General features: G+C 44.9%; 2 protein-coding genes across 2 annotated transcripts; one reads left to right on the forward strand and one right to left on the reverse strand.

Moving 5' to 3' along the window:
* Positions 1 to 8,778: 8,778 nt before the first annotated feature.
* On the reverse strand, positions 8,779 to 36,976 carry GTF2E1 (general transcription factor IIE subunit 1). Its single transcript, XM_075848491.1, has 5 exons — positions 36,708 to 36,976; positions 35,312 to 35,764; positions 15,172 to 15,373; positions 11,346 to 11,581; positions 8,779 to 10,738 (listed from the first exon to the last, which is right to left on the reverse strand). Exons 2-5 carry the CDS (start codon positions 35,757 to 35,759, stop codon positions 10,320 to 10,322), a joined length of 1,305 nt encoding a protein of 434 aa, XP_075704606.1. The 5' UTR covers positions 35,760 to 35,764; positions 36,708 to 36,976; the 3' UTR covers positions 8,779 to 10,319.
* An 83-nt stretch (positions 36,977 to 37,059) lies between these two features.
* RABL3 (RAB, member of RAS oncogene family like 3) lies at positions 37,060 to 48,537 on the forward strand. Its single transcript, XM_075848492.1, has 8 exons — positions 37,060 to 37,179; positions 37,345 to 37,436; positions 37,509 to 37,638; positions 38,996 to 39,110; positions 39,582 to 39,732; positions 40,357 to 40,428; positions 47,858 to 47,896; positions 48,310 to 48,537. Exons 1-8 carry the CDS (start codon positions 37,101 to 37,103, stop codon positions 48,373 to 48,375), a joined length of 744 nt encoding a protein of 247 aa, XP_075704607.1. The 5' UTR covers positions 37,060 to 37,100; the 3' UTR covers positions 48,376 to 48,537.
* The last annotated feature ends 22,228 nt before the right edge of the window (positions 48,538 to 70,765 follow it).

Here is a 70,765-nt window from a genome sequence, read left to right on the forward strand (position 1 = left end):
GATTATAAATGTCGCTTCATAGGGTCCGAACCTGAAGCATTCAAAATACAATAATAATGCCCAGGAGGGGGCGCTGTCACCACCATAATCCCAACCGGCCAATCCCAGATGGTAGAAATATGTGGAGTACACAAAATAAGGTCAGATACACAGCTCAGCAGGCGTGACCGGCTTAGATACAGCTAATTCTATAGTCCTATCATGTGTGATACTGTCTGCTGAGCTGTGTATCTAATCCTATCATGTGTGATACTGTCTGCTGAGCCACTGTATCTAATCCTATCATGTGTGATACTGTCTGCTGAGCCACTGTATCTAATTCTATCATGTGTGATACTGTCTGCTGAGCCGTGTATCTAATCCTATCATGTGTGATACTGTCTGCTGAGCTGTGTATCTAATCCTATCATGTGTGATACTGTCTGCTGAGCTGTGTATCTAATCCTATCATGTGTGATACTGTCTGCTGAGCTGTGTATCTAATCCTATCATGTGTGATACTGTCTGCTGAGCTGTGTATCTAATCCTATCATGTGTGATACTGTCTGCTGAGCTGTGTATCCAATCCTATCATGTGTGATACTGTTTGCTGAGCTGTGTATCCAATCCTATCATGTGTGATACTGTCTGCTGAGCTATGTATCTAAGCCTATCATGTTTTATACTGCTGTGTGATCCTGAGCGGTGTATCTAAGGGTATGTTCACCGCCACTCCCCCCCAGGTGTATAACACCCGGCACTCCCCCCCCCCAGGTGTATAACACCCGGCACTCGCCCTGCAGTCACTTTACAGACATTAGTGATAGAACGAGTCGTAGTAAAGAGATCAGTGACCTCCAGCGCGGTCCTGTAATAGGACGTCACCGGGGAACACGTCAGTTCTGGAAATGTCTTCCCTCCTGGATATTCCACCATCACCTGTGACTGATATTATTGTAAAGTGGAAGGAACCGCAGCAACTCCTAAACATCAGCACAAAACCTGTGCCCGGGAACCTCATGGCATGGAGGCCGAGCAGCTGCATCACCCAGCACAATGCCAAGCAGCGGATGGAGGGGTGTAAAGCCACCGCCACTGGACTCTGGAACAGCGGAAACATGTTCTGTGGAGTGACGCTTCTCTATGTGACGTGTTCCGTGGAGTGACGCTTCTCTATATGACGTGTTCTGTGGAGTGACGCTTCTCTATGTGACGTGTTCTGTGGAGTGACGCTTCTCTATGTGGCGTGTTCTGTGCAGTGACGCTTCTCTATATGACGTGTTCTGTGGAGTGACGCTTCTCTATATGACGTGTTCTGTGGAGTGACGTTTCTCTATGTGACGTGTTCTGTGGAGTGACGCTTCTCTATATGACGTGTTCTGTGGAGTGACGCTTCTCTATCTGACGTGTTCTGTGGAGTGACGCTTCTCTATGTGACGTGTTCTGTGGAGTGACGCTTCTCTATGTGACGTGTTCTGTGCAGTGACGCTTCTCTATATGACGTGTTCTGTGGAGTGACGCTTCTCTATATGACGTGTTCTGTGGAGTGACGCTTCTCTATCTGACGTGTTCTGTGGAGTGACGCTTCTCTATGTGACGTGTTCTGTGGAGTGACGCTTCTCTATGTGACGTGTTCTGTGGAGTGACGCTTCTCTATATGACGTGTTCTGTGGAGTGACGCTTCTCTATATGACGTGTTCTGTGGAGTGACGCTTCTCTATCTGACGTGTTCTGTGGAGTGACGCTTCTCTATGTGACGTGTTCTGTGGAGTGACGCTTCTCTATGTGACGTGTTCTGTGCAGTGACGCTTCTCTATATGACGTGTTCTGTGGAGTGACGCTTCTCTATATGACGTGTTCTGTGGAGTGACGCTTCTCTATCTGACGTGTTCTGTGGAGTGACGCTTCTCTATGTGACGTGTTCTGTGGAGTGACGCTTCTCTATGTGACGTGTTCTGTGGAGTGACGCTTCTCTATGTGACGTGTTCTGTGGAGTGACGCTTCTCTATGTGACGTGTTCTGTGGAGTGACGCTTCTCTATGTGACGTGTTCTGTGGAGTGACGCTTCTCTATGTGACGTGTTCTGTGGAGTGACGCTTCTCTATGTGACGTGTTCTGTGGAGTGACGCTTCTCTATGTGACGTGTTCTGTGGAGTGACGCTTCTCTATATGACGTGTTCTGTGGAGTGACGCTTCTCTATGTGACGTGTTCTGTGGAGTGACGCTTCTCTATGTGACGTGTTCTGTGGAGTGACGCTTCTCTATGTGACGTGTTCTGTGGAGTGACGCTTCTCTATGTGACGTGTTCTGTGGAGTGACGTTTCTCTATGTGACGTGTTCTGTGGAGTTACGCTTCTCTATGTGGCGTGTTCTGTGGAGTGACGCTTCTCTATGTGACGTGTTCTGTGGAGTGACGCTTCTCTATATGACGTGTTCTGTGGAGTGACGCTTCTCTATGTGACGTGTTCTGTGGAGTGACGCTTCTCTATGTGACGTGTTCTGTGGAGTGACGCTTCTCTATGTGACGTGTTCTGTGGAGTGACGCTTCTCTATGTGACGTGTTCTGTGGAGTGACGTTTCTCTATCTGGCGTGTTATGTGGAGTGACGCTTCTCTATGTGACGTGTTCTGTGGAGTGACGCTTCTCTATGTGACGTGTTCTGTGGAGTGACGCTTCTCTATGTGACGTGTTCTGTGGAGTGACGCTTCTCTATGTGACGTGTTCTGTGGAGTGACGCTTCTCTATGTGACGTGTTCTGTGGAGTGACGCTTCTCTATGTGACGTGTTCTGTGGAGTGACGCTTCTCTATATGACGTGTTCTGTGGAGTGACGCTTCTCTATATGACGTGTTCTGTGGAGTGACGCTTCTCTATATGACGTGTTCTGTGGAGTGACGCTTCTCTATATGACGTGTTCTGTGGAGTGACGCTTCTCTATGCGACGTGTTCTGTGGAGTGACGCTTCTCTATGTGACGTGTTCTGTGGGGTGACTCATCTCTATGTGACGTGTTCTGTGCGGTGACTCATCTCTATATGACGTGTTCTGTGAAGTGACACTTCTCTATGTGACGTGTTCTGTGGAGTGACGCTTCTCTATGTGACGTGTTCTGTGGAGTGACGCTTCTCTATGTGGCGTGTTCTGTGGAGTGACGCTTCTCTATGTGACGTGTTCTGTGGAGTGACGCTTCTCTATGTGACGTGTTCTGTGGAGTGACGCTTCTCTATGTGACGTGTTCTGTGGAGTGACGCTTCTCTATGTGACGTGTTCTGTGGAGTGACGCTTCTCTATGTGACGTGTTCTGTGGAGTGACGCTTCTCTATGTGACGTGTTCTGTGGAGTGACGCTTCTCTATGTGACGTGTTCTGTGGAGTGACGCTTCTCTATGTGACGTATTCTGTGGAGTGACGCTTCTCTATGTGACGTGTTCTGTGGAGTGACGCTTCTCTATGTGACGTGTTCTGTGGAGTGACGCTTCTCTATGTGACGTGTTCTGTGGAGTGACGCTTCTCTATATGACGTGTTCTGTGGAGTGACGCTTCTCTATGTGACGTGTTCTGTGGAGTGACGCTTCTCTATGTGACGTGTTCTGTGGAGTGACGCTTCTCTATGTGACGTGTTCTGTGGAGTGACGCTTCTCTATGTGACGTGTTCTGTGGAGTGACGCTTCTCTATGTGACGTGTTCTGTGGAGTGACGCTTCTCTATGTGACGTGTTCTGTGGAGCGACGCTTCTCTATGTGACGTGTTCTGTGGAGTGACGCTTCTCTATGTGACGTGTTCTGTGGAGCGACGCTTCTCTATATGACGTGTTCTGTGGAGTGACGCTTCTCTATATGACGTGTTCTGTGGAGTGACGCTTCTCTATATGACGTGTTCTGTGGAGTGACGCTTCTCTATGTGACGTGTTCTGTGGAGTGACGCTTCTCTATGTGACGTGTTCTGTGGAGTGACGCTTCTCTATGTGACGTGTTCTGTGGAGTGACGCTTCTCTATGTGACGTGTTCTGCGGAGTGACGCTTCTCTATGTGACGTGTTCTGCGGAGTGACGCTTCTCTATGTGGCGTGTTCTGTGGAGTGACGCTTCTCTATGTGGCGTGTTCTGTGGAGTGACGCTTCTCTATATGACGTGTTCTGTGGAGTGACGCTTCTCTATATGACGTGTTCTGTGGAGTGACGCTTCTCTATATGACGTGTTCTGTGGAGTGACGCTTCTCTATGTGACGTGTTCTGTGGAGTGACGCTTCTCTATGTGACGTGTTCTGTGGAGTGACGCTTCTCTATGTGACGTGTTCTGTGAAGTGACGCTTCTCTATGTGACGTGTTCTGTGGAGTGACGCTTCTCTATGTGACGTGTTCTGTGGAGTGACGCTTCTCTATGTGACGTGTTCTGTGGAGTGACGCTTCTCTATGTGACGTGTTCTGTGGAGTGACGCTTCTCTATGTGACGTGTTCTGTGGAGTGACGCTTCTCTATATGACGTGTTCTGTGGAGTGACGCTTCTCTATGTGACGTGTTCTGTGGAGTGACGCTTCTCTATGTGACGTGTTCTGTGGAGTGACGCTTCTCTATGTGACGTGTTCTGTGGAGTGACGCTTCTCTATGTGACGTGTTCTGTGGAGAGACGCTTCTCTATGTGACGTGTTCTGTGGAGTGACGCTTCTCTATATGACGTGTTCTGTGGAGTGACGCTTCTCTATGTGACGTGTTCTGTGGAGTGACGCTTCTCTGACGTGTTCTGTGGAGTGACGCTTCTCTGACGTGTTCTGTGGAGTGACGCTTCTCTATATGACGTGTTCTGTGGAGTGACGCTTCTCTATGTGACGTGTTCTGTGGAGTGACGCTTCTCTATATGACGTGTTCTGTGGAGTGACGCTTCTCTATGACGTGTTCTGTGGAGTGACGCTTCTCTATGTGACGTGTTCTGTGGAGTGACGCTTCTCTATGACGTGTTCTGTGGAGTGACGCTTCTCTATGTGACGTGTTCTGTGGAGTGACGCTTCTCTATGTGACGTGTTCTGGGGAGTGACGCTTCTCTATGTGACGTGTTCTGTGGAGTGACGCTTCTCTATGTGATGTGTTCTGTGGAGTGACGCTTCTCTATGTGACGTGTTCTGTGGAGTGACGCTTCTCTATGTGACGTGTTCTGTGGAGTGACGCTTCTCTATATGACGTGTTCTGTGGAGTGACGCTTCTCTATGTGACGTGTTCTGTGGAGTGACGCTTCTCTGACGTGTTCTGTGGAGTGACGCTTCTCTGTGTGACGTGTTCTGTGGAGTGACGCTTCTCTATGTGACGTGTTCTGTGGAGTGACGCTTCTCTATGTGACGTGTTCTGTGGAGTGACGCTTCTCTATGTGACGTGTTCTGTGGAGTGACGCTTCTCTATGTGACGTGTTCTGTGGAGTGACGCTTCTCTATGTGACGTGTTCTGTGGAGTGACGCTTCTCTATGTGACGTGTTCTGTGGAGTGACGCTTCTCTATGCGACGTGTTCTGTGGAGTGACGCTTCTCTATGCGACGTGTTCTGTGGAGTGACGCTTCTCTATGTGACGTGTTCTGTGGAGTGACGCTTCTCTATGTGACGTGTTCTGCGAAGTGACGCTTCTCTATATGACGTGTTCTGCGGAGTGACGCTTCTCTATGTGACGTGTTCTGTGGAGTGACGCTTCTCTATGTGACGTGTTCTGCGGAGTGACGCTTCTCTATATGACGTGTTCTGTGGAGTGACGCTTCTCTATGTGATGTGTTCTGTGGAGTGACGCTTCTCTATATGACATGTTCTGCGGAGTGACGCTTCTCTATATGACGTGTTCTGCGGAGTGACGCTTCTCTATGTGACGTGTTCTGTGGAGTGACGCTTCTCTATGTGACGTGTTCTGCGGAGTGACGCTTCTCTATATGACGTGTTCTGTGGAGTGACGCTTCTCTATGTGATGTGTTCTGTGGAGTGACGCTTCTCTATATGACGTGTTCTGTGGAGTGACGCTTCTCTATGTGACGTGTTCTGTGGAGTGACGCTTCTCTATCTGACGTGTTCTGTGGAGTGACGCTTCTCTATGTGACGTGATCTGTGGAGTGACGCTTCTCTATGTGACGTGTTCTGTGGAGTGACACTTCTCTATATGACGTGTTCTGTGGAGTGACGCTTCTCTATGTGACGTGTTCTGTGGAGTGACGCTTCTCTATGTGACGTGTTCTGTGGAGTGACGCTTCTCTATATGACGTGTTCTGTGGAGTGACGCTTCTCTATATGGCGTGTTCTGTGGAGTGACGCTTCTCTATATGACGTGTTCTGTGGAGTGACGCTTCTCTATCTGACGTGTTCTGTGGAGTGACGCTTCTCTATGTGACGTGATCTGTGGAGTGACGCTTCTCTATGTGACGTGTTCTGTGGAGTGACACTTCTCTATATGACGTGTTCTGTGGAGTGACGCTTCTCTATGTGACGTGTTCTGTGGAGTGACGCTTCTCTATGTGACGTGTTCTGTGGAGTGACGCTTCTCTATATGGCGTGTTCTGTGGAGTGACGCTTCTCTATATGACGTGTTCTGTGGAGTGACGCTTCTCTATGTGACGTGTTCTGTGGAGTGACGCTTCTCTATACGACGTGTTCTGTGGAGTGACGCTTCTCTATGTGACGTGTTCTGTGGAGTGACGCTTCTCTATGTGACGTGTTCTCTGGAGTGACGCTTCTCTATGTGACGTGTTCTGTGGAGTGACGCTTCTCTATGTGATGTGTTCTGTGGAGTGACGCTTCTCTATATGACGTGTTCTGTGGAGTGACGCTTCTCTATATGACGTGTTCTGTGGAGTGACGCTTCTCTATATGACGTGTTCTGTGGAGTGACGCTTCTCTATGTGATGTGTTCTGTGGAGTGACGCTTCTCTATATGACGTGTTCTGTGGAGTGACGCTTCTCTGTGACGTGCTCTGTGGAGTGACGCTTCTCTATGTGACGTGTTCTGTGGAGTGACGCTTCTCTATGTGACGTGTTCTGTGGAGTGACGCTTCTCTATATGATGTGTTCTGTGGAGTGACACTTCTCTATGACGTGTTCTGTGGAGTGACGCTTCTCTATATGACGTGTTCTGTGGAGTGACGCTTCTCTATGTGGCGTGTTCTGTGGAGTGACGCTTCTCTACGTGACGTGTTCTGTGGAGTGACGCTTCTCTATGTGACGTGTTCTGTGGAGTGACGCTTCTCTATGTGGCGTGTTCTGTGGAGTGACGCTTCTCTACGTGACGTGTTCTGTGGAGTGACGCTTCTCTATCTGACGTGTTCTGTGGAGTGACGCTTCTCTATGTGACGTGTTCTGTAGAGTGACGCTTCTCTATATGACGTGTTCTGTGAAGTGACGCTTCTCTATGTGACGTGTTCTGTGGAGTGACGCTTCTCTATATGACGTGTTCTGTGGAGTGACGCTTCTCTATGTGACGTGTTCTGTGGAGTGACGCTTCTCTATATGACGTGTTCTGTGGAGTGACGCTTCTCTATGTGACGTGTTCTGTGGAGTGACGCTTCTCTATGTGACGTGTTCTGTGGAGTGACGCTTCTTTATATGACGTGTTCTGTGGAGTGACGCTTTTCTATGTGACGTGTTCTGTGGAGTGACGCTTCTCTATGTGACGTGTTCTGTGGAGTGACGCTTCTCTATATGACGTGTTCTGTGGAGTGACGCTTCTCTATATGACGTGTTCTGTGGAGTGACGCTTCTCTATGTGACGTGTTCTGTGGAGTGACGCTTCTCTATGTGACGTGTTCTGTGGAGTGACGCTTCTCTATATGACGTGTTCTGTGGAGTGACGCTTCTCTATGTGACGTGTTCTGTGGAGTGACGCTTCTCTATATGACGTGTTCTGTGTAGTGACGCTTCTCTATATGACGTGTTCTGTGGAGTGACGCTTCTCTATGTGACGTGTTCTGTGGAGTGACGCTTCTCTATGTGACGTGTTCTGTGGAGTGACGCTTCTCTATGTGACGTGTTCTGTGGAGTGGCGCTTCTCTATATGACGTGTTCTGTGGAGTGACGCTTCTCTATATGACGTGTTCTGTGGAGTGACGCTTCTCTATGTGACGTGTTCTGTGGAGTGACGCTTCTCTATATGACGTGTTCTGTGGAGTGACGCTTCTCTATGTGACGTGTTCTGTGGAGTGACGCTTCTCTATATGACGTGTTCTGTGGAGTGACGCTTCTCTATGTGACGTGTTCTGTGGAGTGACGCTTCTCTATGTGACGTGTTCTGTGGAGTGACGCTTCTCTATATGACGTGTTCTGTGGAGTGACGCTTCTCTATGTGACGTGTTCTGTGGAGTGACGCTTCTCTATGTGACGTGTTCTGTGGAGTGACGCTTCTCTATGTGACGTGTTCTGTGGAGCGACGCTTCTCTATGTGACGTGTTCTGTGGAGTGACGCTTCTCTATATGACGTGTTCTGTGGAGTGACGCTTCTCTATGTGACGTGTTCTGTGGAGTGACGCTTCTCTATGTGACGTGTTCTGTGGAGTGACGCTTCTCTATGTGACGTGTTCTGTGGAGTGACGCTTCTCTATGTGACGTGTTCTGTGGAGTGACGCTTCTCTATGTGACGTGTTCTGTGGAGTGACGCTTCTCTCTGACGTGTTCTGTGGAGTGACGCGTTCCATATTAATGTCCGTGGATTTATAAGGGGACCTGCAGGTGGAATGTGGGGGTGTCCCAATACTTTTGGCCATATAGTGCGTGACTGATCGGCGCTGGTTTTCCGGCCGTGCCGCGGTTATGTCGTGAAAAACCAAAATTAAAGGAAAAAATACCAATACAAAAAATTTAATTTTTAATAAATTTAAGAACAATTCACAGAAATCTTGTCGCATCCACAGATCGGCGCGCGCATAACACGTAAAAACACGAAATTAAGTCCGAGGGAACCGCTCGTCCTCCTCGCCAAAATAAACCGCTGGAGAATGACGCCGCCATCTTCAATTTCAGCTAAACCAACGGGACTCAGGAATGAAAACCATCAGAGAAAATAAAGGGGCCTCGTCACTGGAGGCGTCCAATCAGAGCCCAGCATGTCCATTGGCTGCAATGGACCACGTGATCGCTTTTTCCTCTGTGATGGTTTCGATCCCTGAGGTCACTCGGTCCCTAAATAAAACATATAAAGGGAAAATCTCCCCTAAATTGATGTAAAAAGATGCAACATTGGGGGGGCTGGAAATCTCAATCATCATGATAGAGCGCCATTGGTTTTTACATGACAGAAAAAATGAGGTGTATGTCCCTTTAAGACTTAAAGGGGCTTATCTAGTTTTATGTTAATGAAGCGTAATCACTGTATAATGCTCTGTAACTTCCTAATATAGTTTGTTTCCATTCCTCTCTATTTTCAAAATCTCTGCTTGATGTCAGTGAATGAAAACCTTGTTTAAGTCCGGAAGCACAAAGCCTCTCCTGACCGAGTCACGCTGGGATCGTTACAATTTATCAGCCTGGGAACCAATCAGATAGTTTGCTACAATGTAATTAGAGCAGAGAGTCCAGGCAATGTGACTCACAGAACAGTCCACACATTGTAACAAACTGTCCGGTGTGTGAGCAGGACTAGGTCAGGGTTTTCATCCTGTGAACGTCACGGACAGCAAGAAGAGATCTTGAAAATGGTGAGGTATTGAAACAAAGTCTGCATTATACAATGATTACGCTTCATGGTCAGAATACCGGACACCGGCCCTTTAAGCGAAAGAAAGTAGGAAAAAAATCTATATCCAAAAATATTCCCAAATTCCTTCAAGCAGTGGCTCTGCATCATAATGGATAGAGTAATACTGCCCCTGGTGGTATCTCCGCTCCTCCCGCTGTTCTCTCCTTTATCTGATCCTGACCTACCCTAGCGGAGGAGCGGGGGAGGGGGGGGGGGGTTCTAAAATAATTTCATGAGTTCGTTCTATAGTAAAAACTTCTTAAAACCGGATAAAACCTAAAATATACACAGGTCGGGGGAGGGGAGCAGCGGTCACAGGGGGCACAATGTAAATTATGTTGCCCTTCCGTCAATGACCCATGTGACAAATCCTTTGCCCCTTCTGATAAGCCAATGACAGATCTAACAGGACTGGCGTAAGACGAGGGTCATCCTCTAAAAGTAATGGGTCAGTATTGGCCTCGGGAGTCATTGGGGAGGGGTGGGGGCTGGTTGAATAACACATTAAATGCCCCCTCGACTGGTTCTAAAAGAATAAAAGGTGCCGGAATAAAAGATGGCGACCACCCGTGGCCTCGGAGAGTCGATGGTCATCCGGGAGCAGAAACATGGCGGTCACTTCAGAAGGGCCGGCCGCCCCGGGGGAGGTGTGGACGGCTCAGTCGTACATTTCTTGAAACATTCTCTGCCCCATCTCGATGTAGGCCTCCTTCTCCTGCGGGGTCATCTGCGCCACTAGTTCTGGGCGTTGGCTAACCTCGCTGTAGAGGTAAGGCCGCCCGCCGACGGTGACCGTAACGTCTGCCGATACCTCCTCGAATTCATCGTCTTCATCATCTTCCCCCAGGAGCCGGGAAGTGGCGCTCACGGGGTGCCGGGCGGCTGGACTATCCTGGTCGGATTCGCTGGTGTCACTGTCTGAATCGCTGACGGCGCCCGCGTTGGCGTTCGGAGGGGTAGAGACCCCCCCGGCGGCGGCTGCGGCGCTCTTTTTCTCGTGTATCAGCAGCGCTTGCATCACTTCATTGTCATCCAGGATAAGACCGCTCTCATCGTGGAAAGAGTCCATGTCCAGACCTGGAGGAAGACAAGGCAGAGAACGGAGGATGACACACGGGATGAGGAGGACAACCCGACTCTTAAAGGGGAACTCCATCTAACTGCCCACAAAGAGGTCAGGAGATCGTTTATGTAGAGTTCCCCTTTCATCGGTGTTCCGGTCATATGTAAAGAACGTTTAATCCTTTCTGAAGATTCCTAATATTCTTTGTGTTTCATTTCCTTACCCAATTCAAGATTTTGGCTTGCTGTCAGTGAATGAGATCATTTATTACCCAAATCCACGGCCAGAAAAAAAACAAAAAACACTCCCCCAGATTTTGTCCTGCTCACACAGCCAAGCCCTCGTTACAATGTATCAGTGTAGACAATCCCCAGGGTCTCAACTCCTGTGCTGATCAGGTGGATTACCTGGTATCTACACTGACACGAGACCATCAGCTGTGTGAGCAGTACAGGATTCCATACTGGAAGAAACCATAGACTGTAAATAAAGGGAAGAACGTTAGACCGACTCAACGGAAGAGACGCACGGTCTGTGATGGGAAAATATCGGCGAGTTCCTTCAGGTGGCGCTGTTTCCTGCTATAGACGGTGGACCCTGTGACCCTCTCCCGCCACTTACCATCTTTAATGTTGGTGGATTCGCTGTAGGCTCCGCCCTGCACGGTGCTCTCCCGCAGCCAGATGGGCCTCTCTTTCACAGGTTTGCCCTCAGTGGGCGGCCGCTGCAGATCCTCTTGGTCCTCCATGCTGATGACCACGTCTTGGGTGTACATATCTTCATACGAGGGACCTTTGGACCAGGTTTCCCTTTGAGGACCAGAGGCTCCGGCCAACGCTGCGGCGGCTCGGTCCTTGCTGCGAAACACAGTGGAAAAAAAACAACAACATGGATGTACGGGATGAATGTGGAGCCCAATACACGGCAGAGCCATAATAAGCGGCGCCACACCAGACCAGTCAGAACAAGCGGCGTCACCAGAGATTTAGTAAGTGAGCTCGTCTCCGGGGGATGGGTAAATTGCCGCCCCCTCTGCCTGCGTGGTGTGTACGGAAGAAAGCGTCTCCACTCAACTCCTAATTATCACTTTATTCTACTCTAAGTGCAAAGTTTTTAGGATCTGACAGTTTTGGAGCGACAGATCTGAGGGGGAGGGGAGGGAGGAGGGGGCTGCTCATACTGAATACAATGTGCTGATAATGAGACAACATCTTATACCCAAAATCTCAACACGACCGTCTAATACGGGAAACAGGGACAGGAGGGCACCACCAACAAGACTGATACCAAGCGGGTCACTTATATTTACACCTCCATACTATACTTCAGAGCTGCACTCACTATTCTGCTGGTGGAGTCACTGTGTACATACATTACATTACTTATCCTGTACTGATCCTGAGTTATATCCTGTATTATACTCCAGAGCTGCACTCACTATTCTGCTGGTGGAGTCACTGTGTACATACATTACATTACTTATCCTGTACTGATCCTGAGTTATATCCTGTATTATACTCCAGAGCTGCACTCACTATTCTGCTGGTGGAGTCACTGTGTACATACATTACATTACTTATCCTGTACTGATCCTGAGTTATATCCTGTATTATACTCCAGAGCTGCACTCACTATTCTGCTGGTGGAGTCACTGTGTACATACATTACATTACTTATCCTGTACTGATCCTGAGTTATATCCTGTATTAGACTCCAGAGCTGCACTCACTATTCTGCTGGTGGAGTCACTGTGTACATATATTACATTACTTATCCTGTACTGATCCTGAGTTACATCCTGTATTATACTCCAGAGCTGCACTCACTATTCTGCTGGTGGTGTCACTGTGCACATACATGACATTACTTATCCTGTACTGATCCTGAGTTATATCCTGTATTATACTCCAGAGCTGCACTCACTAGTCTGCTGGTGGAGTCACTGTGTACATACATTACATTACTTATCCTGTACTGATCCTGAGTTATATCCTGTATTATACTCCAGAGCTGCACTCACTATTCTGCTGGTGGAGTCACTGTGTACATACATTACATTACTGATCCTGTACTGATCCTGAGTTACATCCTGTATTATACTCCAGAGCTTCACTCACTATTCTGCTGGTGGAGTCACTGTGTACATACATTACATTACTTATCCTGTACTGATCCGTAGTTACATCCTGTATTATACCCCAGAGCTGCACTCGCTATTCTGCTGGTGGAGTCACTGTGTACATACATTACTTATCCTGTACTGATCCGTAGTTACATCCTGTATTATACCCCAGAGCTGCACTCACTATTCTGCTGGTGGAGTCACTGTGTACATACATTACATTACTAATCCTGTACTGATCCTGAGTTACATCCTGAATTATACTCCAGAGCTGCACTCACTATTCTGCTGGTGGAGTCACTGTGTACATAGGATCAGTACAGGATAAGTAATGTAATGTATGTACACAGTGACTCCACCAGCAGAATAGTGAGTGCAGCTCTGGAGTATAATACTGGATGTAACTCAGGATCAGTACAGGATAAGTAATGTATGTACACAGTGACTCCACCAGCAGAATAGTGAGTGCTGCTCTGGAGCATAATACAGGATGTAACTCAGGATCAGTACAGGATAGTAATGTAATGTATGTACACAGTGACTCCACCAGCAGAATAGTGAGTGCAGCTCTGGAGTATAATACAGGATGTAACTCAGGATCAGTACAGGATAAGTAATGTAATGTATGTACACAGTGACTCCACCAGCAGAATAGTGAGTGCAGCTCTGGAGTATAATACAGGATGTAACTCAGGATCAGTACAGGATAAGTAATGTAATGTCTGTACACAGTGACTCCACCAGCAGAATAGTGAGTGCAGCTCTAGAGTATAATATAGGATGTAACTCCGGATCAGTACAGGATAAGTAATGTAATGTATGTACACAGTGACTCCACCAGCAGAATAGTGAGCGCAGCTCTGGAGTATAATACAGGATGTAACTCAGGATCAGTACAGGAGAAGTAATGTAATATATGTACACAGTGACTCCACCAGCAGAATAGTGAGTGCGGCTCTGGAGTATAATACAGGATATAACTCCGGATCAGTACAGGATAAGTAATGTAATGTACACAGTGACTCCACCAGCAGAATAGTGAGTGCAGCTCTGGAGTATAATACAGGATATAACTCCGGATCAGTACAGGATAAGTAATGTAATGTACACAGTGACTCCACCAGCAGAATAGTGAGTGCTGCTCTGGAGTATAATACAGGATATAACTCAGGATCAGTACAGGATAAGTAGTGTAATGTATGTACACAGTGACCCCACCAGCAGAATAGTGAGTGCAGCTCTGGAGTATAATACAGGATATAACTCAGGATCAGTACAGGATAAGTAATGTAATGTATGTACACAGTGACTCCACCAGCAGAATAGTGAGTGCAGCTCTGGAGTATAATACAGGATATAACTCAGGATCGGTACAGGATAAGTAATGTAATGTATGTACACAGTGACTCCACCAGCAGAATAGTGAGTGCAGCTCTGGAGTATAATACAGGATGTAACTCAGGATCAGTACAGGATAAGTAATGTAATGTATGTACACAGTGACTCCACCAGCAGAATAGTGAGGGCAGCTCTGGAGTATAATACAGGATATAACTCAGCACCAGTACAGGATAAGTAATGTATGTACACAGTGACTCCACCAGCAGAATAGTGAGTGCAGCTCTGGAGTATAATACAGGATATAACTCAGGATCAGTACAGGATAAGTAATATAATGTATGTACACAGTGACTCCACCAGCAGAATAGGGAGTGCAGCTCTGGAGTATAATACAGGATATAACTCAGCACCAGTACAGGATAAGTAATATAATGTACGTACACAGTGACTCCACCAGCAGAATAGTGAGTGCAGCTCTGGAGTATAATACAGCATATAACTCAGCACCAGTACAGGATAAGTAATATATGTACACAGTGACTCCACCAGTGCAAACTTAAAGGGGTATTCCCATCTTATATAGTTATATGGAATATCCAAAGAATAGACCGTAAATATTCGATAGATGTGGGTCCCACCTATCTCTACAATGGGGCGCTCTGACCCCCGTCCTACCTTGTTCTGCTCCTCGCTGATTCCGTACACCCGGCCACATCGTCAGTCAGTGACCAGAAAGCAGCAAGAGAAGGTAAGACGGGGGTCAGATTGCCCTATTGTAGAGGTGCAGGTCTCAGAGGTGGGACCCACATCTATCGAACATTTACGGCGTATCCTGTGGATACGCCATAAATGCCCAAGATGAGGTAACCCCTTTAAGAAAAAGACTGATCCTACCCAAATAACCTGATGTACTTGGTCTATATAACCCAACAATGCAGCGTGATATAAAGCCCCATATCCCCCCCGGCCTCAAGGCCCCGGCACCTTTGTCTGAGACCCGGGATTTCTGTGGGCTCCGGCTCCAGGATCTCATAGGCCAGGTTGATGTCTTCGGTATCTCGGAGCAAAGCGTAGATCGGTTCTATCTGTTCATTAAATCGGGCAACCAGGGTCCGGGCGTCCTTCTTGGGCATCGCAGACTCATCCTCCTCCACCTCCGTCTGGCAGAACGTGCATCGGAAAGTGTCTGGAAGACAAGACGATAGTTAGGACATCTCACCACAGGCAAGATGTGGGGCACAGTGCCAAGGATCCACTTATCACTTAAAGGGGAACCCAGTAAATTCAGATCTTCACTCAGAGTCTTTATTATACAATCATTCTGTGTGCCTGGTATCAACATTCACAGCGAGAAAAAACCGAGTCCCTGTATCACCGAGCCGCCAGATCTAGTCATTAGTACTGCTAATGTTTATCACGTACTGATCCCGAGTTACATCCTGTATTATACTCCAGAGCTGCACTCCCTATTCTGCTGGTGGGGTCACTGTGTACATACATTACTTATCCTGTACTGGTGCTGAGTTATATCCTGTATTATACTCCAGAGCTGCACTCACTATTCTGCTGGTGGAGTCACTGTGTACATACATTACATTACTTATCCTGTACTGATCCTGAGTTACATCCTGTATTATACTCCAGAGCTGCACTCACTATTCTGCTGGTGGTGTCACTGTGTACATACATTACATTACTTATCCTGTACTGATCCTGAGTTACATCCTGTATTATACTCCAGAGCTGCACTCACTATACTGCTGGTGGAGTCACTGTGTACATACATTACATTACTTATCCTGTACTGATCCCGAGTTACATCCTGTATTATACTCCAGAGCTGCACTCACTATTCTGCTGGTGGAGTCATTGTGTACATACATTACATTACTTATCCTGTACTGATCCTGAGTTATATCCTGTATTATACTCCAGAGCTGCACTCACTATTCTGCTGGTGGAGTCACTGTGTACATACATTACATTACTTATCCTGTACTGATCCTGAGTTACATCCTGTATTATACTCCAGAGCTGCACTCACTATTCTGCTGGTGGAGTCACTGTGTACATACATACATTACTTATCCTGTACTGATCCTGAGTTATATCCTGTATTATACTCCAGAGCTGCACTCACTATTCTGCTGGTGGAGTCACTGTGTACATACATTACATTACTTATCCTGTATTATACTCCAGAGCTGCCCTCACTATTCTGCTGGTGGAGTCACTGTGTACATACATTACATTACTTATCCTGTACCGATCCTGAGTTATATCCTGTATTATACTCCAGAGCTGCACTCACTATTCTGCTGGTGGAGTCACTGTGTACATACATTACTTATCCTGTACTGGTGCTGAGTTATATCCTGTATTATACTCCAGAGCTGCACTCACTATTCTGCTGGTGGAGTCACTGTGTACATACATTACTTATCCTGTACTGATCCTGAGTTACATCCTGTATTATACTCCAGAGCTGCACTCACTATTCTGCTGGTGGAGTCACTGTGTACATACATTACTTATCCTGTACTGGTGCTGAGTTATATCCTGTATTATACTCCAGAGCTGCACTCACTATTCTGCTGGTGGAGTCACTGTGTACATACATTACATTACTTATCCTGTACTGATCCTGAGTTATATCCTGTATTATACTCCAGAGCTGCACTCACTATTCTGCTGGTGGGGTCACTGTGTACATACATTACACTACTTATCCTGTACTGATCCTGAGTTATATCCTGTATTATACTCCAGAGCAGCACTCACTATTCTGCTGGTGGAGTCACTGTGTACATTACATTACTTATCCTGTACTGATCCGGAGTTATATCCTGTATTATACTCCAGAGCTGCACTCACTATTCTGCTGGTGGAGTCACTGTGTACATTCATTACATTACTTATCCTGTACTGATCCTGAGTTACATCCTGTATTATTCTCCAGAGCTGCACTCACTATTCTGCTGGTGGAGTCACTGTGTACATACATTACATTACTTATCCTGTACTGATCCTGAGTTATATCCTGTATTATACTCCAGAGCTGCCCTCACTATTCTGCAGCTTCGGAATTGTATTCTCCCAGCATTCCCTTCTTGCTCAGTGTCTTTTTATAGATTGTTTGGGTTATTGGTATTTGTCCACATGACTGTTTAAAAAACAAACAAACAGCAGAATCATGAGTGCAGCTCTTGAGTATAATAAAAGGCTGTGGAGCAGTAGGAGATAAGACACCCTTTGGAATCAGTTCCCCCTAGATAGTAGGATTTATAATACACTGAAATACATATGGGGGGGGGGGTTAGTAGTGGGATATTGTTGGTGGAAGATCTAATAGCGGATAATTGCGGCCGGTAACATGTTTATTATTTACCGACTGATGTCTGAAGGAGGCAACGAAATAGATGCAGAAAGAATCGGGGGGTGGGGGAGGGGTGACAGGTCATGTGTCTATATCCTCATTAGAACCCGCGCCGATCAATGACACTGGAAACGGCGACATTCACAGCTCGGTAAATGATCGATAACATTCGGATCCAGCACTGCAGCAGTTAAGTGTTAAAACGCGCCAGCGCCTGCAGAGACGGAGGAAGCGCGTTTCAAGGCCTCCCATTCACCAAGTGTCCAGAGGCGTCCGTTGCACTCTGCTAAACGCCCACAGCATTCCAGCTGCTCAATGTCTCTCCTCTGCAATCACATCCCAACAATGGCGCGGTGCAGGGGAGCGCGCGGCGAAGAAAAGAAGACCAAGGTCACCGTCACTTCAGGAGGAGGGAGGGGAGGAGGAAACTTAGGACACAAAACACAAAAAAAAAAAAAACTCTCAAATCATCAACTTCCGGGAAAGCTGGGTAACAATCAGCATGGCTGCTCCCACCCAGCTTTCCCAGACCCCTGAATAGCAAATCTGCCAAGTCACAACATACGTGTGCACAGAATACAGCAAGGTAACGCTAGTCAGATTTGCAATTCTGGGCTCTGGGAAAGCTGGGTGGGAGCAGCTCTACTACTGAAAGCGAATCTGACCAGATGTAGTGACGTATCCGTGATCACATATCATTGTATAACACGGCAGATCTGCCCTTCAGGACTGTAAGAAAGCTGGATGACAAGCCTCAAGTAGGGGGGCCAGTGATGGAGAAGAAACACCATCGCACCGGAAACTTGACCCTAGAATATGTAGCGTATTACCCAGAAAACCGCAGTAATGGCGACCAGGCCGGCGGGTGACGGCAGAAGCTTCATTATAAAGATCTATAAATCTACACGTCACTGGCGGGAGGCAACGTTTAGGCCTCGTGCAGACGACCGTAGTGGTGTGCGCGGCCGTGATTTGTGTCTCGGAGTGTCACCCGCGGGCCGTGCACATGGCCGCGTGCGTTATTTTCTATGAGCCTGGACCGCAGAACGCGGCCGTAATGAGACTTGTCCGCTATTTTTGCGGTCCGGGCTCCTGGGCAAGGCACGGACCGTGGAAACCACAGTCGTGTGCAGGGGCCCATAGAAACGAATGGGCCACAATTCACCCGCAGGTTTGGGGCCATGTTCTGCTACTTGGGACGTACAAATAATATTTTTTATTAACTAGAAAATTTACCTGGCGCTGCCCGGGTAGAACGAGCCGGGCTGTCTGGTTGTGTTCATTGGAATTGTTCAGATGCCCAGGAGTCTAATCCATGCCCTCGTATTTTCTTGGTTTCTGGGTGAATTGCTAGCACCCCTATATACCGCTATACACCCCTATATACCGCTATACACCCCTATACATCCCTATATATCCCTATACACCCCGACAGTTACACGCGGTTTATTTCAATTTTAACTTCCTACATAGCGAACAGCTGAACTGGCAGGAGAAGGAGCGATAAGACTGACAGAGCCGGATGATTAATAACATGGCGGTTTTATTACCAGTCGGCCATAGATTACTGAAGACGGCATCATGCAGGAAAGCCGCTCATTAGACGCTGAACGCGCCGCGCTCTATCAGCTGCTGACTGGCCTGGGTCCGGGCAGGAGTCTCTGCGCTTCTGAGAGCTGCAGTTTACTGAGGAGTTTCAGCAGCTGGAGCAGCAGTATGACGCATTTGATCAGCTCGCAGTTGGCCAGGAGGAGTCTCTGCAGCTTCCCTCCTGGCCATCAGTAATCTGATTGGTTGCTATGGGTAACCGCTCCCCTGTAGCTTCCCATCTGGGATTATCTGGTAACGTCCACGACCCGATACTGCCAGATAAAACACCTTCACTATAAAAGCCACCGGCTGTATTCACTTTTATAGTATTGGATCGTGATCATGTGATAATGGCTGATAACAGAGAACAACAGCAAGGTCAGGACATTTACAAAAACCTTCCTGAACACCCGATGTACCTGCGCGCCAAGGGGTGAAATAGTTCAGGTGTTTGGATGCCCTCAGAGGACGAGACATTGACCTTTATAACACAGGACAGCGACATTCACCTTATTCACAGGTTGATACGATCGCGGCGATAACAGGTTTATAGGTTTTGTTTTCGGTTTTATCACCTTTAAAAAAATAAAACTATTTGGCAACAAAAAAAAAATGTTTTGCCGCCGTGTTCTGGGAGGCGGAAGTTTTTTATTTCCCATCAATTTAGCGATGTGAAGGCTCAGATTTTGCGGGGCGAGCCGTAGTTTTCACCGACACCACTTTGGGGTACATTCAACTTTTTGATCACTTTTTATTCCTTTTTTTTTGGAGCGCTGAGGTGACCACAAAACAGCAATTTACATATTTATTATATTTTTTTTTTACGGATTTCACCGAGCGGGTTAAACAATGACCTATTGTGAGAGTTCGGACTATTACGGACGCGGCGATACCAGTTATGTTAAAAAAAATTTTTTTTATTGATTTAGGGAAAAAAATGGAAAAACGTTTTTTCTTGAACGTTTAAAAAACTTTAAGGCTGGGTTCACACACACTATTTACAGACGTCATTCGGGCGTTTTAGCCCCGAATTACGTCCGAAAATGCGGCTCAAAAGGCGGCGCGTAAAAAAGACGCCCGCTCAAAGAAGTGCCTGTCACTTCTTGAGACGTAATTGGAGCCGTTTTCCATTGACTCCATAGATAAACCGCTCCAATTACGTCCGTAATGGACGCTGCGAAATAGCGCCTGCACATGCCATTACGGCTGAAATTACGGAGCCGTTTTCTCCTGAATACAGCACCGTAATTTCAGCTGTAACGGATGCTGCCGTGTGAACATACCCTTACTGTTTTTATTAGTCCCCCTAGGGGACTTGAACCGGCGATCATTGGATCGCGTGCATGATATACAGCAATACTAATGTATTGCAGTATATCATGTACAAAATACAAAGATGGCAGATCTGGGGGCGAGCATTTATTAGGCCCCCAGGCTGCCGTAAGAACGGTCATCACCAGCCGATCCCGTCACAGGGGGGGGGGAGCGCGATGCCGTGTTCGAGGGGGCGCCCGTATGATTCTAACAATTTAAATGCAGCGGTCACGATTAACCGCGGCATTTAAGGTGTTAAACGGGTGGAATCAAAGTGATCTTTGATTCCACCCGTTGTAGTGAGGTGCCTGCTGTATAACACGGCCGTCACCCGCTGAGTATGGAGCGCGCTCAGCCCGTGAGCCCGCTCCATACTTCCCCTTACCGACTGCCGCGTACCAGTACATCACATGTCGTTAAGGGGTTAAAAACTTTATTTCTTACTGATATGAAGCCGACATATCCAATAAAATCCAAGTGCAGGTTCCTTGTTGGAGGCCGGACTGGTCTGAAAGGGGTTTAATTCAGGAGAATGCTGAAATCCAGTGTAGGATCGGCGTAGTGTGGGTTCGGCGTAGCGTAGGATCGGCGTAGCGTGGGAGCGGCATAGTGTGGGAGCGGCGCAGCGTGGGAGCGGAGTAGTGTGGGAGCGGCGCAGCGTAGGAGCGGCGTAGTGTGGGAGCGGCGCAGCGTAGGAGCGGCGTAGTGTGGGAGCGGCGCAGCGTAGGAGCGGCGTAGTGTGGGAGCGGTGCAGCGTAGGAGCGGCGTAGTGTGGGTTCAGCGTAGCGTGGGAGCGGCATAGTGTGGGAGCGTAGTAGTGTGGGGGCGGCGCAGCGTAGGAGCGGCGTAGTGTGGGAGCGGCGCAGCGTAGGAGCGGCGTAGTGTGGGTTCGGCGTAGCGTGGGAGCGGCATAGTGTGGGAGCGGCATAGTGTGGGAGCGGAGTAGTGTGTGAGCGGCGCAGCGTAGGAGCGGCGTAGTGTGGGAGCGGCGCGGCGTAGTGTGGGAGCGGCGCAGCGTAGGAGCGGCGCAGCGTGGGAGCGGCATAGTGTGGGAGCGGCATAGTGTGGGAGCACCGCAGTGTAGGAGCGGAGTAGTGTGTGAGCGGCGCAGCTCTGAGCGGCGTAGTGTGGGAGCGGCGCAGTGTGGGAGCGGCGCAGCGTAGCGTAGGAGCGGCGTAGTATATAGAGAGAAAATGATGCAGTCACAATTCTGATTGTTATTGGAAACTGTCAGCAAGTTTGTGGACAGACACCTCCTTAGCTGAGTTGCTACAATAAAATTGCCAGTTGCTGAACTTCAGTGAATCTCGGCTCCACTGACAATCATGTGACCTTACAGCGCAGCTCTAACAGCGTCTGAGTCTTCTGAGCTCCCACCATGTACTGCCCACTGGTCAGAAGTTATTAGCAGGATGGTGGATGCAGCTCTTGATGTGACTGGAGTATAAAACAGAACTATGCTTGTGAGACAAGGGAAGATGTGGTGAAATTGTTGTATATTATAATATCTTGGAGCCTTTTAAAATCTCATTAGAAATAATCCACGCTGATTTTGGGACGTGGCGTGGCATCTGTGGCAAGTCGTATCCCGCCAGTAATTTCTCGTCGCTAACGGGAACCTCACAAGTAATAAAACTTCAGCAGGGAGGGAATTTGTACAATTTACACAGCCTGATGCCCCAGGGAATTGTGGGCCTGTACTGCAGCCTGTGGTCGGGGATAGAGCATCCACCAGGAAGAGTAATTGAGGTACCGCCAGGACCGGGGGCCCCTCTTGAGTGCCATGGTGTCTGCTGCCCTGTGGGCATCAATAAGCACCAGACGTAACAGCTGAGCTCGGTGCATGACTGGCAGGAGAAGGGTTAACCTGCCAGCTCTAAGGTCACCGCGCCGAGTGCATTTAAATACACGAAAAACAAATCCTATAAAGTAACAGCAGCAAAAATACAAGAAGGAAGAAGAGAAGGAAGGAGAAAGAAGAGACGGAAGGAGGAAGAAGAGAAGGAAGGAGGAAGAAGAGAAGGAAGAAGGAAGAAGGGAAGGAAGAAGAGAAGGAGGAAGAAAGAAGAGAAGGAGGAAGAAGGAAGAAGAGAAGGAAGGAGAAAGAAGAGAAGGAGGAAGAAGGAAGAAGAGAAGGAAGGAGAAAGAAGAGAAGGAGGAAGAAGGAAGAAGAGAAGGAAGGAGAAAGAAGAGAAGGAGGAAGAAGGAAGAAGAGAAGGAAGGAGAAAGAAGAGAAGGAGGAAGAAAGAAGAGAAGGAAGGAGAAAGAAGAGAAGGAAGGAGAAAGAAGAGAAGGAAGGAGAAAGAAGAGAAGGAAGGAGAAAGAAGAGAAGGAAGGAGAAAGAAGAGAAGGAAGGAGAAAGAAGAGAAGGAAGGAGAAAGAAGAGAAGGAAGGAGAAAGAAGAGAAGGAAGGAGAAAGAAGAGAAGGAAGGAGAAAGAAGAGAAGGAAGGAGAAAGAAGAGAAGGAAGGAGAAAGAAGAGAAGGAAGGAGAAAGAAGAGAAGGAAGGAGAAAGAAGAGAAGGAAGGAGAAAGAAGAGAAGGAAGGAGAAAGAAGAGAAGGAAGGAGAAAGAAGAGATGGAAGGAGACGGAAGAGAAGGAAGGAGACGGAAGGAGGGAAGGAAGAAGAGACGGAGGGAAGGAAGAAGAGACGGAGGGAAGGAAGAAGAGACGGAGGGAAGGAAGAAGAGACGGAAGGAGGAAGAAGAGACGGAAGGAGGAAGAAGAGACGGAAGGAGGAAGAAGAGACGGAAGGAGGAAGAAGAGACGGAAGGAGGAAGAAGAGACGGAAGGAGGAAGAAGAGACGGAAGGAGGAAGAAGAGACGGAAGGAGGAAGAAGAGACGGAATGTAATGGCAGGAAGGAGGTGAAGGGAAAGTGAGCCCTAATCTACCCACCGCCCTGTCCCTGCCTACTTGCAACGACCCGCCCTAGGCGACGAGGTACAACTGGGCGGCGGTCCCTACGCTGGCTAAGTGCACTGGAAGACAAACAGGGAACACGCAAGGGAAGGGGCAGTAGCCACGGAACGCCACGAGGAAACGGGGCGGCGAACGAACAGTCAGGACCAGGACGAAGTGAGTACACCCGAGCGGGCACGGAGACAGAAGCAAGCCAGGGCAAGCAAAGCAGGTCAAGCAGAACTGCAGCAAGGCAGAAGCACGGCAGAAGCAGGCTGGAGCAAGCAGCAGTGGGGCCAGGAATCCAAAAGAATTACAAGCACTGAGGGAGAGCACAGGGCAGGTAATAAAGGGCAGGGGGCGGAGCTAACTCCGAGAGACCAGGCCGCGATAGGCTCTCCCACTCCTGAGCCTGCCACCCTGGTTGGTGGGAGATGGTGTCAGTCGAACAGGTCTGGCCTCAGGTGTGGATTGATTAATCCCAGGAGTATAGCTAGATGAAGTACCTGGCAGATCCCTAACAGTACTCCCCCTTTTATGAGGGGCCACCGGACCCTTACTAAGGGGACCCGGTTTAGTGGGGAAGAGGAGGTGGAACCTCCTGATCAATACCCCAGCGTGAACATCACGGGCAGGTACCCAAGTCCTCTCCTCCGGCCCGTATCCTTTCCAATGGACCAGGTACTGGAGGGAGCCCTGGACCATCCTACTGTCCATAATCTTGGCCACCTCGAATTCCACCCCCTCAGGGGTGAGAACGGGAACAGGAGGTATCCTCGAGGGGGACCAGGACGGGGAGCAGCGTTTAAGGAGGGAGGCATGGAAGACGTCATGTATGCGAAAGGATGGGGGGAGCTCCAGACGGAAGGATACAGGGTTGAGGACTTCAATGATCTTATAAGGTCCAATGAATCGGGGAGCAAACTTCCTGGACGGGACCTTAAGGCGCAAGTTCCTGGACGACAACCAGACCAAATCCCCGACGACAAACCGGGGGTTAGCAGAACGTCTACTATCCGCCTGAATCTTTTGTGCGCTCTGGGACGCCTCTAGGTTCTTCTGAACCTGGGCCCAGACAGTGCACAGTTCCCGATGAACCTCCTCTACCTCAGGATTATTGGAACAACCAGGGGAGACGCAGGAGAACCTTGGGTTAAACCCGAAATTACAGAAAAACGGGGAGACCCCTGACGAGTTACTGACCCGGTTATTCAGGGAAAATTCAGCAAGGGGAAGGAATGAGACCCAATCGAATTGACAGTCCGAGATGAAACACCTTAAATATTGTTCCAGGGATTGGTTGGTCCTTTCCGTTTGGCCATTAGTTTCGGGATGGAAGGCGGAGGAGAAGGACAGATCAATCTCCAACTTTTTACAAAAAGCTCTCCAAAATAAGGAAACAAATTGTACCCCTCTGTCAGAAACGATATTGACTGGGGCCCCATGGAGACGCAGGATGTGTTTCACGAACAAAGAAGCTAACGTCTTGGCGTTAGGTAGCTTCTTAAGGGGCACAAAGTGGCACATCTTGCTGAAGCGGTCGACTACCACCCACACCACCGACTTGCCCTGAGATGGAGGCAAATCGGTGATAAAATCCATGGAGATATGGGTCCAAGGTCTCTGGGGAATGGGCAAGGAACGTAGTAGGCCCGCAGGTCGGGACCTAGGGGTTTTGGACCTAGCGCAAACCTCACAAGCGGCGACGTAAGCCCTAACATCTTTAGGCAACCCAGGCCACCAATAGTTTCTGGTAATGAGGTGTTTGGTGCCCAAGATGCCAGGATGACCAGATAGAGCGGAGTCATGGTTTTCCCTGAGTACCCTCAGCCGGTATTGCAGGGGAACAAACAGTTTGTCCCCAGGGACGTTCCCGGGAGCTGCACCCTGATCAGCCGCGATATCAGAAGCTAAATCAGAATCCGTGGCAGAGACGATTATACCAGGGGGTAAAATACAAGCGGGATCCTTCTCGGAAGGAGGATTGGCCATGAAACTACGTGACAGAGCGTCAGCCTTAATATTCTTGGACCCAGCCCTATAGGTAACCAAGAAATTAAATCTGGTAAAGAATAGTGCCCACCGAGCTTGTCTAGGATTAAGCCTCCGGGCCGATTCTAGGAAAACCAGATTCTTGTGATCCGTAAGGACCGTTACCTGGTGTCTGGCCCCCTCCAGGAAGTGCCGCCACTCCTCAAACGCCCATTTAATGGCTAGAAGTTCGCGGTTGCCAATATCATAGTTACTCTCCGTGGGCGAAAACTTCCTAGAGAAGTAAGCACAGGGGCGGAGATGGGTGAGGGAGCTGGTACCCTGGGACAAGACGGCCCCCACTCCCACCTCGGAAGCGTCAACCTCCACAATAAATGGCTCCTCTTGGTTGGGCTGAATCAGCACGGGGGCCGAGATAAAGCACTTCTTGAGAGTCTCAAAGGCCTGGACGGCCTCAGGGGGCCAATGGAGGACATCGGCACCCTTGCGGGTGAGGTCCGTAAGAGGCTTAGCGACGACCGAGAAGTTGGCAATAAATCTCCTGTAATAGTTGGCGAACCCTAAAAAACACTGTAACGCCTTAAGGGAGGCAGGTTGGACCCATTCCGCCACAGCTTGAACCTTGGCAGGGTCCATGCGGAATTCATGAGGAGTGAGGATTTGCCCTAAAAATGGTATCTCCTGTACCCCAAAGACACATTTTTCAGTCTTAGCAAACAGATTATTCTCCCGAAGGACCTGGAGCACCTTCCTGACATGCTCCACGTGGGAGGACCAGTCTTTGGAAAACACCAGTATGTCATCAAGGTACACAACAAGAAAATTACCCAGGTACTCTCTCAGGATTTCATTAATAAAATTCTGGAAGACAGCAGGGGCATTACACAACCCAAAGGGCATGACCAGGTATTCGAAATGACCCTCGGGTGTGTTGAACGCAGTTTTCCACTCATCCCCCTCTTTGATGCGGATAAGGTTATATGCCCCCCGTAGATCGAACTTAGAAAACCACTGGGCTCCCTGAACCTGATTAAAAAGATCCGGAATCAAAGGAAGTGGGTACTGGTTCCTTACGGTGACCTTATTCAGGTTACGATAATCAATGCACGGCCTAAGACCACCATCCTTCTTCCCCACGAAGAAGAAGCCAGCACCTACAGGAGAAGTCGAGGGGCGAATGAAACCCTTGGCCAGGCATTCTTGGATATATACCCTCATCGCTTCACGTTCAGGACATGAAAGATTAAATATCCTACCCTTAGGAAGCTTGGCACCAGGCACCAAATCGATAGCGCAATCGTAATCTCTATGGGGGGGCAACACCTCGGAGGCCTCCTTGGAAAACTCATCGGCGAAGTCCTGAACAAACTCAGGAAGCGTGTTTACCTCCTCCCGGGGAGAAATAGAGTTAACCGAAAGACATGACATCAGGCAATCACTACCCCATTTGGTGAGATCCCCAGTATTCCAATCAAACGTGGGATTATGCAGCTGCAACCAGGGAAGACCTAATACCAGATCAGACGATAATCCCTGCATCACCAGTACAGAGCACTGCTCCAAATGCATGGAGCCAACCAGGAGTTCAAAAACAGGAGTATGCTGAGTAAAATAACCATTAGCAAGGGGGGTTGAGTCGATTCCTACTACAGGGATAGGATAAGGTAAATCAATACAAGGCATCTTTAGAGACATAGCAAATTCCACAGACATGATATTAGCAGATGAGCCAGAATCCACGAAAGCACTGCCCGTGGCAGACCGGCCAGCAAACGAGACCTGAAAAGGGAAGCAAAATTTTATTGCGTTTCACATTAACGGGAAATACCTGTGCGCCCAAGTGACCTCCCCGATGATCACTTAGGCGCGGAAGTTTTCCGGCTTCTTATTCTTGCGCCTGGGACAGGTGTTCAGTAGATGCTTGTCGTCCCCACAGTAGAAGCAGAGACCATTCATACTGCGAAACTCCCTACCTTCTCGAGGGGACATGGAGGCCCCGAGTTGCATAGGTACCTCCGAGTCCTCCGTGGAGGGGCGAGGAGACGGGACCTCGGGGGGAATCGCAGAAAAGTCAGAGGGGAGCACACTGAAGCGTTCTAGCTGACGTTCCCTGAGACGTCGGTCAAGTCGTACTGCTAGGGCCATAACCTGGTCAAGGGAGTCAGGCGAGGGGTAGCTAACCAGCAGATCCTTCAGGGCGTCAGATAATCCTAACCTAAACTGGCACCTTAGGGCCGGATCGTTCCACTGAGAAGCTACGCACCACTTCCTAAAATCAGAACAGTATTCCTCAACCGGTCTCCTACCCTGACGTAAGGTCACCAGCTGACTCTCGGCTAAAGCAGTCCTGTCAGTCTCGTCGTAAATGAGTCCGAGGGCAGAGAAAAAACGATCAACAGAGGAAAGTTCAGGGGCGTCAGGAGCCAAGGAGAAGGCCCACTCCTGGGGCCCTTCCTGGAGTCGGGATATGATGATACCCACCCGCTGGTTCTCGGAACCTGAGGAGTGGGGCTTTAGGCGGAAATACAGTCTGCAACTCTCCCGGAAGGAGAGAAACGTCTTACGGTCCCCTGAAAACCGGTCAGGTAACTTGAGGTCGGGTTCTAGAGGTGAGGTGAGGGGTACTACTAAAGCAGCGTCACCCTGATTGACCCTTTGGGCCAGGGCCTGGACCTGTAGGGAGAGGCCCTGCATCTGCTGGGTCAGGGTCTCAAGGGGGTCCATGATAGCGTCAGCGTAGGAGAAAGGGTAGACTAGGTAAGGGCTTGTAATTATGTAATGGCAGGAAGGAGGTGAAGGGAAAGTGAGCCCTAATCTACCCACCGCCCTGTCCCTGCCTACTTGCAACGACCCGCCCTAGGCGACGAGGTACAACTGGGCGGCGGTCCCTACGCTGGCTAAGTGCACGGGAGAACAAACAGGGAACACGCAAGGGAAGGGGCAGTAGCCACGGAACGCCACGAGGAAACGGGGCGGCGAACGAACAGTCAGGACCAGGACGAAGTGAGTACACCCGAGCGGGCACGGAGACAGAAGCAAGCCAGGGCAAGCAAAGCAGGTCAAGCAGAACTGCAGCAAGGCAGAAGCACGGCAGAAGCAGGCTGGAGCAAGCAGCAGTGGGGCCAGGAATCCAAAAGAATTACAAGCACTGAGGGAGAGCACAGGGCAGGTAATAAAGGGCAGGGGGCGGAGCTAACTCCGAGAGACCAGGCCGCGATAGGCTCTCCCACTCCTGAGCCTGCCACCCTGGTTGGTGGGAGATGGTGTCAGTCGAACAGGTCTGGCCTCAGGTGTGGATTGATTAATCCCAGGAGTATAGCTAGATGAAGTACCTGGCAGATCCCTGAGACGGAAGGAGGAAGAAGAGACGGAAGGAGGAAGAAGAGACGGAAGGAGGAAGAAGAGACGGAAGGAGGAAGAAGAGACGGAAGGAGGAAGAAGAGACGGAAGGAGGAAGAAGAGACGGAAGGAGGAAGAAGAGACGGAAGGAGGAAGAAGAGACGGAAGGAGGAAGAAGAGACGGAAGGAGGAAGAAGAGACGGAAGGAGGAAGAAGAGACGGAAGGAGGAAGAAGAGACGGAAGGAGGAAGAAGAGACGGAAGGAGGAAGAAGAGACGGAAGGGGAGACGGAAGGGGAGACGGAAGGGGAGACGGAAGGGGAGACGGAAGGGGAGACGGAAGGGGAGACGGAAGGGGAGACGGAAGGGGAGACGGAAGGGGAGACGGAAGGGGAGACGGAAGAGGAGACGGAAGAGGAGACGGAAGAGGAGACGGAAGAGGAGACGGAAGAGGAGACGGAAGAGGAGACGGAAGAGGAGACGGAAGAGGAGACGGAAGAGGAGACGGAAGAGGAGACGGAAGAGGAGACGGAAGAGGAGACGGAAGAGGAGACGGAAGAGGAGACGGAAGAGGAGACGGAAGAGGAGACGGAAGAGGAGACGGAAGAGGAGACGGAAGAGGAGACGGAAGAGGAGACGGAAGAGGAGACGGAAGAGGAGACGGAAGAGGAGACGGAAGAGGAGACGGAAGAGGAGACGGAAGAGGAGACGGAAGAGGAGACGGAAGAGGAGACGGAAGAGGAGACGGAAGAGGAGACGGAAGAGGAGACGGAAGAGGAGACGGAAGAGGAGACGGAAGAGGAGACGGAAGAAGAGACGGAAGAAGAGACGGAAGAAGAAGGAAGGAGAAAGAAGAGAAGGAAGGAGAAAGAAGAGAAGGAAGGAGAAAGAAGAGAAGGAAGGAGAAAGAAGAGAAGGAAGGAGAAAGACGAGACGGAAGACGAGACGGAAGACGAGACGGAAGACGAGACGGAAGACGAGACGGAAGACGAGACGGAAGACGAGACGGAAGACGATAATGTAGATGGGAAGGAAGAGGGAGATCACAAGTACAGTCCACAAAAATACAGCAGAACCAGTCATCCTATTAGTCAGCCGCACCCTGGTGGCTGATACTAGGGTACAACAGATCATATTCACCGATCCTACAGCCAGACTCTCCATGATGAAATGACTGATAACAGCGAACAATATATTATGAGAGGATGAACTGAGGGTTTGAATTAGACTCCACCCACAAACCCTCCAGTGATATTATAGTTCAACCCTAAAGCCAACACATTGACTCCACCAGCAGAATAGTGAGCACAGCTCTGGAGTATAATACAGGATGTAACTCAGGATCAGTACAGGATAAGTAATGTATGTCCACAGTGACTCCACCAGCAGAATAGTGAGTGCAGCTCTGGAGTATAATACAGGATATAACTCAGGATCAGTACAGGATAAGTAATGTATGTACACAGTGACCACCAGCAGAATAGAGTGCAGCTCTGGAGTATAATACAGGATGTAACTCAGGATCAGTAATGTAATGTATGCACACAGTGACTCCACCAGCAGAATAGTGAGTGCAGCTCTGGAGTATAATACAGGATGTAACTCAGGATCAGTACAGGATAAGTAATGTATGTACACAGTGACTCCACCAGCAGAATAGTGAGTGCAGCTCTGGAGTATAATACAGGATGTAACTCAGGATCAGTACAGGATAAGTAATGTAATGTATGTACACAGTGACTCCCCTAGCAGAATAGTGAGTGCAGCTCTGGAGTATAATACAGGATGTAACTCAGGATCAGTACAGGATAAGTAATGTAATGTATGTACACAGTGACTCCACCAGCAGAATAGTGAGTGCAGCTCTGGAATATAATACAGGATGTAACTCAGGATCAGTACAGGATAAGTAATGTATGTACACAGTGACTCCACCAGCAGAATAGTGAGTGCAGCTCTGGAATATAATACAGGATGTAACTCAGGATCAGTACAGGATAAGTAATGTAATGTATGTACACAGTGACTCCACCAGCAGAATAGTGAGTGCAGCTCTGGAATATAATACAGGATGTAACTCAGGATCAGTACAGGATAAGTAATGTATGTACACAGTGACTCCACCAGCAGAATAGTGAGTGCAGCTCTGGAGTATAATACAGGATGTAACTCAGGATCAGTGCAGGATAAGTAATGTAATGTATGTACACAGTGACTCCACCAGCAGAATAGTGAGTGCAGCTCTGGAGTATAATACACGATAAGTAATGTAATGTATGTACACAGCGACTCCACCAGCAGAATAGTGAGCGCAGCTCTGGAGTATAGTACAGGATAAGTAAACATCAAGAAGCTGAAATTAGAGGTTGTAAATTAAATTCATTGCTGACATTAAGGGGGCACCCCAGAAATACCTAAGACCTAGAAATTACAAGATGGGAGTAGATAGAAAGACCCGGAACTAAAAAAAGAGGATGAGGGGTAACAGTGACCACCACCGCGGCCTATACTGGAAAGCTGCGTGTCTATGGATGGAGGAGAGCTCCCCCTGCTGGACAGTTCCGTACATGACACCCTCAGTTGACTCTATAGTGTTGTCACTTTCTCTACACATTGTAATTTGACATCAACAAGGGGAATAAGAGATACAAGAATCAGTAGGTGTGAGCACAACCCACGCAAAGAGAATCCAACAATACCCCGGGGTCTACACATCAGGCAGACGACACATAATCAGCGGTGTCACTGGACATCAGTAAAGGAGCAGCGGTGATCGGTAATGTCACACCCCGGCTACAGGAGAGATGTGAGGGACAGGCCCGGGAAGGACAAGCACTCGGGGACAGGGGTAAAGCACGTCAGAGCAGCGCGTTATCTGGAGGGATAGGTCACGGAGCACTATCTGGAGGTCTGATGGAGGTCAGGAGAACGCTACCTACCGGAACGCCAAGTATACTGTAACATGTGGTGGGGGAAGGGTAATGGTCCAGGTTTGTATTTCAGGGTTCGGCCCATTATTTCCAGTGAAGGGTTAAGGCTACAGCATACAAAGACATTCCGGGTAATTGTCGCTTCCAACTTTGTGGGAACAGTTTGAGGTTTGGCCTTTTCTGTTCCTCATGACGGCGCCCCAGAGAACAAGGTCCATAAAGACACGGCTGGTTGGTCGGCTCGTCGGTCGGTTGGCTGGTTGGTCGGCTCGTCGGTCGGTTGGCTGGTCGGCTCGTCGGTCGGTTGGCTGGTTGGTCGGCTCGTCGGTCGGTTGGCTGGTTGGTCGGCTCGTCGGTCGGTTGGCTGGTTGGTCGGCTCTTCGGACGGTTGGCTGGTTGGTCGGCTCTTCGGACGGTTGGCTGGCTGGTCAGGAGGTCGGCTGGTCGGTCGGAGTTTGGGGTGGAAAAACTTGACTGGCCGCACAGAGTCCTGACCTCAATCCCATCCAACACCTTTGGGATGAATAGGAACGGGGATTGTAGGCTCGACCTCCCGCAACATCAGTGTCTGGCCTCACTAATACTCAGACACCCCAATATCTTGTAGAAAGTCTTCCCAGAAGACTGGGGGCTGTTACAGCTGCATAAGGGGCCACCTCCATATTATCCCCCCTGGTTGTGGCATAGGATGTCCGGCAAGCTCATACAGGCGTGATGTCAGGGGGTCACATACTTTAGGCCAGACAGCGTATAATATCCATCTAAATACACTGCATGACGTGAAACATCGGAGATTCCATTACTGCTATATTCACGATACTTTACATGTCAGATTCATAGTGCAAATATTACATAATACACAGAAAGCTCCAGAGCTGAACTCTCCCAGCATTCCCTGCTTGTTCAGTGTCTGACAAGAGCTTAATCTGGTGATTTCCAGCCTGGGAGGTGTCAGCTTTACATCAGGTCTGTACAGTAATCTGATGTATAAAGATATCAAACTGCTCCCTTAATATTGAAGCTAAGCTGTTGTTCGGTATGTGTTGGCCACAAACTTGCTGACTGTTTCCAATAACAACCAGCAGAATAATGAGTGCAGCTCTGGAGTATAATACAGGATGTAACTCAGGGTCAGTACAGGTTAAGTAATGTAATGAATGTACACAGTGACCACCAACAGAATAGTGAGTGCAGCTCTGGAGTATAATACAGGATATAACTCAGGATCAGTATAAGATAAGTAATGTAATGTATGTACACAGTGACCACCAACAGAATAGTGAGTGCAGCTCTGGAGTATAATACAGGATGTAACTCAGGATCAGTACAGGATAAGTAATGTAATGTATGTACACAGTGACCACCAACAGAATAGTGAGTGCAGCTCTGGAGTATAATACAGGATATAACTCAGGATCAGTATAAGATAAGTAATGTAATGTATGTACACAGTGACTCCACCAGCAGAATAGTGAGTGCAGCTCTGGAGTATAATATAGGATATAACTCAGGATCAGTACAGGATAAGTAATGTATGTACACAGTAACTCCACCAGCAGAATAGTGAGTGCAGCTCTGGAGTATAATACAGGATGTAACTCAGGATCAGTACAGGATAAGTATTGTAATGTATGTACACAGTGACTCATCCAGCAGAATAGTGAGTGCAGCTCTGGAGTATAATACAGGGTGTAACTCAGGATCAGTACAGGATAAGTAATGTAATGTATGTACACAGTGACTCCACCAGCAGAATAGTGAGTACAACTCTGGAGTATAATACAGGATGTAACTCAGGATCAGTACAGGATAAGTAATGTAATGTATGTACACAGTGACTCCACCAGCAGAATAGTGAGTGCAGCTCTGGAGTATAATACAGGATGTAACTCAGGATCAGTACAGGATAAGTAATGTAATGTATGTACACAGTGACCCCACCAGCAGAATAGTGAGTGTAGCTCTGGAGTATTATACAGGATGTAACTCAGGATCAGTACAGGAGAAGTAATGTAATGTATGTACACAGTGACTCCACCAGCAGAATAGTGAGTGCAGCTCTGGAGTATAATACAGGATGTAACTCCGGATCAGTACAGGATAAGTAATGTAATGTATGTACACAGTGACTCCACCAGCAGAATAGTGAGTGCAGCTCTGGAGTATAATACAGGATGTAACTCAGGATCAGTACAGGATAAGTAATGTAATGTATGTACACAGTGACTCCACCAGCAGAATAGTGAATGCAGCTCTGGAGTATAATACAGGATATAACTCAGGATCAGTACAGGATAAGTAATGTTATGTTTGTACACAGATACTCCACCAGCAGAATAGTGAGTGCAGCTCTGGAGTATAATACAGGATGTAACTCAGCATCAGTACAGGATAAGTATTGTAATGTATGTACACAGTGACTCCACAAGCAGAATAGTGAGTGCAGCTCTGGAGTATAATTCAGGATGTAACTCAGGATCAGTACAGGATAAGTAATGTAATGTATGTACACAGTGACACCACCAGCAGAATAGTGAGTGCAGCTCTGGAGTATAATACAGACTGTAACTCCGGATCAGTACAGGATAAGTAATGTATGTACACAGTGACTCCACCAGCAGAATAGTGAGCGCAGCTCTGGAGTATAATACAGGCTATAACTCGGGATCAGTACAGGATAAGTAATGCAATGTATGTACAGTGACTCCACCAGCAGAATAGTGAGCGCAGCTCTGGAGTATAATACAGGATGTAACTCAGGATCAGTAGAGGAGAAGTAATGTAATGTATGTACACAGTGACTCCACCAGCAGAATAGTGAGTGCAGCTCTGGAGTATAATACAGGATATAACTCAGGATCAGTACAGGATAAGTAATGTATGTACAGTGACTCCACCAGCAGAATAGTGAGTACAGCTCTGGAGTATAATACAGGATGTAACTCAGGATCAGTACAGGATAAGTAATGTAATGTATGTACACAGTGACTCCACCAGCAGAATAGTGAGTGCAGCTCTGGAGTATAATACAGGATGTAACTCAGGATCAGTACAGGATAAGTAATGTAATGTATGTACACAGTGACTCCACCAGCAGAATAGTGAGTGCAGCTCTGGAGTATAATACAGGATATAACTCAGGATCAGTACAGGATAAGTAATGTAATGTATGTACAGTGACTCCACCAGCAGAATAGAGAGTGCAGCTCTGGAGTATAATACAGGATATATCTCAGGATCAGTACAGGATAAGTAATGTAATGTATGTACACAGTGACTCCACCAGCAGAATAGTGAGTGCAGCTCTGGGGTATAATACAGGATATAACTCAGGATCAGTACAGGATAAGTAATGTAATGTAGGTACACAGTGACTGCACCAGCAGAATAATGAGCGCAGCTCTGAAGTATAATACAGGATGTAACTCAGGATAAGTACAGGATAAGTAATGTAATGTATGTACACAGTGACTCCACCAGCAGAATAGTGAGTGCAGCTCTGGAGTATAATACAGGATGTAACTCCGGATCAGTACAGGATAAGTAATGTAATGTATGTACACAGTGACTCCACCAGCAGAATAGTGAGTGCAGCTCTGGAGTATAATACAGGATGTATACGGTGACTGCACTAGTTATGGAGGTCCATTCTTTATGTACAATGTGGGTGTTCTCGCCCTCTTACCCGTCATAGGATCAAACAGTTGGTTGGCCTCTAGGTCGGTGAAGGTACTGAAGCAGTTGGGACACTTGAAGGACGCGCGGTTGGTGGAGTCCCTCTCGTCGGTCTCGATCCTCCTCCTCATGTGGTCCAGCTTGTACTTCACCACGTTCACCAGCAGCCGGTAGTTGATGAAGTAGTAGTTGTGCCTGGTGGTCTTCCCGTCTGAGGCGGTCTCCACTCGCATCCGACATTTAATGAACTTGTCGGCCTTCAGCGTGTTGAGCACGGCCCTCAGTTGCTTCCGGTCAAACTTCAGCAGCTCCAGCATGTCCTCCTCCTTGACGCAGGGGTTACGGATGAGGATGTCCAGCGCCAGCGCGTGCTCCAGCCCGTAGAAACCGCGCACCACGTACTTGGCCAGACGCTTCAACACAGCAGGGACTTCCGTCACCACCTCGGGGTCGGTCATGTTTTCTGCAATGGAGGAAGCGGCACAGAATGAGACCGCGTATAACAAGCAATGATGTCATCTTTACGCGTCAACGCGGCCCCCGTCCAACCAGCGCTTACAATAATAGTCACTGCCGAGGCACCGCCCCTTAAAGGGCCACACACGAGACCAGGAACACGGGGAACGGTTTCCCTGTCAATCTGTTACAATGATGGTTTATCGTCCTGTGCTCGGGGTCTTTCTAATGGACTTCGTGATTGGATCTCTGCTTACTGTCAGTGAATGGGAACATCCAGAGGCTGAAAACCCGTTCTGACCTAGTCCTTCTCTCACAGCTGGAGGGTTGTAGGAACTGCATCCAGTCTAAACACATCTGTCCGGCCCTGATAGTTTGTTACAATGGATCAGTGATGGTAAAATGTATCAATCCGGAGTCCAGACCGGATACAATTGTAACAAACACTCAGCTGTGAGCGCCATGGGGATAAATCTGCGCTAGAATCCAAACACGCCGCTAGAACTTCACAAACGTTCACATTGTAGGCAAAATGGCGAAAATAGAAGAATGTCGCATGTACTGAAAATACGACCGACACCGCAGCCATCCGCCGTTTTTTGGACACAGGCTCTTACGGACAGCGCCCACGTATGCGGACAAGGCGTATCAAGGGGAGACCACGTCCCCGGCTGCGTGATGGGAAGCGCAAAACGTGGCGAATCCTGGCACATAAACAAAACTCTCCGATATTTAGTCACCGCGGTAACGAGATTCCATCGGTGCAATAAGAACGATGGTAAAACGTACGACTGAATCTTCACAGAAGCCGCGGTCGTTATACGTGAAGGCGCTCGTTATCTACCACAGAGGGGGGGGGGCACATATTTATTTATACAGGGGGGGGGGCTGCTCTGTACATATGATATAATACTATAAACAGCGCTGATGGTAACACCGCACACACTCACCCCTCACAGCGCCTCGCCGGCCACAGTCTACTACGTCAGCAGCAGGCGCACTTTACTGACGTCATTACGTCCGGTCGTCATATTTAGTAAGGGAACATAGTTAGGAATGTGATGTCGGGATTTTAGCCGGCTCTCTGAGCTTTATATTAATGTCCAAGAAAGCGATTCATGGGAACCGTAGGCACCCCAATGTATAAGATTCTCGCTCCATTCCTACCACAGGTACATGCCAGTACTACCAATGGCCGACGGAAGGCTTCAAAATGTCGGCGACGTGACTATTCTGAAACGCAACGTGACGTACTTCCGCTGTATGACCCGCAGATGACGTTGTTTCTGATTGGCGAACGCACTGTGAGCTGGCCAATCAGGTCTCGGCGTACTCTGGTTGTTATGGTTAGAGGAGGCGGGTCATGTCCGGGTGACATGGCGGCGCTGGACAGGGTGAAGGTGCTGGTGCTCGGGGACTCCGGTGAGTTGCAGGGTGTCGGGTCCGTGGTCGCTTCTTGTCCTCGGGTCGTCAACATTTTTTGGCCGTTTTATGTTTCTGGGTGACGACCAATATGGCCGCCTGTACAGCGGTGTCACCCAGCTTTCCCCGGTGCAGATATCTGACAGGGGTGACGTCTCTTTGCAGGTGTCGGACAATCTTCTCTGGTCCATTTGCTGTGTCAGAACCAGGTCCTGGGGAACCCGTCCTGGACGGTGGGGTGTTCTGTGGACGTCCGGGTGAGTCCTGGGACGGGGGACATTGGGGTCGCCTCCCGTCTCTTCTCTCCGTCACTTTTCTCCTTGTTTCAGCTTCATGAGTATCGCGAGGGGACGCCGGAGGAGAAGACGTTTTACATTGAGCTGTGGGACGTCGGCGGCTCGGTGGGCAGCGCCAGCAGCGTGAAAAGCACCAGAGCCGCGTTCTACAATGGCGTGAACGGTAAGAAGCTGCGGAGGACGTCCGTGAGAGTGCGGAGTGGCCGAGAACGCGGGCGACGATCAACGCTGCGCTGGAGTAAAACGCCAACCGGTCTTTATAGATTTGCGCTATGATTTACGGTCATCTCTGTCGTAAATGACAATATATCTGCCGAGCCCCCTCCGCTAAACCCCGCCCACGTACGTCGGCCCGGTTGGGAAGTGTCCAGAAGCGTAAAACGCCCAAAATGTATAAATAATTACGCAAATATAACGTGCGCCGTAATGTGCGAAAAGCGGAGAAACCGTTAATAAATTCTCCCCTTTATCTTGTCCTGATCCTAAATTACATCATGTTATACTCCAGTCACAACCAGAGCTGCATTCACATCATGCCGTATACTCCAGTCACAACCAGAGCTGCATTCACATCATGCCGTATACTCCAGTCACATCCAGAGCTGCATTCACATCATGCCGTATACTCCAGTCACATCCAGAGCTGCATTCACATCATGCCGTATACTCCAGTCACATCCAGAGCTGCATTCATATCACGCCGTATACTCCAGTCACATCCAGAGCTGCATTCACATCATGCCGTATACTCGTCACATCCAGAGCTGCATTCACATCATGCCGTATACTCCAATCACATCCAGAGCTGCATTCACATCATTCCGTATACTCCAGTCACATCCAGAGCTGCATTCACATCATGCCGTATACTCGTCACATCCAGAGCTGCATTCACATCATGCCGTATACTCCAGTCACATCCAGAGCTGCATTCACATCATGCCGTATACTCCAGTCACATCCAGAGCTGCATTCACATCATGCCGTATACTCCAGTCACATCCAGAGCTGCAATCACATCATGCCGTATACTCCAGTCACATCCAGAGCTGCATACGCAATTCTACTGTTGCATCATGTCTCATTCTCCAGTCACACCCAGAGCTGCAATCACAATTGTGTTACATTCATTGTTATGTACAGTTCTTCTGGCTGCCTCTCGCTCTTTGTTCACGATCACACCTCCACCTCTGCTGCATTGCATTGTGGATGATGTAGTTTAACATCTCATAGACACTGAATCGGGGAGGTGGGAGGAGGTGCAGCCTGAGAGCTGATAGAAACTAGTAGAATTGTGAGTGCAGCTTTATAAGTGACTGGAGCATGACGTGACTGCAGCTCTAGATGTGACTAGAGTTATTTCACCTTGAAGACCGGATTCACAGAGTTACCAGCTCATACGTTTCGCGGGGGAGGGGGTTGGTGTTTGGCGATACTTCGCTGCCCTGCAGGTCATGGGGGGGATGTTTGCCGATTCTTCGCTGCCCTCGTGTTTCACCGCGATCTCGTCCGTTTTCCAGGCATCGTCCTCGTTCACGATCTCACAAACAAGAAATCATCTCAGAACCTGAACCGCTGGTCCGTGGAGGCGCTGAACCGGGACCTGCAGCCGACCGGGGTGCTGGTGACCAACGGGTGAGTCCGCCGGACGCCGATCCTCAGGCAGCGCCCCTCCCCCACACATATATAAATATTCCCAGTATACAGTGTAACAGTCCAATAATCCGGCATGGTCAGGAGCACGGGGACGTGCCGGACTGTCGGAGAACTTCCTGCTGCTACGACATGAACTGTATTTCCGGATTATCAGGATTTGCTGATCGTCAGGTGCCGGATTACTGGAAGTTTACGGAGCAGATCGCTGAGTCGTCGTCTCTTTGTGATCTAATTTTTAGACGTTTTTATTGGTTTATCCGGCACGATGGCTCCCACGGAGGTTATCACCCAACTTTCCTGGACTCCTGAAAGGCAAATCTGCCTCGTCCTGTGTGAGAGCGGTAATGGCGGCCTTGTTGGTTGTCACCCAGCTTTCCGAGGAACAGATAGAACTGATTCACTGTGTATTGCGGGGCAGTCCTCTGAATCTCCGTCTCTTCTCTCGTTTAGGGACTATGACCGGGAGAACTTTGCCGACAACCAGATCCCTCTTCTGGTCATCGGCACCAAACTGGATCAGATCCCGGAGGCCAAACGGAACGAGGTTCTGACCCGCACGGCGTTCCTGGCCGAGGACTTCAACGCGGAGGAGATAAACCTGGTGAGGAGGAGGAGACGGCGCCAAAGTGTCCTGATCTTCAGTGACATCATCGGGTCTCCAGTCACCTCCAGAGCTGCAGTCACAATTCTGCTGCTTTCCTGTTCGCTCTCAGGCTATAAAACCTCACATCTCGCTGCTTCACGCGGCCGCAAAGGAAATTGAGTTGTCGTCCTAGAACAAGGGGGTCCCGGTTATATGATGAACCCCCAATAATCTGACTGCTAGGATATATCTGATTGACACATAAGAATTGTTATAGGAAAACGGGGTGCCCCTGCCGGTCCCGTGACACCTAACTTACCGGCCACCCCTAATTCAGCATTAGGTACTGCCCGCCAGCCTCCCCTCCCCCGGCAGCCAGAAGTGACGGGTGACGAGTCAGGCACCCGGGTAGCAGACATGTTCGTGATGCTTCAATTACAGAAAACTGGATACCGTTGTAACAAACCCTCAGCTCTGTGAACTATTAGATCTGGATGGGTTTTCAGTCTCTGGATATAAACACAAATGTTCCTGTTTACTGACAGCAAGCAGAGCATTTGAAATACACCATACATAATCATCATGAGCTTTATGTACACAGTAGGGGGCAGTATAATAATGTGATATTCTCCTTATATTCAGGACTGCACTAATACACGTTACCTCGCTGCCGGATCCTCCAACGCGGTCAAACTGAGCAGATTCTTTGACAAGGTAACAGATTGTGTCATGTTCTGTGTTAAAGGGCCAGCAACTCTAATTATCCAGAGCTTATAATAGTGCCGGAGCATTATAAGAGGAGCGGCTGATATCAGTCACATATATAGATGTAAGGACTGGAGGATATAATAGTACAGCAGTGATATAAGAGGAGCGGCTGATATCAGTCACATATATAGATGTAAGGACTGGAGGATATAATAGTACAGCAGTGATATAAGAGGAGCGGCTGATATCAGTCACATATATAGATGTAAGGACTGGAGGATATAATAGTACAGCAGTGATATAAGAGGAGCGGCTGATATCAGTCACATATATAGATGTAAGGACTGGAGGGTATAATAGTACAGCAGTGATATAAGAGGAGCGGCTGATATCAGTCACATATATAGATGTAAGGACTGGAGGATATAATAGTACAGCAGTGATATAAGAGGAGCGGCTGATATCAGTCACATATATAGATGTAAGGACTGGAGGATATAATAGTACAGCAGTGATATAAGAGGAGCGGCTGATATCAGTCACATATATAGATGTAAGGACTGGAGGATATAATAGTACAGCAGTGATATAAGAGGAGCGGCTGATATCAGTCATATATAAAGATGTAAGGACTGGAGGATATAATAGTACAGCAGTGATATAAGAGGAGCGGCTGATATCAGTCACATATATAGATGTAAGGACTGGAGTATATAATAGTACAGCAGTGATATAAGAGGAGCGGCTGATATCAGTCACATATATAGATGTAAGGACTGGAGGATATAATAGTACAGCAGTGATATAAGAGGAGCAGCTGATATCAGACACATATATAGATGTAAGGACTGGAGGATATAATAGTACAGCAGTGATATAAGAGGAGCGTCTGATATCAGTTACATATATAGATGTAAGGACTGGAGGATATAATAGTACAGCAGTGATATAAGAGGAGCGGCTGATATCAGTCACATATATAGATGTAAGGACTGGAGGATATAATAGTACAGCAGTGATATAGGAGGAGCGGCTGATATCAGTCACATATATAGATGTAAGGACTGGAGGGTATAATAGTACAGCAGTGATATGAGAGGAGCGGCTGATATCAGTCACATATATAGATGTAAGGACTGGGGGATATAATAGTACAGCAGTGGTATAAGAGGAGCGGCTAATATCAGTCACATATATAGATGTAAGGACTGGAGGATATAATAGTACAGCAGTGATATAAGAGGAGTGGCTGATATCAGTCACATATATAGATGTAAGGACTGGAGGATATAATAGTACAGCAGTGATATAAGAGGAGCGGCTGATATCAGTCACATATATAGATGTAAGGACTGGAGGATATAATAGTACAGCAGTGATATAAGAGGAGCGGCTGATATCAGTCACATATATAGATGTAAGGACTGGAGGATATAATAGTACAGCAGTGATATAAGAGGAGCGGCTGATATCAGTCACATATATAGATGTAAGGACTGGAGGATATAATAGTACAGCAGTGATATAAGAGGAGCGGCTGATATCAGTCACATATATAGATGTAAGGACTGGAGGATATAATAGTACAGCAGTGATATAAGAGGAGGGCTGATATCAGTCACATATATAGATGTAAGGACTGGAGGATATAATAGTACAGCAGTGATATAAGAGGAGCGGCTGATATCAGTCACATATATAGATGTAAGGACTGGAGGATATAATAGTACAGCAGTGATATAAGAGGAGCGGCTGATATCAGTCACATATATAGATGTAAGGACTGGAGGATATAATAGTACAGCAGTGTTATAAGAGGAGCGGCTGATATCAGTCACATATATAGATGTAAGGACTGGAGGATATAATAGTACAGCAGTGATATAAGAGGAGCGGCTGATATCAGATATATAGATGTAAGGACTGGAGGATATAATAGTACAGCAGTGATATAAGAGGAGCGGCTGATATCAGTCACATATATAGATGTAAGGACTGGAGGATATAATAGTACAGCAGTGATATAAGAGGAGTGGCTGATATCAGTCACATATATAGATGTAAGGACTGGAGGATATAATAGTACAGCAGTGATATAAGAGGAGCGGCTGATATCAGATATACAGATGTAAGGACTGGAGGATATAATAGTACAGCAGTGATATAAGAGGAGCCGCTGATATCAGTCACATATATAGATGTAAGGACTGGAGGATATAATAGTACAGCAGTGATATAAGAGGAGTGGCTGATATCAGTCACATATATAGATGTAAGGACTGGAGGATATAATAGTACAGCAGTGATATAAGAGGAGTGGCTGATATCAGTCACATATATAGATGTAAGGACTGGAGGATATAATAGTACAGCAGTGATATAAGAGGAGCGGCTGATATCAGTCACATATATAGATGTAAGGACTGGAGGATATAATAGTACAGCAGTGATATAAGAGGAGTGGCTGATATCAGTCACATATATAGATGTAAGGACTGGAGGATATAATAGTACAGCAGTGATATAAGAGGAGTGGCTGATATCAGTCACATATATAGATGTAAGGACTGGAGGATATAATAGTACAGCAGTGATATAAGAGGTGCGGCTGATATCAGTCACATATATAGATGTAAGGACTGGAGGATATAATAGTACAGCAGTGATATAAGAGGAGCGGCTGATATCAGTCACATATATAGATGTAAGGAGTGGAGGATATAATAGTACAGCAGTGATATAAGAGGTGCGGCTGATATCAGTCACATATATAGATGTAAGGACTGCAGGATATAATAGTACAGCAGTGATATAAGAGGAGTGGCTGATATCAGTCACATATATATAGATGTAAGGACTGGAGGATATAATAGTACAGCAGTGATATAAGAGGAGAGGCTGATATCAGTCACATATATAGATGTAAGGACTGGAGGATATAATAGTACAGCAGTGATATAAGAGGAGCGGCTGATATCACATATATAGATGTAAGGACTGGAGGATATAATAGTACAGCAGTGTTATAAGAGGAGCGGCTGATATCAGTCACATATGTAGATGTAAGGACTGGAGGATATAATAGTACAGCAGTGTTATAAGAGGAGCGGCTGATATCAGTCACATATATAGATGTAAGGACTGGAGGATATAATAGTACAGCAGTGACATAAGAGGAGCGGCTGATATCACATATATAGATGTAAGGACTGGAGGATATAATAGTACAGCAGTGATATAAGAGGAGTGGCTGATATCAGTCACATATATAGATGTAAGGACAGGAGGATATAATAGTACAGCAGTGTTATAAGAGGAGCGGCTGATATCAGTCACATATATAGATGTAAGGTCTGGAGGATATAATAGTACAGCAGTGTTATAAGAGGAGCGGCTGATATCAGTCACATATATAGATGTAAGGACTGGAGGGTATAATAGTACAGCAGTGATATAAGATGAGCGGCTGATATCAGTCACATATATAGATGTAAGGACTGGAGGATATAATAGTACAGCAGTGATATAAGAGGAGCGGCTGATATCAGTCACATATATAGATGTAAGGACTGGAGGATATAATAGTACAGCAGTGATATAAGAGGAGCGGCTGATATCAGTCACCTATATAGATGTAAGGACTGGAGGATATAATAGTACAGCAGTGATATAAGAGGAGCGGCTGATATCAGTCACATATATAGATGTAAGGACTGGAGGATATAATAGTACAGCAGTGATATAAGAGGAGTGGCTGATATCAGTCACATATATAGATGTAAGGACTGGAGGATATAATAGTACAGCAGTGATATAAGAGGAGCGGCTGATATCAGTCACATATATAGATGTAAGGACTGGAGGATATAATAGTACAGCAGTGATATAACAGGAGCGGCTGATATCAGTCACATATATAGATGTAAGGACTGCAGGATATAATAGTACAGCAGTGATATAAGAGGAGCGGCTGATATCAGTCACATATAGAGATGTAAGGACTGGAGGATATAATAGTACAGCAGTGATATAAGAGGAGCGGCTGATATCAGTCACATATATATAGATGTAAGGAATGGAGGATATAATAGTACAGCAGTGATATAAGAGGAGCGGCTGATATCAGTCATATATATAGATGTAAGGACTGCAGGATATAATAGTACAGCAGTGTTATAAGAGGAGCGGCTGATATCAGTCACATATATAGATGTAAGGACTGCAGGATATAATAGTACAGCAGTGATATAAGAGGAGCGGCTGATATCAGTCACATATATAGATGTAAGGACTGGAGGATATAATAGTACAGCAGTGATATAAGAGGAGCGGCTGATATCAGTCACATATGTAGATGTAAGGACTGCAGGATATAATAGTACAGCAGTGATATAAGAGGAGCGGCTGATATCAGTCACATATATAGATGTAAGGACTGGAGGATATAATAGTACAGCAGTGATATAAGAGGAGCGGCTGATATCAGTCACATATATATAGATGTAAGGAATGGAGGATATAATAGTACAGCAGTGATATAAGAGGAGCGGCTGATATCAGTCATATATATAGATGTAAGGACTGCAGGATATAATAGTACAGCAGTGATAAGAGGAGCGGCTGATATCAGTCACATATATAGATGTAAGGACTGGAGGATATAATAGTACAGCAGTGATATAAGAGGAGCAGCTGATATCAGATATATAATAGTACAGCAGTGATATAAGAGGAGCGGCTGATATCAGTCACATATATAGATGTAAGGACGGGAGGATATAATAGTACAGCAGTGATATAAGAGGAGCGGCTGATATCAGTCACATATATAGATGTAAGGACTGGAGGATATAATAGTACAGCAGTGATATAAGAGGAGCGGCTGATATCAGTCACATATATAGATGTAAGGACTGGAGGATATAATAGTACAGCAGTGATATAAGAGGAGCGGCTGATATCAGTCACATATATAGATGTAAGGACTGGAGGATATAATAGTACAGCAGTGATATAAGAGGAGCGGCTGATATCAGTCACATATATAGATGTAAGGACTGCAGGATATAATAGTACAGCAGTGATATAAGAGGAGTGGCTGATATCAGTCACATATATAGATGTAAGGACTGGAGGATATAATAGTACAGCAGTGATATAAGAGGAGCGACTGATATCAGTCACATATATAGATGTAAGGACTGGAGGGTATAATAGTACAGCAGTGATATAAGAGGAGCGGCTGATATCAGTCACATATATAGATGTAAGGACTGGAGGATATAATAGTACAGCAGTGATATAAGAGGAGCGGCTGATATCAGTCACATATATAGATGTAAGGACTGGAGGATATAATAGTACAGCAGTGATATAAGAGGAGTGGCTGATATCAGTCACATATATAGATGTAAGGACTGGAGGGTATAATAGTACAGCAGTGATATAAGAGGAGCGGCTGATATCAGTCACATATATAGATGTAAGGACTGGAGGATATAATAGTACAGCAGTGATATAAGAGGAGCGGCTGATATCAGTCACATATATAGATGTAAGGACTGGAGGATATAATGGTACAGCAGTGATATAAGAGGAGCGGCTGATATCAGTCACATATATAGATGTAAGGACTGGAGGGTATAATAGTACAGCAGTGATATAAGAGGAGCGGCTGATATCAGTCACATATATAGATGTAAGGACTGGAGGATATAATAGTACAGCAGTGATATAAGAGGAGCGGCTGATATCAGTCACATATATAGATGTAAGGACTGGAGGATATAATAGTACAGCAGTGATATAAGAGGAGCGGCTGATATCAGTCACATATATAGATGTAAGGACTGCAGGATATAATAGTACAGCAGTGATATAAGAGGAGTGGCTGATATCAGTCACATATATAGATGTAAGGACTGGAGGATATAATAGTACAGCAGTGATATAAGAGGAGCGGCTGATATCAGTCACATATATAGATGTAAGGACTGGAGGATATAATAGTACAGCAGTGATATAAGAGGAGCGGCTGATATCAGTCACATATATAGATGTAAGGACTGGAGGATATAATAGTACAGCAGTGATATAAGAGGAGCGGCTGATATCAGTCACATATATAGATGTAAGGACTGGAGGATATAATAGTACAGCAGTGATATAAGAGGAGCGGCTGATATCAGTCACATATATAGATGTAAGGACTGCAGGATATAATAGTACAGCAGTGATATAAGAGGAGTGGCTGATATCAGTCACATATATAGATGTAAGGACTGGAGGATATAATAGTACAGCAGTGATATAAGAGGAGCGGCTGATATCAGTCACATATATAGATGTAAGGACTGGAGGATATAATAGTACAGCAGTGATATAAGAGGAGCGGCTGATATCAGTCACATATATAGATGTAAGGACTGGAGGATATAATAGTACAGCAGTGATATAAGAGGAGCGGCTGATATCAGTCACATATATAGATGTAAGGACTGGAGGATATAATAGTACAGCAGTGATATAAGAGGAGCGGCTGATATCAGTCACATATATAGATGTAAGGACTGCAGGATATAATAGTACAGCAGTGATATAAGAGGAGTGGCTGATATCAGTCACATATATAGATGTAAGGACTGGAGGATATAATAGTACAGCAGTGATATAAGAGGAGCGACTGATATCAGTCACATATATAGATGTAAGGACTGGAGGGTATAATAGTACAGCAGTGATATAAGAGGAGCGGCTGATATCAGTCACATATATAGATGTAAGGACTGGAGGATATAATAGTACAGCAGTGATATAAGAGGAGCGGCTGATATCAGTCACATATATAGATGTAAGGACTGGAGGATATAATAGTACAGCAGTGATATAAGAGGAGTGGCTGATATCAGTCACATATATAGATGTAAGGACTGGAGGGTATAATAGTACAGCAGTGATATAAGAGGAGCGGCTGATATCAGTCACATATATAGATGTAAGGACTGGAGGATATAATAGTACAGCAGTGATATAAGAGGAGCGGCTGATATCAGTCACATATATAGATGTAAGGACTGGAGGATATAATAGTACAGCAGTGATATAAGAGGAGCGGCTGATATCAGTCACATATATAGATGTAAGGACTGGAGGATATAATAGTACAGCAGTGATATAAGAGGAGCGGCTGATATCAGTCACATATATAGATGTAAGGACTGGAGGATATAATAGTACAGCAGTGATATAAGAGGAGCGGCTGATATCAGTCACATATATAGATGTAAGGACTGGAGGGTATAATAGTACAGCAGTGATATAAGAGGAGCGGCTGATATCACACAATCGTGCAGCTGTTTATGCTATTCAGGGTGTGGGGAAAGTTGGGTGTTCTGTCCTGGCCGCCGGTCTCTCCTCACATTCTTCTGTGTTTCAGGTGATAGAGAAAAGATATTTCTCGCGGGATGTGAACACGGTAAGCGGCTCTGTAACCTGCTAGGTTCTGATAGTCCGGTGTACACCGGAGCACTGAGGGGCGTGCCGGATTATCGGACTGTCGCTGTATATACTGTATGTAGAGGAGACCCTCGTATTCCTGCTATAGGCTATGTGTAGCCCCCTCTCAGGATCGGCAGACTGTCGGCTCCAGCACGTCATGCCGCTTCTCCTCAGCCGTGTGCGTCGCTGCCGTCCTTGTATAGTTCATCAGGGAGTCGGCCGGGCCCCTGGGGGCCACATTACAGCAGTGGCGCTGAGCTCTGCACATTCCTGGGGGGGACAGAGATGGCAGCGGATTATTGTGCCCAGGCTGATGGGTTTTTTTTCTGCACAGATGCCCGTGTTAACCCCGTGCTCTCCAGACTGCTCACCTGTCCCTCTTCTCCGCAGATGCCGGGATTCCCAGATCGGAAGCGATTTGGCGGTGGCTCCTTTAAGAGTCTTCATTATGACTGAGGGACCAATATGGACAGTAACGGTATCTGTGTATGTTCCACATGTCGGAAAAAGGAATGACCGCGTCCGATGGATCAGCCAGTGAGAGCCCAGGAGACGTCTGTGTGTCATGATAAGCGGCGCCTCGGAACTGCTTTGTCTTAATAGACTGTTCGGTATAAATGATGGATCGTTATTTATATAAAACTCGTTCAATTTACAAATGTCGCAGGTCCGACCCCCGAACTGAAAGTCATGGGGGGGTTACAGAGTCATTGCTTATCCGGTTAATGCACGCTCCCCAGGAGACCTCCAGTACGGGAGTCACTCCTCCAGGTCTGATCATCCCAGTGTCATCTATGTATCATTTTATGCAGCCTTTACAGCAGCCGCCTGACCCTTTTCCTGTTTAATTTGTTTCCTAAACCTTTTCCATCTGAGAATTTGTTGCAGGTTTTGTGTTTTATACGGTAAAATAATGATTATCCATCATACATAGGACTGCTACAGTCCCAGATTATTGGATATCATACATAGGACTGCTACAGTCCCAGATTATTGGATATCATACATAGGACTGCTACAGTCCCAGATTATTGGATATCATACATAGGACTGCTACAGTCCCAGATTATTGGATATCATACATAGGACTGCTACAGTCCCAGATTATTGGATATCATACATAGGACTGCTACAGTCCCAGATTATTGGATATCATACATAGGACTGCTACAGTCCCAGATTATTGGATATTCCAAACCACTGGATGCGTAACATACACCGGTCCTATATACCACCTGATCAGCGGCGGCTGCTGAAATCACGATGAACTCCCTGACACACGAGGCAGGTCATGTACCCGCTCCACATGTCAACCTTATATTACAGGATAAAAGAACATAAAAAGTTGGGCTTCATCCACATCCAGAGCTGCAGTCATAATTCTACTAATACATCATGTCTTATACTCCAGTCACAGCAAGAGCTGCATATACACTTCTGCTGTTACAATATGACCTTTACTCTAGTCCCATCCAGAGCTGCAGTTACTATTCTGCTATTACATCACAGTTAATACTCCAGTCACATCCAGAGCTGCATTCACAGATCTGGTGGTTTCCTGCTTGTTCTCAATACTGCAGGACCTCACATATCATCATCTCTCAGTTTTCCTCAGTTGATTGTGTCTCTTCAAAGCATCTAAAACACAAACAGGATCAATCACTGCTCCAGAATGAAGTCATGTCCATCATTTTATTCTTAATGGGTCCAAACGTCTGTGCTGACTAATTACATAATATATCTTTATAGTGGTCAGGCCTCACATTTAATGAGACAGAGCTCCAAATCCTCTGCATCATAGAGTTACATGATAATATTCTGTCTGCCTGCAATTACCACTAGGGGGAGCTCACTACAGACTGTATATATCTGTATGTAGTGAGCTCCCCCTAGTGGTGACTGTATATATCAGTATGTAGTGAGCTCCCCCTAGTGGTGACTGTATATATCAGTATGTAGTGAGCTCCCCCTAGTGGTGGCTGCAGGCAGCAGAATGTTATCATGTAACTCTATGGGAGATGTATATATCTGTATGTAGTGAGCTCCCCCTAGTGGTGACTGTATATATCAGTATGTAGTGAGCTCCCCCTAGTGGTGGCTGTATATATCAGTATGTAGTGAGCTCCCCCTAGTGGAGACTGCAGGCAGCAGAATGTTATCATGTAATTCTATGGGAGATGTATATATCTGTATGTAGTGAGCTCCCCCTAGTGGTGACTGTATATATCAGTATGTCGTGAGCTCCCCCTAGTGGTGACTGTATATATCAGTATGTAGTGAGCTCCCCCTAGTGGTGGCTGTATATATCAGTATGTAGTGAGCTCCCCCTAGTGGAGACTGCAGGCAGCAGAATGTGATCATGTAATTCTATGGGAGATGTATATATCTGTATGTAGTGAGCTCCCCCTAGTGGTGACTGTATATATCAGTATGTCGTGAGCTCCCCCTAGTGGTGACTGTATATATCAGTATGTAGTGAGCTCCCCCTAGTGGTGACTGTATGTAGTGAGCTCCCTCTAGTGGTGGCTGTATATATCAGTATGTAGTGAGCTCCCCCTAGTGGTGGCTGCAGGCAGCAGAATGTTATCATGTAACTCTATGGGAGATGTATATATCTGTATGTAGTGAACTCCCCCTAGTGGTGGCTGCAGGCAGCAGAATGTTATCATGTAACTCTATGGGAGCTGTATATATCAGTATGTAGTGAGCTCCCCCTAGTGGTGGCTGCAGGCAGACAGAATATTACTATGTAACTCTATGGCAATGTAGGGGATTTGGAGCTCTGTATCGAAAAAACAAAGCTCTGACGCTTTGAAGTTATTTTTATTTTTGTTTGGCTTTGCTTTACTTTTCTTATACTCCAGCCACAGCTAGAGCTGCATTTGCAGCTCTCAGGATGCAAGTCCTCACATCTTGCGGACTCCCCTGCTGGTTCAGGCCTGTATAAATCATGCTCTGCTGCGGTGCATTATGGGAGACTGCAATTACCCTAAACTCTGTGGAGTGATCTGCCTCCTTAGTAACGCAAAATAATCTCTAGAATGATGGGAGTTGAGATAAGTGGGGGGGGAGCATTCGGCATTAATATCACTTTACCCTGTGATGTATAACGCGGGGGCCGCGTCGCGCACCACCATTTGGTGGCCGTGGTTTTAATCTTCATTAGACGCGGGGGAGCAGGTGAGAACATATTACACGCGTGTGTCCTTGTATGATCTGCGTCTGATGGTTTGGAATATCTGATAATCTGGCACTTTGTACTAAGCTGTCATCACAGCGCTGACATAGAAGTGGAAACCAGCAGAATTGCATATGCAGCTTTGGATGTGAGTGGAGCATAAGACATGGTATAACTCTAGATAAGTAAATTGAAGCATTACTGGGTCACTCCGTATTATTTGGGGATGATTCAGTAGTGGAGGGTTAGAGTCTGTTCACACGGTGCGGACAAATCACAGGAAAACGGCTGCGACTTGTTATACAAACCGCAATGTGACCGCGCGGACCGGACCCGTCAGCGTCATCCTAAGAGGAGACACCTGTAATGTTGAGCTCTGCTGTGTCAGCGACCCGTGCCCCCCCCCCCCCCTCCCTCCCTCCAGTCACGGTGCAGAGTTGTGTAACCGCCTGTGTTTAATCAAATCCACATTGAGGGACTGGTTAACTCTACAGACACAGAGGAGCGGCACAGAGCAACGGCACAGCGGAGCGGACGGACACTGACATGGCCGAGCTCAAGGTAAGTGGCGGCTGCAGAGAGAAACTGCGTTATGGAGTCAGTACGGGGGTCCGGTATCGGTAAGCAGCCGCCATTTTTACTGCGGTGCCACAAAAGTGACGTCATCAGCGACTTATCTGAAATACTTGAGATGCCCCCCGTGGTGGAGGTCTGCGCTGCGGCGACGCTTCTACAACATCTTCTGCTCTTACGTTGACTCCTGTTGCGGTCTGTATGTGACAGAAGTCCACGGGGGGGGGGGGCGGGGGCGCAGAATAAACGCCATAAAGACGGAAATATACAGAAGATCCAGCCGGAGTTAAAGGGCCGGTGTCCAGGTTTATGGGAAAAGTGAAAAGTTCTGCAACTTTCTAATAGACTTTATAAATCAATTCTTTACCATTACCTCTGCTTGCTGTAAGCGGATGGAGACCTTTATATCCAGAGGCTCAAAACCCCATCCTGACCTAATACTTCTCACAGCAGAGAGCTTGTTACAATGTGTGGGTGATACTGTAGACTTCAGCCAATCACCGGCTTATCAAGAGATGTAAGTGACATGGGAAATATGTGGACATTGATGTGGTGGGATTATTTTATGGGCATTATGGCAGGTACATTATTACACTATTACGTGGGCCAGTAGTTGTTACCTGCAGTCCTATGTAACACCACAGATAACACAGTGATAACTCTCTGATTACAGATACTGTAGTAGATGTTACCTGCAGTCCTATGTAACACCACAGATAACACACAGTGATATCTCTCTGAGGACAGATAATGTAGTAGTGTTACCTGCAGTCCTATGTAACAACACAGATAACACACAGTGATAACTCACTGAGTACAGATAATGTAGTAGTGTTACCTGCAGTCCTATGTAACACCACAGATAACACAGTGATAACTCTCTGAGTACAGATAATGTAGTAGTGTTACCTGCAGTCCTATGTAACAACACAGATAACACACAGTGATAACTCTCTGAGTACAGATAATGTAGTAGTGTTACCTGCAGTCCTATGTAACAGCACAGATAACACAGTGATAACTGAGTACAGATAATGTAGTGGATGTTACCTGCAGTCCTATGTAACACCACTGATAACACAGTGATAACTCTCAGTACAGATAATGTAGTAGATGTCACCTGCAGTCCTATGTAACACCACTGATAACACAGTGATAACTCTCAGTACAGATAATGTAGTGGATGTTACCTGCACTCCTATGTAACACCACAGATAACACAAAGTGATAACTCTCTGATTACAGATAATGTAGTAGATGTTACCTGCAGTCCTATGTAACACCACAGATAACACACAGTGATAACTCTCTGAGGACAGATAATGTAGTAGATGTTACCTGCAGTCCTATGTAACACCACAGATAACACAGTGATAACTCTCAGTACAGATAATGTAGTAGATGTTACCTGCAGTCCTATGTAACACCACAGATAACACAGTGATAACTCTCCGATTACAGATAATATAGTATATGTTACCTGCAGTCCTATGTAACAGCACAGATAACACAGTGATAACTCTCTGATTACAGATAATGTAGTAGATATTACCTGCAGTCCTATGTAACACCACAGATAACACACAGTGATATCTCTCTGAGGACAGATAATGTAGTAGATGTTACCTGCAGTCCTATGTAACACCACAGATAACACACAGTGATAACTCTCTGAGGACAGATAATGTAGTAGATGTTACCTGCAGTCCTATGTAACACCACAGATAACACAGTGATAACTCTCTGAGTACAGATAATGTAGTAGTGTTACCTGCAGTCCTATGTAACAACACAGATAACACACAGTGATAACTCTCTGAGTACAGATAATGTAGTAGTGTTACCTGCAGTCCTATGTAACCACAGATAACACAGTGATAACTCTGAGTACAGATAATGTAGTAGATGTTACTTGCAGTCCTATGTAACACTACAGATAACACAGTGATAACTCTGAGTACAGATAATGTAGTAGATGTTACCTGCAGTCCTATGTAACCACAGATAACAGTGATAACTCTCTGAGTACAGATAATGTAGTAGATGTTACCTGCAGTCCTATGTAACACCACAGATAACACAGTGATAACTCTGTTTACAGATAATGTAGTAGATGTTACCTGCAGTCCTATGTAACACCACAGATAATACAGTGATAACTCTCCGATTACAGATAATGTAGTAGATGTTACCTGCAGTCCTATGTAACACCACAGATAACACAGTGATAACTCTCCGATTACAGATAATATAGTATATGTTACCTGCAGTCCTATGTAACAGCACAGATAACACAGTGATAACTCTCTGATTACAGATAATGTAGTAGATATTACCTGCAGTCCTATGTAACACCACAGATAACACAGTGATAACTCTCTGCGTACAGATAATGTAGTAGATGTTACCTGCAGTCCTATGTAACACCACTGATAACACAGTGATAACTCTCTGACTACAGATAATGTAGTAGATGTTACCTGCAGTCCTATGTAACCACAGATAACACAGTGATAACTCTCTGAGTACAGATAATGTAGTAGATGTTACCTGCAGTCCTATGTAACACCACAGATAGCACAGTGATAACTCTGATTACAGATAATGTAGTGTTACCTGCAGTCCTATGTAACACCGCAGATAACACAGTGATAACTCTCTGATTACAGATAATGTAGTGTTACCTGCAGTCCTATGTAACACCACAGATAACACAGTGATAACTCTCTGAGTACAGATAATGTAGTAGATGTTACCTGCAGTCCTATGTAACACCACAGATAACACAGTGATAACGCGGAGTACAGATAATGTAGTAGATGTTACCTGCAGTCCTATGTAACACCACAGATAACACAGTGATAACTCTCTGACTACAGATAATGTAGTAGATATTACCTGCAGTCCTATGTAACACCACAGATAACACAGTGATAACTCTCTGATTACAGATAATGTAGTAGATGTTACCTGCAGTCCTATGTAACAGCACAGATAACACAGTGATAACTCTCTGATTACAGATAATGTAGTAGATGTTACCTGCAGTCCTATGTAACACCACAGATAACACAGTGATAACTCTGAGTACAGATAATGTAGTAGATGTTACCTGCAGTCCTATGTAACACCACAGATAACACAGTGATAACTCTCTGAGTACAGATAATGTAGTAGATTTTACCTGCAGTCCTATGTAACACCACAGATAACACAGTGATAAATCTCTGAGTACAGATAATGTAGCGTTACCTGCAGTCCTATGTAACACCACAGATAACACAGTGATAACTCTCTGAGTACAGATAATGTAGTGTTACCTGCAGTCCTATGTAACACCACAGATAACACAGTGATAATTCTCTGATTACAGATAATGTAGTAGATGTTACCTGCAGTCCTATGTAACACCACAGATAACACAGTGATAATTCTCTGATTACAGATAATGTAGTAGATGTTACCTGCAGTCCTATGTAACACCACAGATCACACAGTGATAACTCTCTGAGTACAGATAATGTAGTAGATGTTACCTGCAGTCCTATGTAACACCACAGATAACACAGTGATAACTCTCTGATTACAGATAATGTAGTAGATGTTACCTGCAGTCCTATGTAACACCACAGATAACACAGTGATAACTCTCTGAGTACAGATAATGTAGTGTTACCTGCAGTCCTATGTAACACCACAGATAACACAGTGATAACTCTCTGAGTACAGATAATGTAGTGTTACCTGCAGTCCTATGTAACACCACAGATAACACAGTGATAACTCTCTGAGTACAGATAATGTAGTAGTGTTACCTGCAGTCCTATGTAACACCACAGATAACACAGTGATAACTCTCTTAGTACAGATAATGTAGTAGATGTTACCTGCAGTCCTATGTAACACCACAGATAGCACAGTGATAACTCTCTGAGTACAGATAATGTAGTAGATGTTACCTGCAGTCCTATGTAACACCACAGATAACACAGTGATAACTCTCTGCGTACAGATAATGTAGTAGATGTTACCTGCAGTCCTATGTAACACCACAGATAACACAGTGATAACTCTCTGAGTACAGATAATGTAGTAGTGTTACCTGCAGTCCTATGTAACACCACAGATAACACAGTGATAACTCTCTGAGTACAGATAATGTAGATGTTACCTGCAGTCCTATGTAACACCACAGATAACACAGTGATAATTCTCTGATTACAGATAATGTAGTAGATGTTACCTGCAGTCCTATGTAACACCCCAGATAACACAGTGATAATTCTCTGATTACAGATAATGTAGTAGATGTTACCTGCAGTCCTATGTAACACCACAGATCACACAGTGATAACTCTCTGAGTACAGATAATGTAGTAGTGTTACCTGCAGTCCTATGTAACACCACAGATAACACAGTGATAACTCTCTGATTACAGATAATGTAGTAGATGTTACCTGCAGTCCTATGTAACACCACAGATAACACAGTGATAACTCTCTGAGTACAGATAATGTAGTAGTGTTACCTGCAGTCCTATGTAACAACACAGATAACACACAGTGATAACTCTCTGAGTACAGATAATGTAGTAGTGTTACCTGCAGTCCTATGTAACAGCACAGATAACACAGTGATAACTCTCTTGAGTACAGATAATGGAGTAGATGTTACCTGCAGTCCTATGTAACCACAGATAACACAGTGATAACTCTGAGTACAGATAATGTAGTAGATGTTACTTGCAGTCCTATGTAACACTACAGATAACACAGTGATAACTCTGAGTACAGATAATGTAGTAGATGTTACCTGCAGTCCTATGTAACCACAGATAACAGTGATAACTCTCTGAGTACAGATAATGTAGTAGATGTTACCCGCAGTCCTATGTAACACCACAGATAACACAGTGATAACTCTGTTTACAGATAATGTAGTAGATGTTACCTGCAGTCCTATGTAACACCACAGATAATACAGTGATAACTCTCCGATTACAGATAATATAGTATATGTTACCTGCAGTCCTATGTAACAGCACAGATAACACAGTGATAACTCTCTGATTACAGATAATGTAGTAGATATTACCTGCAGTCCTATGTAACACCACAGATAACACACAGTGATAACTCTCTGAGGACAGATAATGTAGTAGTGTTACCTGCAGTCCTATGTAACACCACAGATAACACAGTGATAACTCTCAGTACAGACAATGTAGTAGATGTCACCTGCAGTCCTATGTAACACCACAGATAACACAGTGATAACTCTCTGAGTACAGATAATGTAGTAGATGTTACCTGCAGTCCTATGTAACACCACAGATAACACAGTGATAACTCTGTTTACAGATAATGTAGTAGATGTTACCTGCAGTCCTATGTAACACCACAGATAATACAGTGATAACTCTCCGATTACAGATAATGTAGTAGATGTTACCTGCAGTCCTATGTAACACCACAGATAACACAGTGATAACTCTCCGATTACAGATAATATAGTATATGTTACCTGCAGTCCTATGTAACAGCACAGATAACACAGTGATAACTCTCTGATTACAGATAATGTAGTAGATATTACCTGCAGTCCTATGTAACACCACAGATAACACAGTGATAACTCTCTGCGTACAGATAATGTAGTAGATGTTACCTGCAGTCCTATATAACACCACTGATAACACAGTGATAACTCTCTGACTACAGATAATGTAGTAGATGTTACCTGCAGTCCTATGTAACCACAGATAACACAGTGATAACTCTCTGAGTACAGATAATGTAGTAGATGTTACCTGCAGTCCTATGTAACACCACAGATAGCACAGTGATAACTCTGATTACAGATAATGTAGTGTTACCTGCAGTCCTATGTAACACCACAGATAACACAGTGATAACTCTCTGATTACAGATAATGTAGTAGATATTACCTGCAGTCCTATGTAACACCACAGATAACACAGTGATAACTCTCTGCGTACAGATAATGTAGTAGATGTTACCTGCAGTCCTATGTAACACCACTGATAACACAGTGATAACTCTCTGACTACAGATAATGTAGTAGATGTTACCTGCAGTCCTATGTAACCACAGATAACACAGTGATAACTCTCTGAGTACAGATAATGTAGTAGATGTTACCTGCAGTCCTATGTAACACCACAGATAGCACAGTGATAACTCTGATTACAGATAATGTAGTGTTACCTGCAGTCCTATGTAACACCGCAGATAACACAGTGATAACTCTCTGATTACAGATAATGTAGTGTTACCTGCAGTCCTATGTAACACCACAGATAACACAGTGATAACTCTCTGAGTACAGATAATGTAGTAGATGTTACCTGCAGTCCTATGTAACACCACAGATAACACACAGTGATAACTCTCTGACTACAGATAATGTAGTAGATATTACCTGCAGTCCTATGTAACACCACAGATAACACAGTGATAACTCTCTGATTACAGATAATGTAGTAGATGTTACCTGCAGTCCTATGTAACAGCACAGATAACACAGTGATAACTCTCTGATTACAGATAATGTAGTAGATGTTACCTGCAGTCCTATGTAACACCACAGATAACACAGTGATAACTCTGAGTACAGATAATGTAGTAGATGTTACCTGCAGTCCTATGTAACACCACAGATAACACAGTGATAACTCTCTGAGTACAGATAATGTAGTAGATTTTACCTGCAGTCCTATGTAACACCACAGATAACACAGTGATAAATCTCTGAGTACAGATAATGTAGCGTTACCTGCAGTCCTATGTAACACCACAGATAACACAGTGATAACTCTCTGAGTACAGATAATGTAGTGTTACCTGCAGTCCTATGTAACACCACAGATAACACAGTGATAACTCTCTGAGTACAGATAATGTAGTGTTACCTGCAGTCCTATGTAACACCACAGATAACACAGTGATAATTCTCTGATTACAGATAATGTAGTAGATGTTACCTGCAGTCCTATGTAACACCACAGATAACACAGTGATAATTCTCTGATTACAGATAATGTAGTAGATGTTACCTGCAGTCCTATGTAACACCACAGATCACACAGTGATAACTCTCTGAGTACAGATAATGTAGTAGATGTTACCTGCAGTCCTATGTAACACCACAGATAACACAGTGATAACTCTCTGATTACAGATAATGTAGTAGATGTTACCTGCAGTCCTATGTAACACCACAGATAACACAGTGATAACTCTCTGAGTACAGATAATGTAGTGTTACCTGCAGTCCTATGTAACACCACAGATAACACAGTGATAACTCTCTGAGTACAGATAATGTAGTGTTACCTGCAGTCCTATGTAACACCACAGATAACACAGTGATAACTCTCTGAGTACAGATAATGTAGTAGTGTTACCTGCAGTCCTATGTAACACCACAGATAACACAGTGATAACTCTCTTAGTACAGATAATGTAGTAGATGTTACCTGCAGTCCTATGTAACACCACAGATAGCACAGTGATAACTCTCTGAGTACAGATAATGTAGTAGATGTTACCTGCAGTCCTATGTAACACCACAGATAACACAGTGATAACTCTCTGAGTACAGATAATGTAGTGGATGTTACCTGCAGTCCTATGTAACACCACAGATAACACAGTGATAACTCTCTTAGTACAGATAATGTAGTAGATGTTACCTGCAGTCCTATGTAACACCACAGATAGCACAGTGATAACTCTCTGAGTACAGATAATGTAGTAGTGTTACCTGCAGTCCTATGTAACACCACAGATAACACAGTGATAACTCTCTGAGTACAGATAATGTAGATGTTACCTGCAGTCCTATGTAACACCACAGATAACACAGTGATAATTCTCTGATTACAGATAATGTAGTAGATGTTACCTGCAGTCCTATGTAACACCACAGATAACACAGTGATAATTCTCTGATTACAGATAATGTAGTAGATGTTACCTGCAGTCCTATGTAACACCACAGATCACACAGTGATAACTCTCTGAGTACAGATAATGTAGTAGTGTTACCTGCAGTCCTATGTAACACCACAGATAACACAGTGATAACTCTCTGATTACAGATAATGTAGTAGATGTTACCTGCAGTCCTATGTAACACCACAGATAACACAGTGATAACTCTCTGAGTACAGATAATGTAGTAGTGTTACCTGCAGTCCTATGTAACAACACAGATAACACACAGTGATAACTCTCTGAGTACAGATAATGTAGTAGTGTTACCTGCAGTCCTATGTAACAGCACAGATAACACAGTGATAACTCTCTTGAGTACAGATAATGGAGTAGATGTTACCTGCAGTCCTATGTAACCACAGATAACACAGTGATAACTCTGAGTACAGATAATGTAGTAGATGTTACTTGCAGTCCTATGTAACACTACAGATAACACAGTGATAACTCTGAGTACAGATAATGTAGTAGATGTTACCTGCAGTCCTATGTAACCACAGATAACAGTGATAACTCTCTGAGTACAGATAATGTAGTAGATGTTACCCGCAGTCCTATGTAACACCACAGATAACACAGTGATAACTCTGTTTACAGATAATGTAGTAGATGTTACCTGCAGTCCTATGTAACACCACAGATAATACAGTGATAACTCTCCGATTACAGATAATATAGTATATGTTACCTGCAGTCCTATGTAACAGCACAGATAACACAGTGATAACTCTCTGATTACAGATAATGTAGTAGATATTACCTGCAGTCCTATGTAACACCACAGATAACACAGTGATAACTCTCCGATTACAGATAATATAGTATATGTTACCTGCAGTCCTATGTAACAGCACAGATAACACAGTGATAACTCTCTGATTACAGATAATGTAGTAGATATTACCTGCAGTCCTATGTAACACCACAGATAACACAGTGATAACTCTCTGCGTACAGATAATGTAGTAGATGTTACCTGCAGTCCTATGTAACACCACTGATAACACAGTGATAACTCTCTGACTACAGATAATGTAGTAGATGTTACTTGCAGTCCTATGTAACACTACAGATAACACAGTGATAACTCTGAGTACAGATAATGTAGTAGATGTTACCTGCAGTCCTATGTAACCACAGATAACACAGTGATAACTCTCTGCGTACAGATAATGTAGTAGATGTTACCTGCAGTCCTATGTAACACCACAGATAACACAGTGATAACTCTCTGAGTACAGATAATGTAGTGGATGTTACCTGCAGTCCTATGTAACACCACAGATAACACACAGTGATAACTCTCTGATTACAGATAATGTAGTAGATGTTACCTGCAGTCCTATGTAACACCACAGATAACACAGTGATAATTCTCTGATTACAGATAATGTAGTAGATGTTACCTGCAGTCCTATGTAACACCACAGATCACACAGTGATAACTCTCTGAGTACAGATAATGTAGTAGTGTTACCTGCAGTCCTATGTAACACCACAGATAACACAGTGATAACTCTCTGATTACAGATAATGTAGTAGATGTTACCTGCAGTCCTATGTAACACCACAGATAACACAGTGATAACTCTCTGAGTACAGATAATGTAGTAGTGTTACCTGCAGTCCTATGTAACAACACAGATAACACACAGTGATAACTCTCTGAGTACAGATAATGTAGTAGTGTTACCTGCAGTCCTATGTAACAGCACAGATAACACAGTGATAACTCTCTTGAGTACAGATAATGGAGTAGATGTTACCTGCAGTCCTATGTAACCACAGATAACACAGTGATAACTCTGAGTACAGATAATGTAGTAGATGTTACTTGCAGTCCTATGTAACACTACAGATAACACAGTGATAACTCTGAGTACAGATAATGTAGTAGATGTTACCTGCAGTCCTATGTAACCACAGATAACAGTGATAACTCTCTGAGTACAGATAATGTAGTAGATGTTACCCGCAGTCCTATGTAACACCACAGATAACACAGTGATAACTCTGTTTACAGATAATGTAGTAGATGTTACCTGCAGTCCTATGTAACACCACAGATAATACAGTGATAACTCTCCGATTACAGATAATATAGTATATGTTACCTGCAGTCCTATGTAACAGCACAGATAACACAGTGATAACTCTCTGATTACAGATAATGTAGTAGATATTACCTGCAGTCCTATGTAACACCACAGATAACACAGTGATAACTCTCCGATTACAGATAATATAGTATATGTTACCTGCAGTCCTATGTAACAGCACAGATAACACAGTGATAACTCTCTGATTACAGATAATGTAGTAGATATTACCTGCAGTCCTATGTAACACCACAGATAACACAGTGATAACTCTCTGCGTACAGATAATGTAGTAGATGTTACCTGCAGTCCTATGTAACACCACTGATAACACAGTGATAACTCTCTGACTACAGATAATGTAGTAGATGTTACTTGCAGTCCTATGTAACACTACAGATAACACAGTGATAACTCTGAGTACAGATAATGTAGTAGATGTTACCTGCAGTCCTATGTAACCACAGATAACACAGTGATAACTCTCTGAGTACAGATAATGTAGTAGATGTTACCTGCAGTCCTATGTAACACCACAGATAACACAGTGATAACTCTCTGAGGACAGATAATGTAGTAGATGTTACCTGCAGTCCTATGTAACACCACAGATAACACAGTGATAACTCTCAGTACAGATAATGTAGTAGATGTCACCTGCAGTCCTATGTAACACCACAGATAACACAGTGATAACTCTCTGAGTACAGATAATGTAGTAGATGTTACCTGCAGTCCTATGTAACACCACAGATAGCACAGTGATAACTCTGATTACAGATAATGTAGTGTTACCTGCAGTCCTATGTAACACCGCAGATAACACAGTGATAACTCTGATTACAGATAATGTAGTGTTACCTGCAGTCCTATGTAACACCACAGATAACACAGTGATAACTCTCTGAGTACAGATAATGTAGTAGTGTTACCTGCAGTCCTATGTAACACCACAGATAACACAGTGATAACTCTCTTAGTACAGATAATGTAGTAGATGTTACCTGCAGTCCTATGTAACACCACAGATAGCACAGTGATAACTCTCTGAGTACAGATAATGTAGTAGATGTTACCTGCAGTCCTATGTAACACCACAGATAACACAGTGATAACTCTCTGCGTACAGATAATGTAGTAGATGTTACCTGCAGTCCTATGTAACACCACAGATAACACAGTGATAACTCTCTGAGTACAGATAATGTAGTGGATGTTACCTGCAGTCCTATGTAACACCACAGATAACACACAGTGATAACTCTCTGAGTACAGATAATGTAGTAGTGGTACCTGCAGTCCTATGTAACACCACAGATAACACAGTGATAACTCTCTGAGTACAGATAATGTAGATGTTACCTGCAGTCCTATGTAACACCACAGATAACACAGTGATAATTCTCTGATTACAGATAATGTAGTAGATGTTACCTGCAGTCCTATGTAACACCACAGATAACACAGTGATAATTCTCTGATTACAGATAATGTAGTAGATGTTACCTGCAGTCCTATGTAACACCACAGATCACACAGTGATAACTCTCTGAGTACAGATAATGTAGTAGTGTTACCTGCAGTCCTATGTAACACCACAGATAACACAGTGATAACTCTCTGATTACAGATAATGTAGTAGATGTTACCTGCAGTCCTATGTAACACCACAGATAACACAGTGATAACTCTCTGAGTACAGATAATGTAGTAGTGTTACCTGCAGTCCTATGTAACAACACAGATAACACACAGTGATAACTCTCTGAGTACAGATAATGTAGTAGTGTTACCTGCAGTCCTATGTAACAGCACAGATAACACAGTGATAACTCTCTTGAGTACAGATAATGGAGTAGATGTTACCTGCAGTCCTATGTAACCACAGATAACACAGTGATAACTCTGAGTACAGATAATGTAGTAGATGTTACTTGCAGTCCTATGTAACACTACAGATAACACAGTGATAACTCTGAGTACAGATAATGTAGTAGATGTTACCTGCAGTCCTATGTAACCACAGATAACAGTGATAACTCTCTGAGTACAGATAATGTAGTAGATGTTACCCGCAGTCCTATGTAACACCACAGATAACACAGTGATAACTCTGTTTACAGATAATGTAGTAGATGTTACCTGCAGTCCTATGTAACACCACAGATAATACAGTGATAACTCTCCGATTACAGATAATATAGTATATGTTACCTGCAGTCCTATGTAACAGCACAGATAACACAGTGATAACTCTCTGATTACAGATAATGTAGTAGATATTACCTGCAGTCCTATGTAACACCACAGATAACACACAGTGATAACTCTCTGAGGACAGATAATGTAGTAGTGTTACCTGCAGTCCTATGTAACACCACAGATAACACAGTGATAACTCTCAGTACAGACAATGTAGTAGATGTCACCTGCAGTCCTATGTAACACCACAGATAACACAGTGATAACTCTCTGAGTACAGATAATGTAGTAGATGTTACCTGCAGTCCTATGTAACACCACAGATAACACAGTGATAACTCTGTTTACAGATAATGTAGTAGATGTTACCTGCAGTCCTATGTAACACCACAGATAATACAGTGATAACTCTCCGATTACAGATAATGTAGTAGATGTTACCTGCAGTCCTATGTAACACCACAGATAACACAGTGATAACTCTCCGATTACAGATAATATAGTATATGTTACCTGCAGTCCTATGTAACAGCACAGATAACACAGTGATAACTCTCTGATTACAGATAATGTAGTAGATATTACCTGCAGTCCTATGTAACACCACAGATAACACAGTGATAACTCTCTGCGTACAGATAATGTAGTAGATGTTACCTGCAGTCCTATGTAACACCACTGATAACACAGTGATAACTCTCTGACTACAGATAATGTAGTAGATGTTACCTGCAGTCCTATGTAACCACAGATAACACAGTGATAACTCTCTGAGTACAGATAATGTAGTAGATGTTACCTGCAGTCCTATGTAACACCACAGATAGCACAGTGATAACTCTGATTACAGATAATGTAGTGTTACCTGCAGTCCTATGTAACACCGCAGATAACACAGTGATAACTCTCTGATTACAGATAATGTAGTGTTACCTGCAGTCCTATGTAACACCACAGATAACACAGTGATAACTCTCTGAGTACAGATAATGTAGTAGATGTTACCTGCAGTCCTATGTAACACCACAGATAACACAGTGATAACGCGGAGTACAGATAATGTAGTAGATGTTACCTGCAGTCCTATGTAACACCACAGATAACACACAGTGATAACTCTCTGACTACAGATAATGTAGTAGATATTACCTGCAGTCCTATGTAACACCACAGATAACACAGTGATAACTCTCTGATTACAGATAATGTAGTAGATGTTACCTGCAGTCCTATGTAACAGCACAGATAACACAGTGATAACTCTCTGATTACAGATAATGTAGTAGATGTTACCTGCAGTCCTATGTAACACCACAGATAACACAGTGATAACTCTGAGTACAGATAATGTAGTAGATGTTACCTGCAGTCCTATGTAACACCACAGATAACACAGTGATAACTCTCTGAGTACAGATAATGTAGTAGATTTTACCTGCAGTCCTATGTAACACCACAGATAACACAGTGATAAATCTCTGAGTACAGATAATGTAGCGTTACCTGCAGTCCTATGTAACACCACAGATAACACAGTGATAACTCTCTGAGTACAGATAATGTAGTGTTACCTGCAGTCCTATGTAACACCACAGATAACACAGTGATAACTCTCTGAGTACAGATAATGTAGTGTTACCTGCAGTCCTATGTAACACCACAGATAACACAGTGATAATTCTCTGATTACAGATAATGTAGTAGATGTTACCTGCAGTCCAATGTAACACCACAGATAACACAGTGATAATTCTCTGATTACAGATAATGTAGTAGATGTTACCTGCAGTCCTATGTAACACCACAGATCACACAGTGATAACTCTCTGAGTACAGATAATGTAGTAGATGTTACCTGCAGTCCTATGTAACACCACAGATAACACAGTGATAACTCTCTGATTACAGATAATGTAGTAGATGTTACCTGCAGTCCTATGTAACACCACAGATAACACAGTGATAACTCTCTGAGTACAGATAATGTAGTGTTACCTGCAGTCCTATGTAACACCACAGATAACACAGTGATAACTCTCTGAGTACAGATAATGTAGTGTTACCTGCAGTCCTATGTAACACCACAGATAACACAGTGATAACTCTCTGAGTACAGATAATGTAGTAGTGTTACCTGCAGTCCTATGTAACACCACAGATAACACAGTGATAACTCTCTTAGTACAGATAATGTAGTAGATGTTACCTGCAGTCCTATGTAACACCACAGATAGCACAGTGATAACTCTCTGAGTACAGATAATGTAGTAGATGTTACCTGCAGTCCTATGTAACACCACAGATAACACAGTGATAACTCTCTGAGTACAGATAATGTAGTGGATGTTACCTGCAGTCCTATGTAACACCACAGATAACACACAGTGATAACTCTCTGAGTACAGATAATGTAGTAGTGTTACCTGCAGTCCTATGTAACACCACAGATAACACAGTGATAACTCTCTGAGTACAGATAATGTAGATGTTACCTGCAGTCCTATGTAACACCACAGATAACACAGTGATAATTCTCTGATTACAGATAATGTAGTAGATGTTACCTGCAGTCCTATGTAACACCACAGATAACACAGTGATAATTCTCTGATTACAGATAATGTAGTAGATGTTACCTGCAGTCCTATGTAACACCACAGATCACACAGTGATAACTCTCTGAGTACAGATAATGTAGTAGTGTTACCTGCAGTCCTATGTAACACCACAGATAACACAGTGATAACTCTCTGATTACAGATAATGTAGTAGATGTTACCTGCAGTCCTATGTAACACCACAGATAACACAGTGATAACTCTCTGAGTACAGATAATGTAGTAGTGTTACCTGCAGTCCTATGTAACAACACAGATAACACACAGTGATAACTCTCTGAGTACAGATAATGTAGTAGTGTTACCTGCAGTCCTATGTAACAGCACAGATAACACAGTGATAACTCTCTTGAGTACAGATAATGGAGTAGATGTTACCTGCAGTCCTATGTAACCACAGATAACACAGTGATAACTCTGAGTACAGATAATGTAGTAGATGTTACTTGCAGTCCTATGTAACACTACAGATAACACAGTGATAACTCTGAGTACAGATAATGTAGTAGATGTTACCTGCAGTCCTATGTAACCACAGATAACAGTGATAACTCTCTGAGTACAGATAATGTAGTAGATGTTACCCGCAGTCCTATGTAACACCACAGATAACACAGTGATAACTCTGTTTACAGATAATGTAGTAGATGTTACCTGCAGTCCTATGTAACACCACAGATAATACAGTGATAACTCTCCGATTACAGATAATATAGTATATGTTACCTGCAGTCCTATGTAACAGCACAGATAACACAGTGATAACTCTCTGATTACAGATAATGTAGTAGATATTACCTGCAGTCCTATGTAACACCACAGATAACACAGTGATAACTCTCCGATTACAGATAATATAGTATATGTTACCTGCAGTCCTATGTAACAGCACAGATAACACAGTGATAACTCTCTGATTACAGATAATGTAGTAGATATTACCTGCAGTCCTATGTAACACCACAGATAACACAGTGATAACTCTCTGCGTACAGATAATGTAGTAGATGTTACCTGCAGTCCTATGTAACACCACTGATAACACAGTGATAACTCTCTGACTACAGATAATGTAGTAGATGTTACTTGCAGTCCTATGTAACACTACAGATAACACAGTGATAACTCTGAGTACAGATAATGTAGTAGATGTTACCTGCAGTCCTATGTAACCACAGATAACACAGTGATAACTCTCTGCGTACAGATAATGTAGTAGTGTTACCTGCAGTCCTATGTAACACCACAGATAGCACAGTGATAACTCTCTGAGTACAGATAATGTAGTAGATGTTACCTGCAGTCCTATGTAACACCACAGATAACACAGTGATAACTCTCTGAGTACAGATAATGTAGTGGATGTTACCTGCAGTCCTATGTAACACCACAGATAACACACAGTGATAACTCTCTGAGTACAGATAATGTAGTAGTGTTACCTGCAGTCCTATGTAACACCACAGATAACACAGTGATAACTCTCTGAGTACAGATAATGTAGATGTTACCTGCAGTCCTATGTAACACCACAGATAACACAGTGATAATTCTCTGATTACAGATAATGTAGTAGATGTTACCTGCAGTCCTATGTAACACCACAGATAACACAGTGATAATTCTCTGATTACAGATAATGTAGTAGATGTTACCTGCAGTCCTATGTAACACCACAGATCACACAGTGATAACTCTCTGAGTACAGATAATGTAGTAGTGTTACCTGCAGTCCTATGTAACACCACAGATAACACAGTGATAACTCTCTGATTACAGATAATGTAGTAGATGTTACCTGCAGTCCTATGTAACACCACAGATAACACAGTGATAACTCTCTGAGTACAGATAATGTAGTAGTGTTACCTGCAGTCCTATGTAACAACACAGATAACACACAGTGATAACTCTCTGAGTACAGATAATGTAGTAGTGTTACCTGCAGTCCTATGTAACAGCACAGATAACACAGTGATAACTCTCTTGAGTACAGATAATGGAGTAGATGTTACCTGCAGTCCTATGTAACCACAGATAACACAGTGATAACTCTGAGTACAGATAATGTAGTAGATGTTACTTGCAGTCCTATGTAACACTACAGATAACACAGTGATAACTCTGAGTACAGATAATGTAGTAGATGTTACCTGCAGTCCTATGTAACCACAGATAACAGTGATAACTCTCTGAGTACAGATAATGTAGTAGATGTTACCCGCAGTCCTATGTAACACCACAGATAACACAGTGATAACTCTGTTTACAGATAATGTAGTAGATGTTACCTGCAGTCCTATGTAACACCACAGATAATACAGTGATAACTCTCCGATTACAGATAATATAGTATATGTTACCTGCAGTCCTATGTAACAGCACAGATAACACAGTGATAACTCTCTGATTACAGATAATGTAGTAGATATTACCTGCAGTCCTATGTAACACCACAGATAACACAGTGATAACTCTCCGATTACAGATAATATAGTATATGTTACCTGCAGTCCTATGTAACAGCACAGATAACACAGTGATAACTCTCTGATTACAGATAATGTAGTAGATATTACCTGCAGTCCTATGTAACACCAGAGATAACACAGTGATAACTCTCTGCGTACAGATAATGTAGTAGATGTTACCTGCAGTCCTATGTAACACCACTGATAACACAGTGATAACTCTCTGACTACAGATAATGTAGTAGATGTTACTTGCAGTCCTATGTAACACTACAGATAACACAGTGATAACTCTGAGTACAGATAATGTAGTAGATGTTACCTGCAGTCCTATGTAACCACAGATAACACAGTGATAACTCTCTGCGTACAGATAATGTAGTAGATGTTACCTGCAGTCCTATGTAACACCACAGATAACACAGTGATAACTCTCTGAGTACAGATAATGTAGTGGATGTTACCTGCAGTCCTATGTAACACCACAGATAACACACAGTGATAACTCTCTGATTACAGATAATGTAGTAGATGTTACCTGCAGTCCTATGTAACACCACAGATAACACAGTGATAATTCTCTGATTACAGATAATGTAGTAGATGTTACCTGCAGTCCTATGTAACACCACAGATCACACAGTGATAACTCTCTGAGTACAGATAATGTAGTAGTGTTACCTGCAGTCCTATGTAACACCACAGATAACACAGTGATAACTCTCTGATTACAGATAATGTAGTAGATGTTACCTGCAGTCCTATGTAACACCACAGATAACACAGTGATAACTCTCTGAGTACAGATAATGTAGTAGTGTTACCTGCAGTCCTATGTAACAACACAGATAACACACAGTGATAACTCTCTGAGTACAGATAATGTAGTAGTGTTACCTGCAGTCCTATGTAACAGCACAGATAACACAGTGATAACTCTCTTGAGTACAGATAATGGAGTAGATGTTACCTGCAGTCCTATGTAACCACAGATAACACAGTGATAACTCTGAGTACAGATAATGTAGTAGATGTTACTTGCAGTCCTATGTAACACTACAGATAACACAGTGATAACTCTGAGTACAGATAATGTAGTAGATGTTACCTGCAGTCCTATGTAACCACAGATAACAGTGATAACTCTCTGAGTACAGATAATGTAGTAGATGTTACCCGCAGTCCTATGTAACACCACAGATAACACAGTGATAACTCTGTTTACAGATAATGTAGTAGATGTTACCTGCAGTCCTATGTAACACCACAGATAATACAGTGATAACTCTCCGATTACAGATAATATAGTATATGTTACCTGCAGTCCTATGTAACAGCACAGATAACACAGTGATAACTCTCTGATTACAGATAATGTAGTAGATATTACCTGCAGTCCTATGTAACACCACAGATAACACAGTGATAACTCTCCGATTACAGATAATATAGTATATGTTACCTGCAGTCCTATGTAACAGCACAGATAACACAGTGATAACTCTCTGATTACAGATAATGTAGTAGATATTACCTGCAGTCCTATGTAACACCACAGATAACACAGTGATAACTCTCTGCGTACAGATAATGTAGTAGATGTTACCTGCAGTCCTATGTAACACCACTGATAACACAGTGATAACTCTCTGACTACAGATAATGTAGTAGATGTTACTTGCAGTC

The sequence above is a fragment of the Rhinoderma darwinii genome, unplaced genomic scaffold (genome assembly GCF_050947455.1).
Source record: "Rhinoderma darwinii isolate aRhiDar2 unplaced genomic scaffold, aRhiDar2.hap1 Scaffold_4152, whole genome shotgun sequence".
Classification (NCBI taxonomy): domain Eukaryota; kingdom Metazoa; phylum Chordata; class Amphibia; order Anura; family Rhinodermatidae; genus Rhinoderma; species Rhinoderma darwinii.

What these genes read in the sequence shown, in the direction of transcription:
- RABL3 (XM_075848492.1), top strand. Translation starts at nt 37,101, where the DNA reads ATGGTTAGAGGAGGCGGGTCATGTCCGGGTGACATGGCGGCGCTGGAC. An exon ending in ACGCGGAGGAGATAAACCTG is followed by an intron (nt 39,733 to 40,356) that starts GTGAGGAGGAGG and finishes CCTTATATTCAG; the next exon opens with GACTGCACTAATACACGTTA. An exon ending in TCTCGCGGGATGTGAACACG is followed by an intron (nt 47,897 to 48,309) that starts GTAAGCGGCTCT and finishes TCTTCTCCGCAG; the next exon opens with ATGCCGGGATTCCCAGATCG.
- GTF2E1 (XM_075848491.1), bottom strand. Translation starts at nt 35,759, where the DNA reads ATGACCGACCCCGAGGTGGTGACGGAAGTCCCTGCTGTGTTGAAGCGT. An exon ending in ACTGTTTGATCCTATGACGG is followed by an intron (nt 15,374 to 35,311) that starts GTAAGAGGGCGA and finishes CTTGTCTTCCAG; the next exon opens with ACACTTTCCGATGCACGTTC. An exon ending in ATCCCGGGTCTCAGACAAAG is followed by an intron (nt 11,582 to 15,171) that starts GTGCCGGGGCCT and finishes TGTGTTTCGCAG; the next exon opens with CAAGGACCGAGCCGCCGCAG.